The sequence below is a fragment of the Lutra lutra genome, chromosome 2, assembly GCF_902655055.1.
Source record: "Lutra lutra chromosome 2, mLutLut1.2, whole genome shotgun sequence".
Classification (NCBI taxonomy): domain Eukaryota; kingdom Metazoa; phylum Chordata; class Mammalia; order Carnivora; family Mustelidae; genus Lutra; species Lutra lutra.
Window position 1 is genome coordinate 120,501,627 of NC_062279.1, and position 72,089 is coordinate 120,573,715.

General features: G+C 40.8%; 1 protein-coding gene across 1 annotated transcript; it reads right to left on the reverse strand.

Annotated features, from left to right (window-relative positions):
* Positions 1 to 4,912: 4,912 nt before the first annotated feature.
* On the reverse strand, positions 4,913 to 35,217 carry ANXA5 (annexin A5). Its single transcript, XM_047718346.1, has 13 exons — positions 35,057 to 35,217; positions 34,908 to 34,951; positions 24,117 to 24,201; positions 22,501 to 22,595; positions 21,269 to 21,382; positions 19,090 to 19,180; positions 16,277 to 16,356; positions 15,571 to 15,627; positions 9,544 to 9,637; positions 8,550 to 8,645; positions 6,947 to 7,005; positions 6,593 to 6,715; positions 4,913 to 5,448 (listed from the first exon to the last, which is right to left on the reverse strand). The coding sequence occupies exons 2-13, from the start codon at positions 34,914 to 34,916 to the stop codon at positions 5,386 to 5,388; spliced, it is 966 nt and encodes a 321-aa protein (XP_047574302.1). The 5' UTR covers positions 34,917 to 34,951; positions 35,057 to 35,217; the 3' UTR covers positions 4,913 to 5,385.
* Positions 35,218 to 72,089: the final 36,872 nt, after the last annotated feature.

The following is a 72,089-nucleotide window of genomic DNA, read 5'->3' on the forward strand; positions in this document are numbered from 1 at the left end:
AACCTTCCAAAAAAAATTCCAGGCCCAAATGACCGAACATATAAGAAAAATTTTCACACAAGACAGAATAGGAAGAAACACTTTCCACTTATTTTATGAGGCTAGCATTACTCTGATACCAAGACTAGACAAAAATATTTCAAGAAAAGAAAACTACAAGCCAGTATGACCCATCAACACAGAAAAAGTTCTCAAAAATATAGTAACAAAACAAATCCGGAAGTATTTTTAAATAATACATCACGGTAAAGTGGAATTTATCTTGAGAATGCAAGATAGATTAACATTGGAAAATCAATTTATATAATTCACCTTATCAATAGAAAAAAGAAAACTCATCTCCTTCCACAGACACAGCAAATCTACAACTATATATGGAATAATTTCCTCAAAAAACCAAAACCAAAACCAAAACCAAAAACAATGGGGACCTGGAGGACTCAGTCAGTTGGGCATGGGACTCTTGGTTTCAGCTCAGGTCATGATCTCAGGGTCAGGAGACTGAGCTCCAGTCAGACTCAGCTCAGCATCGAGTCTACTCAGATTCTCTTTCCTCTCTCCATCCCCCTCTGTCCTGCCTCCCACCAGTGCTCTCTTTCTCTAAAACAAAAACAAAACACAAAAAAACTAGCTGAGTGACAGCTACACATTGGGCAAACAAGAAAAAAAAAACCCTTGGGAATGGGTAGGAGAGGCCCGCACAGTTTCACCATAAACCACAACCCTAATGCTACAACCCATGTCTGAAAAGGAACTCACCACCCTGAGCTTCTCCCCTGGAAACAAATGGTTTGGGCCCCACAGCTGGCATTCCAACTTTTAAGCCCTGCACCTGAGAGATGAGCCCCTAAAACACCTAGCTGTGCAAGCCAACAAGGCTCGCAACCACAGGACCCACAAGGCTCTCAGGAACTGAGACCCGGTTCTTTTTTTTTTTTTTTTTAAGGATTTTATTCATTCATTTGACTGACAGAGATCCAAGTAGGCAGAGAGGAGGAAGCAGGCTCCCCGCTGAGCAGAGAGTCCAATGCGGGCTTGATCCCAGGACCCTGGGATCATGACCTGAACTGAAGGCAGAGGCTTTAACCCACTGAGCCACCCAGGCGCCCCCTGAGATGCAGTTTTTAAAGGCTCCTGCGGAGGGGCGCCTGGGTGGCTCAGTGGGTTAAAGCCTCTGCCTTCAGTTCAGGTCATGATCCCAGGGTCTTGGGATCAAGCCCCGCGTCGGGCTCTCTGCTCCGCGGGGAGCCTGCTTCCTCCCCTCTCTCTCCACCTGCCTCTCTGCCTGCTTGTGATCTCTCTCTCTCTGTCAAAAAAAAAAAAAAAAAATTAAAGGCTCCTGCGTACTCACCCACTCCGGGACCCGGCGCAGAGGCGGCCAACAGAAAATCACCCAGAGTTTCCGTGCAACCGGCCAATTTGTTTATCTTAAAGCATCAGCATGGAGGGGCAGGCATCTAATTTAACACACACCTAAGGCAATCATCTCCGAAAATGGGAGGCCTGCAGGCACCGCTTTTGTGCTCTTCCTGTGCCTCGTTCCAGGACCCCAATAACTCCCGGAAAGGCACGCGTCCACCCTCGGTAAGTCTCGATGTGTGCATCTGCCACCCAGGGTACACCGCGACATCACCTAGCTCTGGCAGCTAGCAGGGCTTCTATGTCTGGTCCCAAAGGCCTGCAAGCAACAGAGGACTTAACTGTGTTCCACCACCCCACCCCCGGGGGGCAGTAGAGAGGCAACAGGCGGGGGAGGCTCCTCTGTGAAAGAGGCCTATTAGTATACAGTCACAGCTGCAGCCTGAGGGGGCAGACTTATAACTAAACATCCATCCCAAGGGCTGACTATAATCCTCTCCAAAGCACTGGGTATTACAGAAGACTGAAGAATCACGGACCTGTACCCCTGAAACAAATAAAATATTTTATGTTAATTAATTGAGTTTACATAAAATATTTTTTAAAAATCCTCTCCAGAGACCTCAAAGGACTGGCACTGTCTTCTCATTAACCGCCCCCCCCACCGCCCCCGCTCAGGATCTCCTGTGCCCCGCCAGAGGGGACTTGTGCATAGGCTAGCGCTATATTTCATGGCTGCCACCCAGAAGACACCCTTTGATCACCTAGCTCTGGCGACCAGCAGGGCTTGTAGTGGTGGGTCGCACGGGTGTGTAACAAAGGAAGAGCTGGTGAATGGCGGGCTACCACGCCCAAGCACAGGGACAGTGGGCTGAAGCCCACCTCAGTCTTTTTGTGAAAGAGGCCTATTTGCTTCTCTAGAGCTTCAGCCTAAGGGGCGGGTTTCTGGTTTTGCAACCCCCAGGCCTACCTAGGTGCTCTCCCGAGACAGAGGCCAATGGGCACTCTTTGCACCTCCATGTGCCTTGCTCTGGTTCACTGGTGCTCCTGGCTAGAAGCTTGTGCACCCATCTGATTGTTACAGCAGCCCCCAAAGGGATACCTTTTGATCACCTGGTCTGATGGCCAGCATGGCTTACGCTCACAGGGCCTGAAGGGCTGTTATAAATGGAGAAATAGTTTCAACCAGCTACCCGCCTCAGGGCATAGCACAGAGCTAGCAGAGTGAAACACCGTGGGCTATCATTCTGTGAAAGAGGCCTATTAGCTTATCTTTATATCCAAGGCCCATGGGGTAGCTTCTAATCTCAAACAGACCCTAGAGGCTGACTACAGTTCTCTCCTACCAATCGGGCTGGCTGGTGCCATCTTCATTCCCTTCCTCTGCCCCACTCCAAGTTAACTAAACTCCAGTGTCTCTCCAAGAAAGGAGTTTGTGTAGACGTCTGGCATACCTGCTTTTATGGCGGCTGCCAGAGGACAAATTCCTTGATAGTCTGTCTCTGGAAGCCAGAAGGGCTTTGTTCACCAGTTTAATGGGACAGTACCAAACTAAGAAATAGTTCTTAACTGGCCATCACCCTAGGACTCAGTGCAAAGACAGCAAAGAGGCAAACAGAAATGTCCATCTCCCCGTCTTCCCCTGACAAAGGTATTTTTGCATACCTTAAAAGCTGCTGAGACTCTGGATCCCAATCAGCCTGAATCTAGATATTGACTGAGATCTCCCACTTTAGGCCACTAATGGGTCTTGGTGCATCTTCGACTCCTTGGAGCCACTAGGAATGAAAGTCGGCTGCTTGGACAATCACAAAGGTTTGAGAGACAGCCCATGTTCACCGTAGCATTATTTACAAATAGCCGAGACATGAGAGCAACCGAATCGTCCACCAGTGGATGAATGGATAAAGAAAATGGGACATACAACAGAATATTACTTAGCCATACAAAGGAAGGAAATCTTGTCATTTGTGACAACTTGGGTGAGACTTAAGGACATTATGCCAAGTGAAATAAGTCAGAGAAAAGATACTCTATGATCTCACATGTGAAATCCAAAAAATAACATCAACAAACCAAAGTTACAAAAAAGAGATCAGATTTGTGGTTACCAGAGGTGGGTGATGGAGAATGGAGTAATTGGATGAAAGTTGTCAAAAGGTACAAGCTTCCAGTTTTAAGATAAGTAAGTACTGGGGATGTAATATACAACATGATGACTATAGTTCACACTATAGTATAGTGTATTATTTGTATTTGAGACAGAGCCTAAGAGTTCTTATCAGGGAAAAAATAGTTTTTTAGTTTTTATTAGATGATGGGTATTAACTAAATATACTATGGTAATCATTTTGCGATATATGTAAGAATCAATTAATTATGCAGTCTAATTTAAACTTACACAGTGATATATGTCAATTATATCCTAATAAAACTGGAAAATATATATACACAATTAATTCTCTACTTGACTCTGCATCAGAATCACCTAGAAAGCTTTTTCAAACAAAAAAAAAAGTCGCATGTACACACACACATGACTTTTAAGGTTCCATTCTGATGAGTAGCCAAGGTTGTGACAAGAACATTATATTTAAAATTTTTCAAAGGGAGTAGTCCATTTATAAAAATGTCTTATTAATAGCAATCACATGCTCTTAAAAATATGCATATCCAAGGGAGTCAGTGCAAAAAGAAAAATGACCCCAATTCAAAAAGCAGTTTGAATGCAGAAAACCAAAAGGTAAACATAGAGAAACTGCTTCTTTCTAACAGATATTGCCTGCCTTTTTATCCCAAAGAACGCAGCAGATGAAACTGGAAAATCAAGTTGAAAATAGGAAAGAGAAAAGTAGCATTCTGACTTTTTAGGTTGTTTTATTTATTTCTTTTTCATTTTTAGGTTATTTTAAGATAGCTTTTCTACTAAGCACCTAGCATCGTAAGCATTGCCTTAACTGATGACCAAATAAATATGCTACAAATAAACCGGAGACCCCTTTAACGTCTCCTCATTCCACAATGCAGAGGAATACAGCTGTATTTCAAGTTTATCACCCAAAAGCCAACTATAAATTCAGTTGTTGGTTAACAGCACGGTCAATGACTGCCTTGAAAAAAGGTATCATTATTAATGGTATTATGCTTCGTGAAGTAAGTCACAGAGAAAGACAAATACCAAATGATTTCATTCATGTGTAACCTAAAAAAGAAATAATGAGCAAACAAACAAAAACAGCATCAGACGTATAAGTACTGAGAACAAAGGTCATGGTTACCAGAGGAGAGTGGGGTGGGGAGGATGGGCAAGCTAGGTGAAGGGGAGTGGGAGATACAGACCCCCGGTGATGGCATGAGAAAGTCGTAGGCATAAAATGCAGCATAAGGACTCTGGTCAATGATACTGGAACAGTGTTATATGCTGACAGCTGGTGGCACTTGTGGAGAGCACAGCACAGAGAAACTAAATCACGGGAAACTAAAAGTAACCTTGTATCAAAGTCCAATAAAAATAATTTTTAAAAATGTTTTCTGAACACACACCCACACATGATTCAGCGGGAAGGAAATGTTTATTTCTCATTAATCTTTTGAATGCAACCACCGTTAACATTTCAGGTTTAGTTTAGTAGCAAACTTGATTAATCACACTTCCAGAGCTCATCATTTTAAAGCTAAGGTTCCGATTAAGGAAATACAGTTATCAATTTAATATAAATGAAGTTTTTTTAAAAAGGCTAAAAGCAGTCAGATCTTTTAAAAGAAAATCTAAATGACCCAGACTTTAGACTTTAGTAACATTAAGTATGCTTCAGTACTACACATACAAGAGAAAGAGCTTTACTGAACATCAGCAAGAAGCACCACTATTTTTCTTCTGTGACATGTATGTTTTGGTCATTAGCATGCTAGTATGAATAAGGCAATGTGTCAGGCACTGGCATACACGAAGTGCAGTGAGATGCGAAGGAAGGTCGTGGCGGCGGGACAGGCACCACCGCACAGGATCCCCCCACAGCTGCTCCCTCAGTCGTCCTCTCCTCCACAGAGCCTCAAGAGGGCCTTCTTATAGTCCCCAGACGTATCACCCTGAAACCCAAATGTACTCCATTAACTTCCATGAGTCACAGAAGCCGCAGAAAATAAAAAATAAAAAATAAAAAAAAACTAAGAGTCTGGCAACAAGTTTTATTCGTGTGACTTTTCTCCCAAGTGGATAATCTCTGTATATGTGACTTTCACATCAGGAATGTTACACAAGGAGTTTCCTACCAACGTAACACATGTTTAACTTTCTCATTTTACCCCTTAAAAGCACAGCTCTGAGAAAATGAAGTATGTTCTTCCCTCTGGTAACGCAGAGAACAAGGAAGCTTTTACAGTGACATTCAAATCAAGCTTTCTAAACCTATAAGTTACTATCACATACTATGCGTCTGGCCATGGGAGACAATCCTGGGACTCTGTGGCTGTTGTGTTTTTGCTTCAAAGACAGAGGGCAAGATAGGCTTTACCTCTGCTTGTCTTACACAGATATGTGTGATAAATTAATGTTTCAAGTAAAGACTGAATGCGAGAACTCCCCAGTGCCCTTCAGCCCAGCCACACCACACACACAAAGTTCAAAGCTTGCTTAGCAGAGATCTGATTTGCGTATGGCCCATTTTCCCTTTTATTAAAAGAAAGAGAGGGAGGGAAAAGGAAGGACGAAAGAGAAGAAAGTCAAAAGGACTTAAGCCATATTTAAGTATAGGCCACAATCTCCCTTGCTTTTAAAAGACAAAAAATGATAGTAATACCTAAACTCTTAACTTATTTCTGATAGGACCCTGTTGGTTCTTTCCTGAACTATGAACTAATACCAGAGACAAGGTGATAACAGAGAATAAAGAAAGGCCAACGTGAAGGGAAGGAGGAACTAATAAAGACAGCTGGAACTGATACAAGAGAGAAAGAACACACACATTATCTTTGGGGTCAGGCGCTGGGTTTGATGATTCATCTGTCACCGCTTCTAAATAACGCTCCTAAGCTCACTGAGAGCCAATCTTTCGCTTGGGAGTCATCATCTGTACTTTAGGAACATAAACCAAGCTTTGTAAGTCCCGGCTCTAATCACGCCACTAAAATTTGAAACTTTACATAACAAGTGGGTTCTCCCATCTGTGTTTTACATGCTATTATCTGGTGTGCTCTGGATTTCTGACCATAATTTAAAGAAAGGTTCCACTACCTTAATCATGGAATAAAGAGAGGTGGAGAAATTCTTCCTGAACTCCTTCCTAATGTTATACAAATCAATCTCACTCCTGGACACCACGACTCTGATGAGGGTATGATCATCGGTCCCCGCTCCCTGTAAGAAAGAAGAAAAGGGAGGCACGTTGTTTCTCGATGTCAAACACAGCATCAAACTCCCCTGAGTTAGGATGAATCCATAAAGAAGAACAATTTGGTAGAACTGAACTGCATGTTTTAAGGAAAATTTAAAAACCCCAAAGCTATCATTTAAATCCAAATAATACACAGAGGAAAGATAGCTAGAAAGATAAATTAATTAGACAGAAGATTCAAGGTATGTACTTGCCTTCATGGCATAGTAGAGGGTTTCGGCAAGGTAGGCAGGTACACTTCGAATAGATTTCACTAAGGAAATAAATAATACGATGGTCAGACGCTGTACTGACAGGAAAAGAATTAGTGATTAAAAATAAAACCTTGCTTCTTGCTTATTGCTCTACTTATTTACAAGCATTAAAAACAACCTCAGCTAAAAAAAAAACTGCTCGTTGGCAGGCAGATCTGATCTCCTCATTCACCAAGTATTTCTTTAGAAACCAGGCTGGAATTTCCTGAAGGTTCCGAGTTCTGCAGAGAGAGCCGTGTAGGACGGGCGTGTGAGGTCTTCAACGCCCCTCTGTTCTGAGCACCTCTCTGCGATCACAGTTCGGCAGCCCGGGCTGTTACACCACAACCTTCTTCACCTTCAGGAAACCATACAAACGTCCTGGAAGTTTTCGATCCACACACTCAAGCAAATAGCACAAAGTACCCACTCCATCTAATCTGTGACAAATCTTGGGCTATCTTTCCGTAATCTTACCCCAGGCAGTCTCTCCAGACGCTTATAATCCATGATTCGCATGGAGCAGCATAAGATTTACCCAATTCAGCAGAGACACCCAGATAAACTGGTAACAGAAAAAAAAGTATCTTCCCTAAACATGAATGTATCTACTCTGTGTTAGGGCTGCTCAGACCTCAGTCAGCTCAGCTTTAGAAACTATCAATAGAAAAGTTCCTTCATATACAGAAATAACAATCCATGATTGAGGGGGTGGAGTTATCCTCTCTCTTCCAGTGCCTAAACAAAACTCAAACAGGAACTAAACATGCCATTATTTTAAGTGTTTTCTAAGGAAGGAGTTGTCTGAAAGTTTCCTATTAAAATTCATTAACTGTGGAAGTCAAATCAAAGGCTACTATTAGTGCCGGTTCATGGACCCCTTTAGCTTATTCTCCAGAAGACAGCACAAAAACTCTTGCTCAATGCCAAATACTCCGAAGAAACAGCAGACAGAGGTTCACTCCAAACCCATATGAAAACTAGGGTCCCTGGGAACTCACAGACTAGATTCTCACTCACTGTACTTGGATAGCATGTAACACTACCATAAACTGCATGAACTCGGTTCTCCAATTTTTCCAGATCATTCTATTTAACTAAAATAAATTTCCAAAGTAATCTGAAAACCACCATCGTCGTATCTTCCATCGTACAAAAGATACTTTTCTACCTCAGATGCCAATTTCTCAGTCTGCCTCAAAGCTGTGAGGACAATATTCAAAAGGATACTAAAATTCTACCCAGTATCAGAAATAGTATTTATAAGCCCCTGAGATATTGCCCACACTTCAGATTCATAATGTGTTTTTAATACAGCTTCAAAATGATTTTTATAAACAGTTGTTTTCATATTTCCATAGGATTAGATGAACTAACCAGATAATCACATATTTCCAACATTAGAACAGACTTTGAGTTGGAAATGTGGGAGTGTGCTTCACTCAAGTATCATAATAAGCTCTTCATAAAGCAAGAAGTGGTTATTTTCAGATACAGCTTCAACTGAATAAAATACTTGAGCTCTTAACAACATAAATATTAGATTCATTGTAAAACTACCTACCAACAGCAAGGAGTAGTTGTTCCAAATTACCAGAAGTCTCTCGGTCAATGGTTTCCTCAATCTGAAATCCTGATATAGTCATGTATTTATCAAACACTATAAAAAAGGAAAATGATTTCTGAGTCATGTAAGGATCATTCTGTACAGAAAGAAGATACTTACTCTAACCAGGTCTTGTCCCATGGAACACAAATCTCCCCTCTGTCCTTGCTGACAGAACCCTGACTTTGTGGCAGAGCAGCAATATACCAGGCTCTAAACAATGGATTATAAATGTTCTTTGTTCACTGAGTTCCCAGCCTCTACTTACTAGTTATAACCAATGAGACCCAAAGGTAAATCTGCTGCAGAGGATTCTGAGAAATCTTTCCTTAGTAATAGTGATAAACAGATAGGATTAGTTTATCCCTTTCTTTTCTTCTTGCTGTTAATGTTGATAAATTTGGAGTTACAGTAGCCATCCTACGACAATGAGGTACAGAGCACAAAAAAGAAAACCCCGAAACACCAAGGGCAGTGGCGCAGAGAAACAGAAAAAGCCCACTCAGGTCCTGCTGAATCAGCCAAGGAATCCTTCCTACAGGAAAGCCAGTTTTTAAAGCCCCGATTAGTATAGGGTTTCCTGTCACTTGAACTCATTCCCACCGATACCACAAGAACCCAAAAATGAGATCGTGGGTGCCACTATTTAGGAAGAAATGCTTGAAGTGAGCCGTAGCTAAGTGATTAGTGACTATGAGAGTCACGATCTAGAGGCCCAGCTTCCTCATCACACTGACAGTAAAGGGGGGAAACTAAGGATCTCTAGTTCTGTAAAAACTGCAATAGCAGTGAAGAGAACTTTGAGATTTTTTCAAGGTTACCAATAGGAAGAAATATAAAACCTGACTCACTCAGCTAAGTGCCTGTTATAAAGCACATATTTTGGCATACTGGCTCCTGCATTTTCAAAATTAACCAAAGTACCTGTACCACGCACATTCCTGTCACTCACCCCTTCTCAAATGAGATACACTTCGTGTCCCAAAGATGGTGATAAACTTTTCTTCATCTGTCCCCCATTTCAATTCTCCAGCCTGAAACAAAGCCTGTGAAGATTTCAACCTCGATTAGGAAACCGTTTCTCCACCTCATTTCCAGGTTCTGAGGTAGGCTGGTGTGCCACTCCCCGTACATAAGATTCATCACCTTATACTTTTCAATCCTCATGTTTCCTGAACGCAGTGAGGTGAGTTTGGAGCTACTCTGGAGCTCACCACAGAACTGTGCACAGAAGATTAACGAGTCAAAGTGATAAATCACAGCAATGGGGCAAGATTAAATGTTACCAAAATGTCTCCTATACTTCTAGGCTTTTGGGGTAATGGTGTGGTTGGTGGAAACTTCGGATGACCTCACTGTTGACACATCCGCTTACAGACTGGAAAAGAATGTAACTAGGAGCTAAACTGTTTTCTGTTTTGTTTACTCGGTAGCTGTTCAGCAACACATGACAAAAAATAAACTCCGCATTTTCTCTTTTTAACTGCAGTTAAACCAAAACTAGCTACAAAGAGTTTTCACATTTCTAAAAGATCACAACGAATTTTTAAAAGGTTGTGTGTACAGCACAATGCCTGGCACACAGTAGGCAACTAATATATACTTGTTGAATAGATTGAGTGTCCACATTCCCTTTTTTTACATGGAAAATACATGCTTTTTTGTGTTCATATATTGCTGAAAAAATAAAATTATATACAAACACTATCATTAAACCTGACTCCACTTACTGAAATGTGGATAATTTATTAAAACCCAACAAATCAACCTTTAAGGATTTTATTTATTTATTTGACAGACAGAGATCACAAGTAGACAGAGAGGCAGGCAGGGAGAGAGGGGGAAGCAGGCTCCTTGCTGAGCAGAGAGCCCGATGCGGGGCTCAATCTCAGGACCCTGAGATCATAACCTGAGCCAAAGGCAGAGGCTTTAACCCACTTAGCCACCCAGGTGCCCCCATATCAACCTTTAAAATGTCTACACTACCCTTTTGTTCATTTCCAGGCAAATACACCTATTAAACCAAGACAAACGCAATTTGCTGAGCCTGCTACTTGGAGGTGCTTTTACGATCACAAGCAGCAAACCAAGTAAGGACAGAAGGTGATGTGATCATAACACGTGTCTGGATGTAGAAATTTTGATCATAGTGTGTTTGAGAATGTAGATTTTGGTGATGTATATCTATTTTTTGTTGTATTCCCAGGGCATTTTGAAAACGTGTCACATCTTTATACTCAGTTTTAAAATTAATTTAATGATAAAAATATTATCAATCCTGGTCATGGGAGCATGTTCTTCAAAACTGAAAAGAGCTCCTATGAAAGGCATGTAAGTATCTCAACTTTAGAACTACATTATGGTATTAAAGACCTGTCTTAAAATAACTTTTTAAATCTAATAACAAGAATAACACATGTTCACTGAGGAATTTTGTACAAGAGATAAAACACAAATAAGAAAAAATTACCATGAATGTCAATATTCTGAAGATACTGGTTACCACCTCCAATATGTTCTCTACACATAGGTAAGACATACACACTCATTAACACCCAAAAAAGAGGGTGCACTCCCTACTATACTGCAAGCATTGCTGAATCACTCCTTTCTTAACAACTACTCCATATTTCTTGAAATCGTCTCTAGTAGGTATAGCAGTTAAGCCTGTTAGATGGAATAATTTGTGAAATGGCTATTTTAAACTATACACTCTTTATTTTCTTGAAAGAATTATGTTTGAGATCAAGATCTATTCTGAATCTATTAAGTAAATCATATGCAGTAGTAATGATAATCTTCATGTGGAACAATATTTGAAAGTTTTATTTCATCTTGTTTTAATGTAAGAGTGCTTTCTTCTCAATGAGGGTGCTGACTATCCCCAGAGCAGGTCCGGATGACAGACCCTCATACCTCCTCACCCTCCCCACTTCCCTCGCAGGGGGCTGTATATCGTTGGATAACCTCCAGTTCAGTGCAAAGGACAGAGGTTTTGAAGTCAAAAAGATCCGAGCCTCATCTTTATCTGTGAAATCTTAAATGAGTTACTTAATCTCTTGAGGCTCAGCATCTTCACCTAGAGTGAAGGAATAATATTTAATAATTAATACTTAATAATACCTAGAGTAGGAATAATATTTCTACAGAGTTATTACTGGAGATGATGTAACTTATATAATGAATGCATCAAACAATGTCAGGAAATCAATAGCTAGTACTCAGTAAACATTGATTGCCTTCTCCTTCCCTTTTGCCCCACCTTCCCCTTTAAGTTCAGGTTGCTCTCCAAGATCAGGAAACGAGGATTTGGAGGAGGAGGTGGAGGAGGGAAAATCAGTTTCTCACCTTAAAAATATAAGAAAGTAAGAAAAAATAAACTATAAATAAATAAATAAAGATAAAAATGTAAGAAAGTAAAGTAGGTTATCTATAAAATGTTAAATTCCCAGGTAAATGACTCACTGTGGCTTATCAAATCCCTGAAATAAAAGGAATCCTCTTATGCCAGGTATCAGTAGAGAAAAAATTTCAAAACTTACGAAAGAACCCTTTGTTTGTCTCAGCTTACTCTCAATTAAGAAATCTGAAATTCCCCTTAGTGATAACAGTCCAGCTGCCCTTGGTACAAGAAAGAAATGGATGTATACCTTTTCATAATACCAAAAGGATAATTATTTTTATCCAGCTGAATTTATTCATAATAGTACTTTTTTTCCCAAAGATTTATCTATTTATTTGAGAGAGAGATTGTACGTACTTGCACAGGTGAGCGTGAGAACAGAGGGAATGGGCAGGCATAGAGGGAGAAGGAGAGAAGCAGACTCCCCACTGAGCACGGAGCCCCAGGCCCTGAGGCCACCCATCTCAAGACCATGAGATCAAGACCTAAGTAGAAATCAAGAGTTGGACCCCCAGCTGACTAAGCCACCCAGGGGCCCCAATAATACATTTTAAAGAATCCAAGACTAATAGCCAGCATAGCATATTCTAGGTTGTTCCTGCTCAAGGAAAGGGTAAGGAAAACCTCACTTCTATTCAAGGGATATTTTAAAGTAACTTCATAAAACAGTTTTCAGATGTATAAACTTTCCCCTTCACAGTCCTGAACGGTCATATCCTCTGCACAACAGGTAAGTGACACCTGTACATCACTGGTACTCCAAGTGTGGTCCCCAGATGCCAGCGGCAACACCTGAGAGCTTGTTAGAAATGCAGATTCCCTGGTCCACCCAGACCTACTGAGTCAGAACCTGCAGTTTAATGAGATCCCCAGGTGATTCACACAGACTTGAGAAGCAATGCTCTACACTGAGTGCTCTGAGGACAGAAATCAATGAGAATGAGGTAAAAAACGCACGGTTTGCACTCCCTAGCCTCACACTGCAGCCATGCTCTCATTGTGCTGGGAAATCGTCTCACTGACTACTAATGCAGACCTCCCTGCAGTCATCTGAGACTACTAATGTTGGCTTCTTCCACCATGACCACCAAAAAGTATCTAGAACTCCCACTCTTAAGAGTTCAGAGTGTGAAAAAAAAAAAAAAAAGAGTTCAGAGTGTGAGAATCACAGTTTCCAGCAAAGCCCACGAGTAATTAATGCTTGGAAAGCAATAAGGTTGTCTCCAATAGGTGAGAGTATAGTTTTGAAGAGCTGATCTACCACTTTCTCCTCAAGGAGGTAAATTTCTTCCTCCAAGAAGGCAGAGTTGGTCTGGATTTGTACTTCCAATTTATATTTAATAAACATTTTATATGGTATAGGCAATGGGCAAGAGGAACGAACAGGCAACAGACTGCTGTCTAACTGAAAGAGAAAGGGCTTTGGGGTTAGACGGCCCAGGTAATCCCAGCTCCACTACCAGTCAGTGGGGGCCATGGGCTTGATTCTCAAATCCCTGAGCCTCCGTTGCTTTATCTATAAAAGAGAAATCATCCCCTGTTCTTCAGAGTTATACACTAATCCACTCACCAGTTAGATACTGAGAGCCTAGTACATGCTAGATCCAGAGGCTACAAACTGGACAGACAGCTCGGAGTGCGCTGGGCAGGCCATCAGGTAAACAGACAGCTTCGGTATATGGCAGCTGGACTGCAGTCACGCAGGGACACCTGAAAAGTAACCTACCCGAGGACTGACTCCTGAAGCAGTCAGGTGAATGGGTGGAGGAAGGGGCAGGTGGAGAGAGAGCAAGAGAGGCTAGAGGCCTAAGAAAGCAAGGGACAGGTAACCAAGGGGCTTAAAAATCACATTTAGGGGCTTGAACTTTATTATGAGATAATGGGATCCACCGAAGTTTTAAGGTTGTATATAGGGACATGACACAAGAGGTTTGAATTTTATGGAGGATGGTGAGAGAAGCATCAAATATGGCATAGAAAGTCCTCAGTGTATGTGCGTTTGCCTCCGTTCTGTCTCCAGTTAGGTACAGAGATGACGGCATTCTGCAACCAGGATAAAAGCAACCCACCCAAAAGAATAATAATGCTCTCTCTTTCCTATTAACAAATTCAGATTACACAGCCAATGGTTGTTTCCTAGAGAACAGTCAGCTGGAGGAGTGAATATGGCTCTTCCTTTTCCAGTGGTGTATGACTAACTATCAGACTTATATATTACTTGGGGCGCCTGGCTGGCTCAGTTGGTTAAGAGACTGCCTTCGGCTCAGGTCGTGATCCCACAGTCCTAGAATCAAGTCCTACCTCTGGCTCCCTGCTCCGTGGGAGCCTGCTTCTCCCTCTACCTCGGCCGATCTCTCTCTCTGTCTCTCATGAATAAATAAATAAAATCTTTTATTTTAATTATTAAAAAAAGAAAAAAGAACTGTATATTACTTGAAACATGTGACCAGAGAGACAGGACTTTGGTATGTGATTTTATGAATGCAAATAATTCTTTTATTACCAATTTCCAGTTTTCAAGTCTCATGTTTCAAATTTCCTAATATTTATTTCCCACATTTGACTATATATGTTTTTACGGGTTTTAAACATATTTTAATTCCAGTATAGTTAACAGTGTTGTATTAATTTCAGGTGTATAATATAGTGATTCAACAGTTCTATACATTACTCAGGGCTCATCATGAGAAGTGTACTCTTGAACCCCTTCACCTATCTTACCCACCCCTCCACCTGCCCCCCGCACCCCCGCCCACCTCCCCTCTGGTAACCAGCAGTTTGTTCTCTATAGTTAACATTTGATTACTTATTAACCATAGTGACACTATACTGTACCTAAGCCACTTAGGTACAGAATTCCATTTGGAGTCACTAAAAAGCAGCTGATAAGAGAACAATCTTATAGAATTCTATCAAAAAAAAGGTGGGGGGCGCCTGGGTGGCTCAGTGGGTTAAAGCCTCTGCCTTCAGCTCAGGTCATGATCCCAGGGTGCTGGGATCGAGCCCCGAATCGGGCTCTCTGCTCAGCGGGGAGCCTGCTTCCACCTCTCTCTCTATCTGCCTACCTCTCTGCCTACTTGTGATCTCTGCCTGTCAAATAAATAAATAAAATCTTAAAAAAAAAAAAAAAAGTGGAAGAATTCCCAAATACTACAATAACTTTTATAATCTACTACCTATTAAAACACCATTTACCACTAAAATACCTTATATCCTTTCTTCTTTATCCTCTCCTGCCAAGACACCTACTGCCTCACTGGCAGTGGAATCAATAATACCTATGTTTTTCGGTAAAATTATCTATTTTGTGAACTTCCATAATCACAAAAAAAATATATCTAGGTAAAATTCACTATTTAGATGTAACTCATTTTATTTCATTTCCCTTTTGGGACAAAATATTTATCTGGCCAGATCAAAATGAGAAAAATATATTTACATGAGTCTTGTGATTTGTAAAGGGCCCTTAAGTAAGATTATTTGTAGATGCTATCACAATACAGATTATGATTTCCCATTAGCGTGGATTTTTTCTCATTCATATGTCATCGTAAAGTCCCACATATCCCATCTCACCTGAGCATCTTGTTCAACCTGTGCTTCATCAATTCCAGCATCAGGGTCTCTATTCGCCTATGAGAGACAACGTCACATCAATGAATTACATGAGCATTTTTTTTTTCAATTTACTTGAGAGACAGAGATCACAAGTAGGCAGAGAGGCAGACAGATAGAGAGAGAGGTGGAAGCAGGGTCCCTGCAGAGCAGAGAGCCTGATGCGGGGCTCGATCCCAGGACACTGGGACCATGACCTGAGCCGAAGACAGAGGCTTTAACCCACTGAGCCACCCAGGTGCCCCTACATGAGCATTTTTATTCAAAAGGAAAACTGGTTCCACCTAATGGCTGTGCACATCAGGCTCTTTCTCTTATTCCTAAGAGAAAGATTTTTTAGACAGCAATTCTACAATATTTCACATCATCATACAGCACTGTTCAAAACCAATCTGACCCTCTTAATTTTAAATCCTATGAATGAAAGAGAATAGTGATATCTAAAATAAAAAACAAACAAACAAACCAACAAATCCCAAAAGTTAGCTAGCTATTAAGAGTTCAGGTCAGATATTCTGAAACACAAACCAACACAGGCAACATGCAACCACAATCAAGCAAGTATGAGAAATGATTAAAGAATTTTAAATGACCTTACTTAACTAGATTCAGACCACTCCAGCTTCAGATTTTTTAAATCAAACTCTAAACAGTCTACACCCAATACCTGAAGGAGAACCACCAACATCCTCTGGTAGTACCCTGACGTGTCCCCCACCACGTCGTCTTCCAGGCTTGAGCCATATTCTGCAACAGAATAATTTCATACTTATTTTTAGCTTCTTTCAACTAAAAAAAGATATCCCGCCCCATTAATCAAATGGAAGAGATGTAAAGGAAGGAATATTTGATTAGTATAAATGTTCTCTACTTCGTCTCTGAGGGCGCTAAAGACTAAAGGCAAATGCTTATATGAGTGGCTGGTAGAAAACAAATTAAAGTCTCCAAAAAGCACTCAATTCCAGCCTAAATCCAGACCAAGCCATTTAGAAAAGCTCTCAACCAATGCAGTTATTACTCTGGAGACGTGTGATGGTACAGGAAGACCTCTAACATATAATTGATCATAATTCTAAACTCTATAATGCTGTCTTTCAAATGTTTTACATGATTAGTTTCTGTCCTCTTCTGTCCTCTAAAATTCTGAGTTTTTCTTTCTTTAGGCATAGTTATTCTTTCCTCTAATATTTTTTTTTCCCTCTGCAGCAAATAAAGTTAACTCTGAGAGAGAGCAGTGAGTTTTAGAATATGCCCCTTCCCACCTCTATTTCCAGTTATTCCACATGAGGCCACAGCAAAGGGGAGAACTGGTATCTACAAAGGTCTACAAGCCTCTTCACTAAGTCTCAAAGAGCTGCTACTGAAGGCAGCTCTAAGACATTTAAATATTTAATCATTATTTGAAAGCAGACAAACTTTAAAAGCCTGACATTTCTGTTTTAAAAGGTCTAGAAGAGCTCCATCTTGATTTCAACCAGTTCCCCAAATCCCAAATGTTGAAGGAATTGTCTATCCCTTTGTGTACTACAAAACCTGTATCTGATTAACGATCAAATCCCTTCAAATCAAATAGTTCTGCTCCCTCTCATCTATCCCTGTCACACCTCCCACCACTGGCCCACCTAGGCTGGGACAAAACTGCCTAGCTTACCTCCCCACACTATAGCTTACTAATCAGCCACCTGATTCAATTTCCTTCCTCCTTCATTGTCCCTTGAATACTCCACCACCCATTCGGGAGCTTACACCACCTCTGGGTGTAAGCTCTCACCCAGTCACGTAAAACCATGGACAACGTAGCCTGCATTGACTCGTTTATCTCCACACCAGACATGCATGTAGCCCCCTGACATCTAGCTTCTTTCCACTACTTCCATACACTGTTCTCACTCCAATCCCCTGCCATTGCAGAGAGGGACACACACGCCAAAAATGTTTTTGTCTTTTTTTTTTGTCTTGAAACCTTGTCTCACGGCACCACAGAGCCTGTCCTAACATCAAAAGCCTTGATGACCTCTCTGCTCTAAATGAATTCTTACATTAAACATTTCTTGGTATTTGACTTTAGTTTGGATTTTACTACCCTTTAACAGCTGCAGTCAGTTTCTAAATCCCGTCACCCCAGAGACACTGTAAACTCCTTGAGGAAGGAGCTATGGTATGGGCACCTTTTGTGTCATTCGTGACAGCTTGGGCACCACCAGACACAGCTAGTGCGTAGTATGCGACAGCACCCCGTCTGTCACCCTGCAAACAAAGGCTCCCTCACACATGTCAACATCCTCGGAGAGGTCTCGGAACGTTACATCAACTAACTCAAAGGTGATCTTCTGCAGTTAAGTTACAGGTATCCCCTCTGCCTTGCTGGTGGGGACCTATCCAACTATAAAAAGAGAAGCAGGAGAGAAAGAGTCATCACTTCAGAAAGTTAATTATTTAAATTCCACACTGTTCTGACTTGCTGAGTTACAAGGTCATTTCCAAGATGAATACAGTAATACCAAGACAGGGACCCATTTTCCTAGCTGAAGGCACTCAGCCTGTTGGTCTGAGGACTGAGCGGACAATCTCAATGGTCCGCTCCTCCTCAGTCAGATGGGGGAAAGAGTCTGGTACAGCAAATGTGATGAGGAAAGAACACTCTATCTTGACTTTTTATTTCATTTTCTTGGCTCCATTCACAGAATATACTTCAGACTGAAATAATAGATTTCTTTTTTTTTTTTTAAGATTTTATTTATTTATTTATTTGACAGGCAGAGATCACAAGTAGGCAGAGAAGCAGGCAGAGAGAGAGAGAGAGAGAGAAGCAGGCTCCCTGCTGAGCAGAGAGCCCGATGCGGGGCTCAATCCCAGGAACCCTGGGATCATGACCTGAGCTGAAGGCAGAGGCTTTAACCCACTGAGCCACCCAGGCACCCCTGAAATAATAGATTTCTTTTCACACAAAAAAGTAAGGCACACCAAAGAGAAAAATTAAACTGCAAAGTGTTCAATCAAGTACTACCATTAACTAAAACGAACACGTTTTCTCAAACATTTTCAAATCTGGTTTGGACACGGTGTCCTTTCCCAAATTCCAAAAGGGCCTTTTAGATAACTCTTAACTTCTACCAACAGAAACTGATTTTTTTTTTTTTTTCTGGAAGAAAAACCACCTACATCTTGAAGTTCATGTAAAATAAAAATAACCCGTATGTCTCTCCACCAGTTGCAAATTCTATGTTAAAGTAAACTCCCATCTTCATCAGAAGCTCCCCTTAAGGACCAAAATAGGTACAGGTCTGGTAAAAAGCAGTCTTTTCGTTACTGAAGGAGAAACAAGCTTATTACACATAAACGTTGCTTATTCATTCATTTGCTCCTTCGTTCATTTAGCAATCTCAAACGGCCTGCCTCATAACTATGAACTGCACTCACTTTACAAAAGTAAAAAAGTGACAGTGAAGATGAAGGGGAAATGTAATTCCAAACATTTACCTTCTTCATACACTTGTTTTATGGCTCTCAGCTCTTCAGGTGTCCTTGAAGCAATAATTTCTGTCAGTACTTTTTCATCTGTCCCAGCTCCCTGTTTGGAAATTTGTTTTTAATGAGAACATATGTCAATAAGATTAAAGAGTTATTTTCCTAGAATTACCCAAATTGCCTAGTTATATAAATATAATATATAAATTATCCAAGTTAATATTCACTTCTTTGTTTACAAGTTGTATTAGTTACAGAAATAAAAAATTTCCAATTAATTTGCTCTCCAAAGATAATTTTATCCCTTTTTGTTTAATGAAAAATATTTATTACATGTACGTGATATATGACACATAATAGATCATGTAAATTTTTAATTTTATCAGTTTCATTCTAAATAGTTTAAAAGTAAAACATGTTAATGAAACATGAAATTAAAAAGACTGAAAGAGTAAAAATGAAAACTACAGAAATTTACAGAGAAGCACTGATACTTAAACAATTGTATCTCAAAGCATAAAGCCCCAGCCCTCAAATTAAGTCTTCCATGGAATTTCCAGTTCTGTGCCAAAGTAAACAATAAATGTAGCATTGCTTAGTTATTAGGACCTGGATCAGTATAGAGGAACTGAAACATGCCTGCTGGATTTTTGGAAAGTACAGCTGACCTTTGAACAATGTGGAAGTTAGGGGCAATGACTACCTTCCAAGTCGAAAATCTGTATATAATTTTGGACTCTCCAAAAACTTAACTACTAAGAACCTACTACTGTTCATCAGAAGCCTTACTGATAACATAAACAGCTGAAACATATATTGTATAAGTTATATGTATTACATACTGTATCCTTAAAATAAAGTAAGATAGAGAAAAGAAATGTTATTCAAAAAATCATAAGGAAGAGAAAATATAGTAACCATACTGTGCTGTAAAACATCAGTATATGCACAGTTCAAACACACGTCGTTCAAAGGTTAGCTGTAATTTTAGTTGGTTTTCTTTTTTCTGATGATAAAAGTCTATCTACACTGCTAAATTAGAAGCTACAAGCAAGGACAGAGATGAACTTAATTCTTAAAAATGGCATATTTAAGCCTTACTCTCTTTATATCTGTTTCTTTTTCAAAAATCACTGAAAAACCTATGTTTATGCACTGGCAGATTTTAAATTACTACTGACATTTCAGAAGTACTCCACAAAAAGCCCCTTTTCAACAAGCTGAGGTTTTGCTTATTCCAAAAGCAGCACTATAAGAAAATGAAGAGAATAAGCACAGAAAAACTCCTCACTTGATAAGCTCTCTTCTCTTTTCACTCCATAAGTAAGAATCCCTGTTATATTATCTCCTTGTTGTTGAATCTCATTTTGCCCATTCAAAATCTACCACTGATTGTACTACTTCCTGTCCCATAAGTCTAAACAAATGCTTCAATGTAGTCATATTTATACAATATTCCAAACACCAGTCAAGGGAATATATATTTAGTTATTTGTTACAATGAAATTACAATAAGACTATCAGCTACCAGTGGGTTAAAGCCTCTGCCTTCGGCTCGGTCATGATCCCGGGGTCCTGGGATCGAGCCCCGCATCAGGCTCTCTGCTCAGTAGGGAGCCTGCTTCCCTTCCTCTCTCTCTGCCTGCCTCTCTGCCTACTTGTATTCTGTCAAATAAATAAAATGTTAAAAAAAAAAAAAGACTATCAGCTACTATTTTAGTATTATATATACATTTTAGTATTTAGAAGTACAGGAAAGACAGAAAGGGTATTAGAAAATCCTTCCTGTCTGAAAATTCTCTCTGTAGAGTTTTTTTTTTTTTTCTTCCTAAAATGAACAATATTATTGTGTCATAATTGGGCAACTTTCTATTTTAAAAGATAAAATACTTAACCTGTAACATTTTTTAAACACATCTCAAAAATCAGAAAATAGGCATGAAGATAAAACATAAAGAGCTACAAAAAAATATTAAAATTTTAAACAGCCACTATTACTGACTTAACTATACAAAAAGATTAATTATATCACACACTTGTCATTTTCTTCCTCCTTTCCTTCTTATTGCCTCCTACACAATTTTGTCCTCAAGAAACCCTCACAGAAATAACTCAAAAAATTTTAAGTATAATTACCAACACAAAATAATAGTTTTCATGACAAGAATGCTCCTTTCACTAATTCTTTTACCTTCAGAGCATGCTTCAGTTCATAGGCATCATAAAGCCGAGAAGGTTTCATCAGAGCCACGATTAATTTTTCAAATTTTCCAGTCAGTTCTGATTTCAGGTCATCCAGAAGGTCCTAAATTACAGAAAACACAAATTTGTTAACCAAGCAGTAATTTCAAGGGGAGTCTTCTTAAATATAAAGCATAGCCCTTTGCACAAATGAATTATTTATGTTGCCATCTCCAAGTAGAAAAAAGACATGTGGGTTAAACAAAAACCCAGGTTTGAATAATGTACTTTTGACAGCTGACCTGAAGCTTCAGCTAAAACAAAGACACTTATGGGTCAAGGTATTCGTTTTTAAGAAACATTTTTCTGAACTTCAACAGTTAAAAAATGAACAAAAGTCAGTTAAAGATAGTTTTAAAAACACCGTTCTGAGAAACATGTATCTTTAAAAAACATTTTCCCAAAATAAAATCATAAATGCATTTTTACAAATGACAAAACAAGTTTTTCTTTCAATATCTATTACTATTCCAATCACGATGAATTGTGTTTATAATTACGCTCCTGACTACTGAGAAACAGCTGCTACCATGGAGAAACTGTGTAGAAAATTATGAGAAGAAAAGCAGTCTGCCCTAACCATTTCAGTTTCAGCACACAGGAAACCAGAAATTATGTTCAGAATACTCTTTTTATTTGTTAGTTTGCTGTGCATTTGTTTCTTAATTAAATGATGAACATAAAATTTCAGAATAACAAAACTATGTTTAAGTTTTTCATACACACAGTAATTCATTTAAGTAACAAATTTTATTTGAGCTGTTACTCAAATAAGAGCATTTAAATCAATGAACTAAAAACTCATTTATTAAAATATCACTCCACAAGGAACCAAGACTGTAGCTATGTCACAATAAAACAGACTAGCATACAGGTCTATGTCTAGAAAATAGCTAATAACACAGTCTTGAGCAGGAAGCAGGCGAGAAGACAGGCAGCTATCACCAGGGGATTTTCTGGCCCTTCTGTAGCATCAAGCAAGGAAAAACAATTATGGGGCTAAGCTGGGTGAGCACTGGAAACCAACAGCTGATAATTAAGAAATTTAAAAAGAGAAAAGGAATAGTAAAATCAGAATAATAGAATAAATAATATTTACAAAAGAATACTCGTAGAGTTCCAACTAATCTTAAAGCATATCAGGGCTCTCACATTCTAACTTAGGATGAAGTGCAGTCTTACCCTGCCAAATAGAGTTTTAAAAGCCACGGCGATTTCCTGGCGCTGAGCATTACTTCGGGAGGTCAACAGAGTCAAGATGCTGTCCTCATCAGTGCCTGCAATTTATGTTCGAAGAATTATATCTTGGCTCCCACATGCCCACTGTCTCAATAGCCTTTGAGACCAGCGTCCCAGTCATTTTGATTCCTTAATTTATTGAACTATAAAATGTACAACATATAACATGTTATATTTTCAATATAAATTATCCCCTGTTCCTGATGTACTGTGAAGTAGGTAGAAAAAATATTCCCGACTTTTTAAAAACTTAGTGCACCTAGTTTTTCTCACAATGATAGTTACTCAAACAATGGATATTCACGAGGCAGGTGTTGAGTGGGAGATTAAGAGAGAAGAAAGAGATCCTGACTTCAAGTTACAATTTAGCATAAAAAATACAAAAAACACATAGTCAACTCTGAACTAAGGCAGAATGTTACAAGTGCCTCAGGAGAGGCCCAGGTGCTGAATGGGGTTTCAGAGGAGGTTCTCTTAGCGAACAGGTGGAAGGAGTTTTGGTTAAGGCTTCATGGAGAAGATGACACCCAAAAGAGACAGGAAGGATGGAACAGTTTTATTAGGCAATGATACAGGGAAAGAGGACAGGCTTTTAAAATGAGGGAAAAGCTCAGCAGAGGGAAATATAGGGTTTTCATGAATAGCAGATAACCTACCCTGGCCGGGTCAGAGAACACACGGAGCAGTAACATGAGCTGAGACTGACCATGCGGGCTGGAATACTAAGGAAGGGCGTGCACAGCCAGAAAGCTAACACTAATCCTGCTACAACAGGAAATCTCACAAGATATTCAGAATGGAGAGAGAAGGGGTCAGAGCCAAGTTTGAAGAAGCTGGATCCCCATTCATGGACCCTAGTATAGAAGCAGCTTAAGGACAGAGGATCAGTTCTCTGTAGAAATCCTCAAGATGAGAGGTAGATCTGTGGCTAGAAAGGAGACTGGGGGTTGCCTGGGTGGCTCAGTGAGTTAAAGCCTCTGCCTTCGGCTCAGGTCATGACCCCAGGGGTCCTGGGATCAAGCCCCACATCGGGCTCTCTGCTCAGCAGGGAGCCTGTTTCCTCCTCTCTCCCTCTCTCTCTGCCTGCCTCTCTGCCTACTTGTGATCTCTGTCAAATTGAATGAATGAATGAATGAATGAATGAATGAATAAATAAATAAATAAATAAATAAGACTGGGGAAAGAGAAGAGACTGCAGAACTAGACTCCTGATCAGGCAAAGGGGACAAAGCCCTGCAGAGCTGTTCACTCTCAGGAATGTCTGCTTATCTACGTGGTCAGCTACATCCCAGGGAAAACTAAAAGCTAAAAAACAAAGAGGGCAAATTTAACTTCCTGTTCAATTCTAGAGATTGAATATTAGGGACGATCAGTCATACTCTTTTGTTGCCTTCATATATCTTCTCTCTCTTTATACATTTCAGATAAAATATTCTAAAATTAACCTTACTGTAAATCAGTGACTTTTTGTTTGGAAAAACAAATATCATTTGTTGTGACATCTGTTTTGACATTTGTTTTGTTTTGTTTTTTAAGAACAAAAGGAAGGTTGAATTTACCCAGGCCTTTCATAGCCTTCCGAAGAGTTTCCGCATCAGCCCGCTCGTCAAATTCGGGGAAGGCAGCCACGGTACCTCTAAGAACCTGAGAAAGGAAACACAACATGTTATTATTCATGGTATGACCAATATGACAAAGCAAATAATAACAAAGCAAGCCATTGCTCTATATCATGTTCAGTCTTTAAATAAATTTACAATTTGATAACCCCATTTGAAATGGGAAGAGGAGCACTTACAGTTTGGATTAGCAGAACCAATTCAGTGCATGAGCCATCCTGGTCCACCTGCAATACCATTAATGGGAAGGTCTGGCTCCCAGGGCCTTTGTCCCTTGGGCACTGCCCCCAGTGTCCACATACCCTGGTGACACCCCCAGACTCACAGAGGGCACTTCCTTGCAGGATTTCTTCCACTTAAGTCTCCTGCCACTCTGATCGAGGAGCATGGTGAACCTGCACTGAAACCTGATGCACTGCCCTAGGCACTCAACTCAAAGTGGTATTTTTACTACGTAACTTTTTATCTAGTCCTGTTTCCTTATATTTGCTTAGGGATTTTTAAGATAACCTAATAAAGCCTAAAAAAATATTTGGTAATTCACATGCCAAATCTCTGAACTTAGAACTTTATAAAAGTAGGGACACCTGGGTGGCTCAGTTAAGCATCTGCCTTCAGCTCCGATCATGATCCCAGGGTCCTAGAACCCTATCAGCCCCTGTAACAGGCTCCTTGCTCAGCAGGGAGCCTGTTTCTCCCTCTGCCTGCCCCTCCCCCTGGTTGTGCCCTCTCACTTTCACTCTCTGACAAATAAATAAATAAAATCTTTAAAAAAAAAGAACTTTGTAAAAATATATTGGAAGACATTCTTCATAAGGTTTCCTGTTATGCTTATTTTATCATACATGTAGTGTTTTTAATCATCAAAATATTTTAAGGCTTTCCCCTCAAAATCTGCAGTATCTTTAGTTCTTGAGAAACAGAAGGCTTTATGACTACTGAGTCCTAAATTTTTATCTTATGATAAAAGGAGGATCCCAGCATAAACTTTTACTAATAAATGCTTTTGAAGTCCTTCAAAGCTCCTGTTACAGAGGGGAGCCTGGGTGATTCAGTAGGTTGAGCAAACTACTCTTGGTTTTGGCTCAGATCCTGATCTCAGGGTCACAAGATGGAGACCTAGGGCAGGCTCGGTGCTCAGTGAGAAGTCTGTTAAGAGATTCTCTCTCCCACTCATTCTGCTCCTCCCCCAATTCACATGGATTCACACACACACTTTCTCTCTCTCTAAAATAAATAAATACATCTTTTTAAAAAAAAAATTTTTAAAAACAAATACAACTGAGGGAAAAACAGCTACAAGGTGGGGAAGGGCTGAGAACACTTGTCTGGTTTATAATCATGTGTGCTTTATTATAATGCATGGAAGCAAAGTGACCTACAAGGAAAAACTGGCAATTTCATATGGTTCAACATAATTAAGAGAAATAGTAAATTGAGAGAGTAATTGATAAGATTTGAGAAAACTGTCCTCCAAAATTGGCACGGATTGGGAATGTCATATCTCTCAGGTCAAACTGCAGTTTCCCTGTTTAGTAGGACCACTTCAAATTGATTAGGAAGACACCACCAATATGTCATCATGAAAAATGAATAAATACCACAGGCCCTCTCAGTGTGAGAACCTAGGACTGACACAACAGGTAACTCAGTGCCTTGTCTGTTTATTCATTCACTCAATAATCATTTTTTAGAATGCTTTCCACATGCCGAGTATTGTACTAAGAAAAAGTGATGATCTCTAAAAGTCAAGAGAACATGATAGGCACATAAATAATCAAGTGCAGCAGAGTATACACGCACACAGGTTTCATCAGGGCACATACACACATAAAAAAGGGTCTGAATTGGGAAGAATGGAAAGAAAAGATATCAGAAAAATTTCCCAGAAAATGTCTTGAAAGTTGCCTGTGATTTTCCAAGGCAGGTTCAAAAAAGTAGGTAAGTACAGGAAGGTATAATCCAGCATGCATAAAAACATGAAAAAATGAAAACTTCTAGTGCTTTGAACAAAGGATTAAGAGTTCGAACAGACTGAAACAAACATTAAGTATGCATAGAAAAGCAAATGGTGGTCATGGAGGGAGGGGAGGAGGAGCTGGACAGCCATGCTAAGAAGTGCGAACTTCAGGGCGCCTGCGTGGCTCTGGTGGTTAAGCAACTGCCTTTGGCTCAGGTGTGATCCTGGAGTTCCAGGATAGAGTCCCGAATCAAGTCCTACATGAAGCCCCACATCAGGCTCCCTGCTCGGCAGGGAATCTGCTTCTCCCTCTGACCCTCCCCTTTCTCATGCTCATTCTCTCTTCTCTCTCTCATTCTCTCTCTCAAATAAAATCTTAAAAAAAAGAAGAAGAAGAAGTGCCAACTTCATCCCATAAGCAAGGGAAGTCATTAGAGGACATTTCAGTAGGGAAGAACAATGTCGACTACGCACAGTAATATTACTGGGGCAGCAGTGGAGACAACGGAATGGACTGGGCAAGAGTGGAGACAGGAAGGCTGTTGTAAAAACAACTAACACAGGAAGAAGACAGGACCTGATCGATGTCAGGAACGTCAATGGAAATGGAAAGGAAGAGACAGAGAGTAACAGAACCAAGGCAGAAGGGAACCAATTAGGATAACTCCTTTTTTGGATGGGGAACAGAATGACTAGTCTTACACTTCTCCCCAGCAGACATACAGAAAAGAACCAGGCTTTGTCAGTTACCAGAGCACATAGGTGGTCACTGGAGCTGTGTGAGAAGGCTATCACAAAAGGCAATGTTAGTCAGGGAGAGTCAGCAAAGAAGGGAAGGTCCCCTACAATCAGAATGGCAGCTAAGGGGTGTCTGGGTGGCTCAGTCAATTAAGCATCCAAACTCTTGATCTCAGTTCAGGTCTCGATCTCAGGGTCATGAGTTCAAGTCCCCGGTTTGAGACCCTAATATTTGTTCATTGTGGCAATGAGCCAAACATGATGTTCAGAACTTCCCACAGATCATCTCATTTTACAGATGAAGAAACACATTGGCTTAGAAAGATTTGGGGAATCATCCAAGTGACCATCAAGCAAGCAGCGGAGCCAGAACCTGAAGACAGGCCATGGGACTGCAGGCTATTAATCATGATGCTGCACAGCCTCCCAAAAACAAAATCTCCAAAGAGTGTGATGGCATGGAGAAGCCAAAGGGGGAAAATGTTCCAGGAAGAAAGGAAGAAAAGGCAGCATCCAATATCACAGAGAAGTCAAACAGGAGGTAAGAGTGAAAGGGTCCACTGGACCTGGTAACGAGGAGGCCTTTGATGGTGGTAAAAGCCTGATTGGGGAACACCAAAAAAGTCAATTGTGAGCATCTCCACGGACTCCAATTTTACAAATGATGGGTTTTTTGTTGTTGTTGTTGTTGTTGTTGTTTTAAGCATGCTTTTAAAAACTCACTTTGAAAAAACATACTTTCTCCAGCTTATAGGCTATGGAGTTGCTAGCAAGCAGATCAAGAGGTTAAGAACAGGGTAGGGCAAAAGAGATTTGCTTTAAAAAGACATGTGACCTCTGAGACTGAAGGAAATGAGGTGAAAGATGGAAGGAAGAGGAGTATCCTCAGAACCTCAGTGACTCACTATGAAGAAGAAATAACTGCTGATTGTATTTTTGAGAGCTTTCTAGAAATTGGGAAACACGTGCTACATTCCACATGATCCAAGTCACCGTCAAAGCTATCCAAATCCACATAGTAGTAGCAAGGGACCAGAAGTGAATCACAGACGTGAGTCACAAGGGCAGAAACCTTGTTTGGACATCCTGTCCAAACCCTATCCTGGCCCACATAAAATTATCTGCACTGGACAAATGTGACTTTCCATGACTCATACTAGAGGGCTTCTCCTTTTTCCTACAGACCCACTGCCTCAAGTTAAACATTTATACCTTGCCCAGGTTAATTCCAACTATGAGTAGGTATGGATCCCTTCACCCATCCCGAGGTCATACTCAGTTACCTTCATTCCCTGCCACCAAGGCCTTTTCAAAGGCATTATTATATATTTTCAGGCCATACATGGCCAAAACATATAATTCACTCTTTTAACTCTCACCTTCAAAATTATCCACTCTTCTAGCTCTATAATTTTGTTGGCTTTTTTTGTTCATTTATTCTAAATGAGAAAGTTCTTTACCACCAAGGACTAGGTATGCCAAAATAAAATGAATACAATTAAGCCAAAAAACATGTGAAGGGTTGCTTTTCTAGACAGAATTTAAAGAAACAGGAAAACAACAACAGAAATAAGAACTTCAAATTTAAAGATGAGAAAACATTCACCTGTCTGGAACCTTTTAAAACTGAAGCTTTCTGAAAGAGGGTTTCTTTCAACCCGTCTTCCAGTTTAATGAAATCAATACTTTGATTTCATTAAAAAAATGAAATCTTTGCTCCCACTGATGAGCAAAGAAAAAAAATTAAGTATCACTCTGCCAAGAAAAATAAAATGAGCAAGAAAAGAGGGGAAAACCAGCATGATATGATTATGATCTAATTTGCAAAGTAAAATAAATATCAGGGGGGAAAAAAAACTCTAGAATCTCCAAGAGGACTGACGGGTACAAACACAAACGACAGGGGGTCAGAAATAAGATCTCAATACCTAATTCTTACCCTTGCTCCAAATCTACCAAAAAAGGTGAAAGTTAAGTTCAAAGCCTTAAATTCAAATTGGTTTTTAACCATTATCTGATCCCTTTTTTAAAATCAAGCGTAAGGGGTAAAGTATCACTATAAAAATATAAGTTATATGTGCAAAGGTAGAAAAGAAGTTTTGATAACAAAATAAAGGTTTTGTCAGTATGATTTAGGTTTTGTTGTTTCTTTAATGCTCCCATGACTCCCTGCCACCTTAAGAATCCCTTCCCTTGGGGCACCTGAGTGGCTCATTGGGTTAAGCCTCTGCCTTCGGCTCAGGTCATGATCTCAGGGTCCTGGGATCGAGCCCTGCATCGGGCTCTCTGTTCAGCGGGGAGCCTGCTTCCCCCTCTATCTCTGCCTGCTGCTCTGCCTACTTGTGATCTCTCACTCTCTCTGTCAAATAAATAAATAAATAAAATCTTTAAAAAAAAAAAAAAAAAAAAAAGAATCCCTTCCCTTGGCAAACACCAACAAATGGTAAGTCCAGCCATCCATGAATAATGGTGATGCCTTGAGTTAGTTAAGGTAGGCAAATGCATTAGCCTTCAAGGAATACACATTTGAGCTGGGGTATGGGGGGGGTGTGGGGAGTTCTGTTTTACCTAACTGTTCAACTGGGCATTCTGTGAATTGTACTTGAAAAGCTGTATAACTAACCCGTTCATTCACCAATGCTTCAGGAAACAAGCTTATAGATTTCTCATATTAGAGAAGAGTGTGCACGGATTCACAACTTCATTTCCTTTTGTATCTAAACAAGGGACAGAAATCTAAGAAACATGGCTGGTCCTACACAGAGGTAGAAATGTTAGCCTCAAATCAATTTTAGTTGTGGGGAGAGAAATAAGCATAAATAAATGACCTACGGAGATTAAAGAGGTTTTAAAGATCATATATACCCTGCTGCTACTAGACAGCACCTCCTAAATGTTTTGTAAGGAACTCAAATTCAACAAATCCACTACTAACTCAATCTTTTCCCCGCACCTCAAACCTGTATTCCTTTGTCAGAGAAAAACACAAATCAACTACTCAGTCAAGCAAGCCATTCATCTTGACCCTGACCAGACAGACCCTTCATCACCAACGACCACCCCACTTATGCACCCAACCTACCTACTGTTCCAACAGTCCCCTCCTATCTGAAGTCCCAGCCACTGCCTAGTTTGTCTTTAAGATTTCAATGGGATCATAGCAGCAGATTCTTAAGTGGTCTTCCAATATCCAGCTTCTCTCTCCTGCCTTTCCCCCCATGCCCCACAAACCTCCCGCACCACCATGCGATCTCTTCAGCCCTCAGAAATACAACATCACACTGGCACCAGGGTGATCTTGGTTAAATGCAAATCTAACCATGGCACACCCCAACTTAAAACTCTTTGACAGCTCTCCTTACCTACAAAATGGGACATATTCTTCAGCTCTTTCTGGCATCCCTTTCCAGTCAGGGCTCCATCTCCCCACCTGACCGCAGCTTCACTCCATCCATACCGTACTGTCTGCAGCTCCTGGCCAGGCAAAACACCTTTATACCTCTGAGCATTCACTCTTGCTGGCGTTGCCTCTACATATAATGTCTTTCCTCCTTGTCCCATCTGACCACTGCCACGTAAGTGACTTGACCTCAATTTCCTCCTCTGTGAAACTGAAATAGTAATACTGATTTCTAAAACTATATTGTAAGCACTAAATAATGCATACAATGGACATAGCAATGCATCTGTTATACCAATAAACTGTTGTCCCATTTCCTTTTTTATTTTCCATGTCTAACAATACCTGATGCAGAGTGGGAACTCAAAAGCTTCATATATTCATGACTACACCCATGAATGGGAAATAGAGAGAACAGTTAGGAACAGGTGTCCAGAGAAATGATACCAACTGGAATACGCATTCATTCCAGTAAATCAACTGCCTACAGGTTTACATATTATATAAACTACTAAACTGAAAAGATGGGTCCAAAAAAAAACCAAAGGTCCTAGGAGCTCTAATTTTTGTAAAGATCAACTAATGCGTCTGTGAAGTTTTATAATACTATACAGGTCATACAAATAAAATTTATTTCAGAAATTGATCTATAATGTAAAAATATATTTCTATGATGTTAAAATTTCTAAGTCACTGAAAGAAGAAAACCACAGATTGCCCAACTCTCACTAGCTCGCCACCTATGTCCAAAGGGACCAGATCTAGACAAGAGAATTAAGATTTGCTGAATGCCAATGAATTGTTCAGTGGCTTGCCAAGCAGCCAAGCAGTTTTGGATCTAGTTCTTTCTCAGCATTCAAAATGTAAACAAGACTCAGAGGTATCAGGAACTGAGAGACACTAACCCAAAGCAGTATAGGTAATCCTGATCTAAGATACCAAGAGAGATCTCAAAGGAGAGATTTGACCTTAAAGTGAATGGCATGAAAAGATACAATCAATATCTGGTCAACTCCTCTAGAATGAACCTCATCTCAGATCTGTTTATTTACATTGATCCTGCTTATTCTGCACAGGCACTTTATAAATTATCACAGTACAATGATTTCAAACCAACCAAAGAAATTCCTAATCAAACCTTGCACAGTTTATGTATGGGGAGAGAAATCTGATGTTCATGAAGTTTTTAGTGAAAAATTATGTTGCCTGATTTTGCTTCATGACATTCTTGCTGCTTTAAATACATTAACTCTATAAACAACATTATAAAGCTAAAATCAGATTGCCCAAAATCTACCTGAAATCTATATCTATATCTATATAGATAGATAGATAATTTATTTAAGAGACAGGCAGAGACAGAGCATGAGGACCGGGGAGGGGCAGATAGATTCTCCTCTGAGCAGGGAGCCCAAAGAGGCAGGGCTCCATCCCAGGATTAGGTAATCATGACCTGAGCTGAAGGCAGACACTTAACCAACTGAGCCACCACCCACGTGCCCCACCTCAAAATCTATCTTTTTAAAGTTTTATCATAAATAAAATTATACAGATTGAAATGAATTACCTTTTTAAAGTTTTGTTATCATAAAGAAAATTATACAGACTCGAATTGAATTAAAATGTATTAAATGGATCATTCATCTTTGAAATACAGCCAACTCCTGATTTTTCCAAACCAAAGAATACAGAAGTACAGCATGTACTTTTAAGTATCTAAAACAAATTAGAGTATCTGCAAAATAATTTGGCTCTAGCTAAATAGTGAGATTTTAAAAACCTGCATGAGCAAGTTAAGCAATAAGAGGGAAATAGGTCAGAATCCAGTTTAAGAAATCCAACCCAAAATATGCTTAAGTCAGACTGAGAAAAATGACCCTAAAAACTAATTTTTTTTAAAAAGTCACATTTATATCATCACAGCTCTGAATTATTTACTCACCATGATAGTATAAATCACTTTTTATGTAGTTCACAGTACCTGTTATGATTTTGTCTCCCTATACTGACATCATCAGAGTAAAATTTTAAGAATTTACATTGATACGAATTATGAGATTTTAAAATGTATAATTTATATAGCAAATAAGCAAAAATGTTATTACAAATATACACAGGAGTATAAAATATCCCTAATAATATTTTTATATAAAAATAGAAACTCTAATTATCTATCAAAGATCAGTCAGTCAATGCTTTCTCTTTAAATTCTTAACAAGACGGTCATGCCCAAGAGCTACATATATAATTGATTGCTGGATCTTTGTAGACTGTGACTGGCAGGGTGGTCCCAAGATCAAGTAAAAAGACGAAACACTGGTATGGAAGGTACAATTTATAAACATGAAGAATTACTGCTGTGGGAGTATATATTTTCATTCTTCAATAAGTAAGAGACAGTATTTAATGATACAGTCTAAATGGCTGAAATGTACACCTCTAAGTCTGAGGCATCTGATTTCACTACTCTACAGAGGGCCACAGAGTGGAGGTCTCTGGTTCCCATAACCACAGGTCAACAAAACATACTACCATAGAAACCATTTGAAACCTAACACTGAATCTACTTCAGCTTTCCTACCATTACACTGGGGTCCAAGGTATTTTTTGACAGTAAAAGTACAAGTTCTTAACAGGGGCTTTCTGCATCCCATCAAATGTGTGAGTATAAAAACAAAACTCTATCTTAATGTTAAACATTTTAACAAAATGTTTTACTTCCATGGTTTCCAAGGAGAACTAATAACAAAGTGCAAAATTCAACACTATAACTTTCTTAACATTACTTGTAACTTCTATGATGACTAACAACTGTGGTTTTGATAGGAAACAATACTGGAGTTCTACTGTGATAGAGATCATGCCCCCAAGTTTATAATGCAAACCACCATTCTCCAAGGTTTTGTGTATATAATAGCCTTTATACTTTTCATTATTTGAAATAATTAATGTCCACAGTTGGAAAAACATGTTAATTTGTGCTATCTGGAGTCTATATAATTAAAAGGAATTGATTGAAAACTTCAGACATCACTGGGTCAACTTACAAAAGAGATTCAAGAAACAGGGCAAATGAGCGAGGATAAAGGGAATTATTCTTTGATGCTTGTTCAATCATCTTTTACATCACCACACCAGCATATCAAGATAAGAAAAACAACTCAGTGAAGGAAAGTTAGTTCCACATAAAAGTATCCTTTATATGGGGAAGAACCTAAACCAAAGTTTCCATTTGAAGTAATATGAGAATCGGCTTATTGTAATATTTCCTAAGTTCAAAAGAGGAAGTAAGAATGGAAACACTGTATAAATTTAATAAAGTTACCAGGTCATCATAATACTCCCATGTTCTCTTGGAAAGGACCTTGAAAACTTACTCAATTTTGATAAGTCAGTCTTGTTTGGCAGTTTTTTTTTGTTTATTTGTTTTGATCTGATTTAATAAATGAAGAGTATAAAGAGAGGACATTGAGAGTTAAAATACTGGTTTTAAATTTGTATTTATTTATGGAGAGAGAGAGAGCACACAAGCAGAGGAAGAGGCAGAGAGAGAGAGAGAAAAGGAGAAGCAGACCCCCCGCTGAGCAGGGAGCCTGATGTGGGATTGGATCCCCGATCCCGGGACCAGGACCAGAGCAGAAGGCAGACGCCCAACCAACTGAGCCACCCAGGAGCTCCAAACTACTGGTTTTAAAAAATTATCTGACAAGCCAGATTGATTGCCAAGATCTGTAAAATTAGTTTTGCGTTGGAGTTGTTAGGACTGATATTTTATTCACAAAATACTGTACAACACGGTCTTTGTTTTTAAAGACTACTATATGAATGATTTTTCTTTCCTGTATTTTTGACAAATGTCAAGAACAAAAAAGGCCAATATTAGGTAATCAAGTTCTGAAACAATCCCAAGGCAAATTCAATTTAGAACTCGTTCCACGAGTTACTTAAGAAAAGCAGCTCTTCTGTTTAATCTTTTGCGTGGGGCGGGGGGCAGGGGGGAGGGCGCAGTGCCTACAGAAACAGTTCCTTTCAGTAAAATTGTGTTGAGCAACTGGAAAAATCTCACTAGAGCTCTACTGGAAAAAGCCATGCCCACTCGTAGTATGGAAATAATACAAGGAAAGACAGGGAAAGGAGAGGAGGGGAGGAGAAGGGAGGGGCAAAAAAGAGAAGGGAGGCGAAGGGAGGGAAAGGAAGAGGAGAGGAAAGAAGAAAGGAAATAAAGAAGGCAGGCATGGAAAGAAAGAAAAAGAAAGACACGGAAAAAAACGCGTTTGTCTCACTTGACCGCTAAGAGCTTTTCCTGTTCTGGTTCTAATTTTAGGTTCTTTGGATTTTACACATTCACTCACAAAAAGGGAGTGCACACAAATCCGGCCACGTCACCGGCTGCTGCGCCCCACCGGCTGCTTCGGAGCAGGTTCCGGCGGGCACTGGACGGAAAGAAGCCAGGGACACAGGAAAGGGGGGGAGGGGGACTAAAGGAGAAACAGGAAAGGTGTAACAGATTTCTCGAAGGCAGATTTCATTTACTCCTAAACTTTGTTGGCTTTCAGACAAATTCTAGAACTCCCTTGACACAGCTTACAAAGTTGGCAAATGCACGCGCTGCGCGGGGGGCGCACGGCCATACCTGTGCCATGGCGACAGCTCAGGTCAGGAGAAGGTGATGCAAAACTGCAAGACAAGAGAGACACCGCCGCTTTAGGAGCCGCAGACCGAGCCTCCCCGCAGCTCCCCTCTCCGGACGCAGCCCCCACCCCCGGCTAGATGAGCACTCACCCAAGGGTGACAGAGGGACCTAAGTGCTCCGAACCTCCCAGGGAGCGGCAGAGCGCGGGGCGGCGGCGGGGAAGGTAGTGTAGGGATGCGAACAGCAGAGGCTCCAGGCAGCTGCGCTCAGCCCACTCCAAGAAACGGAAACACCTCCCGCCCCGCCCCTCCCGCAGCCTGCCCCTCCCGCAGCCTGCCCCTCCCGCAGCCTGCCCCTCGAGCCCGGCCCGCCCCTTCCCTGGCCTTGGTGCGCCTGCGTGGGGCGCCGCTCATCCTTGTTCCAGAAGCCTTCGTGGGGCGGGGTTGCAGCTGCTTTGGAAACCGGAGAAGGCTCGGATCCCGAAGGACCGCTGGGCTGCCTTGGCCTCGCGCAGCGGGAACGGCGTGGGGACTCCGTCCAGGACTGTGGGTTTTGGGTCGCTGGGGCTTCTCCTCTCTCCGTGGCCGCAGGAACGGTGGCCTGGCAGAGCTACTCGGACACAGCTTGGCGTAGCCGACTTTTTGCAAGGCGAGACAGTCACTGCAGCCAAGGACAGTGCATCTTTGACAGTCCTCAGGAAAAGAGAGTCAAGCTTTGAGTGTGTTTCTAAGTAAACAAACAAAAAAAGTGCCAGTGGTTACTTCTTAGAGGGCCCTCCCTGAAATGTATAGAGCCTTTTGTTAGCTTATGTAGGAAATTTCAAAACCTCTGTCTGGGTCAGTTCCTATTTTACAAAGGCGCCTAGAACTTTAATGAAACTTAAATTTGAGGTATACTCAAATTTACTCATACTCAAATACACATTAAGCATGAGTACGAAATACGTAAGTATATGAGAGAGAGGGAGACAGAGACTGAGAGACAGAGACTGACTCCAGGATATTTTATTAGGCTGATAAAGAAAAGGCAAAGATAGTGCCCTTCATAGGCCTCCCAGTGTGGGGGAGGAGAAGTACCAGGGCAGGGGCAACAAGGCAAGAGGAGAAGCTTGCAACACTAGACAAGATCACATACTCTCAGATGAGAAGAGCAGTGCTGTGGAGATTTCAGGATAAGAGATTAGAATCTAGTCTGCTCTGGGGAATAAAGAAGTCGTCTTGTCAAATTAAATGGAGAACTAATGTGATTCTTGGGATAGAACATTTTCATTTGCTTTCACATGTGAGCCACGTGCTTAATCAAGCCCTGACAAAGTCACAGCAGAGTGGTTGTTTACTGGAAAGAAGGCAAAATCGAAAAGTATGTGGAGCTTGCAACATACACATAGCCTCTCCTTTCAGCTTGCCTTCCCTCTTCTCTGGGAGCCTCTCCTCAAGCAGCCCAGCATCTCTGTAGGTCATCAGCTTTCCACTTCACAGCTCCCCCAGCATTCTTGACATGCCCCTGCACCTGAACACAGCCCTTTCTCTGCATCTCTCCTTGCTTACGCTCTGTGCTTTCTCTCTGCCTTTCACCAAGAGCAGCTCCTGTAAGAGGCCTAGAGCATTCTTTTTCCCATGCACATCTACCTGAACTCCATTTATTCATTGCCTCTCTTGCTTCCAACTCTCAGAGGAATGAAATGATATCAGATCTAAGAATCTTATTGGTTCTATAGGGAAATGCCCATCATGGGTTAATGACTTGCTCTATGTCCTGCAGCTAAGTACTATAGAACTAATGAATGATCAGATCCAGTGTCTTGATATATCCCAGTTAGTATTTCTTTCACTTCCATTTGCACCGATTTATTCAACCCTTACTCTGGACCAGGCACAGTTCTAGGTGATGGGGAAATAAACAAAGTAGGTCAGAAATTGTGGTGGAGGAGACAGGCAATAAACAAATATCTATTATGTCCTATATGTTCTATATGGTTCTGTTATGTCCTATTATGTTCTATAAGAAAAATAAAGCAGGGCTAGGGACTGAGGGTATGGGGAACACTATTTTGCAAAGGTGGTCTGAAGGCATTTCTTGAGGAAAAACCTGAATTGTTACAATTTAGTTGTATTTGACAACTATTTACTGGGTACCCCAAAACTAAGATAGGAGGCAAACTGTACATCATAAAAGAAATGTAATCAAAATGCAACAGGTTTCAGAGGAGAGACCACTAATATTTTGTCAGGGGATTCTAAAAATTGCTATGACATTTGCATTAGGCTCTGAGGGAGGATATTTTATCAGGCAATGAAGAAAAGAAAGGATGGTCCCTGGTTAGGTGAATAGCAAAACCAAAAGGAAAATGCTCTTTTGTGCATGGAGTGAAAAGTGCATAAATAGAAACTGCCACTTGGATGCTGTTTTGAATGGCATATTTAATTGATGGATTTTAACAACAAATATCTATTATCCATTTCCAAAAGTCCCTGATCAGTGTCCAAAGGCCATCCTCAGAGTCTCCACCAGACCCTCCAGTTAACTTGCTCATCCACTGTTGTACAGTTCTTGGGCACAAATAATGATTTCAGCTATTTTCTGATGAGATAATCAGGTGGCATTCCCACCTAAAATTTTCTTTTCATTGAGGAAATATACCAAATGTAATAATTGATTTACAAACAAACTTGTGAAACTCAATTTATGTAAACTCAGGATTTTCCCACTGTCACTCTTGCCCTCCTTTATTTGGATAATTGAACTAGCCATTTTATTCTAAATGAGTCACTAGGCTTCTTTGTGTTCAGTTTCTACATCTTCCAACTCTAATATTTTGATTATACATCCACTGACCTGTTTCCCTTAAACATAATGATTGATAGAGAGAGAAAAATGGGTAATAGGCTTTGCATAAGTAAGTACAAGACAAGTTTTCCCAAATTACAGAAGAGTGGGAATCTTTTGTTTTAAAAGACAATAAAATTTTCAACTAGTCTAATACTAAATTTGTTTAGGGAGGCCTAATGGCTCAGCTGGTTAAGTGTCACACTCTTGATTTTGGCTCAGGTCATGATCTCAGGGTCGTGAGCTCAAACCCTGCATTAAGCTTCATGCTCAGTGCAGAGTCTGCCTGAGATTCTCTCTCTCTCTCTCCCCGTCTCTCTCTCTCCCTCTGCCCCTCCCCCGCCTATGCACACACGCGCTCTCTCTCTCAATAAAATCTTTAAAAGAAATAAAGCAAAACTGGTATGTTTAATAAATATAGTTGCTACAAATTGTAATTACTTAAAGAAGAAAGAGAGAAGACAGGAACATGAATTGTCATAAGCAGAGGAAACAAGAGAATGCTTGAGGAGGAAGATAGGGGATAGATACCAAAGGAAAGCAGGAATGCCCGGCCTCTCGGACTAGAGCTGGAAAGAACACATCCACTGAGGTCAGGGAGAACTAGGTTCACATTCCCCCTGTGCTGCGCTCTGGGAGTGTGATCCTAGGTTTCCTTATCTAAAGCGGTGGTTAGGATTAAATGAGCTAATTTGTGAAAATGCCTAACAACAGCTGGTTATATTGGTTTCATTCCTCCATGGTTCTTCCTCCTTCCAAAAACTTTATGATTCTCGGCTCCTATTCTGGTGACTCAGCCCCCACTCTCACAAGGAAAACAAAATTAACCTCCTGTAGTTCCACTGCTCTACAGCAGCAGGCCTGTCCTATCACCAGCCAATGCACACCTGGCAGCCCCCAACTTCTGGGAGCCAACCTGATGATTCCTGGTCCCATTTCCCTTCCACTTCCCCTTCTCCCACATCCAGAGTCTTCCATCAGAGGTGCCTATTGATGTACAGCTAAACTAGACTCTGCTCCAGATGCAGACCCACATGGTCCCCATCAGATGGTGCCAGGGAAGCCAGAAGCACTACTTGGAATTTAATTCAAGCCACCTACCTGGCCTCAGCTCATCCATCCATGACCATATGGGGGTGAGAAGAGGAGGTGCATCTCTCTGCAGATTTTGCCCTGTTTCTCCCATCACTCCGACATCCCAGCAGTGACATGGGGATGCAGCCAGCATTCTGGTAGCTCCCTGTCCTTGCGCTTTAGATTTAAAGTGATCGTAGTGTCCTTAGGGAAAGTAGATCCAGATTGACTTTCAGAACCTTGTCCTGAGCCAACAGTGCTAAATCACTAGAAGATCCTTTAATTTCCCCTTATTGAGATCCGTGTGCCTGTCAGAAATTAAAAGCAGAGACTCCCTAGGAGATGTTTAGCTTTAGATGTCCTTCCACTGTTTTTATTCAAAACAGTATTTCTATTTATCCAGTAAAATGTAAATCAATTGCCTTAGCAGGAGACTGGAATGTAGGTCTTAGGTAAATAATTAAGTAAAGGAAATTCTCATAGGAATCTTTCAGACAGAATGTTTTAAGCTTGACTGAAATCTTCAGAGCTATTAGCAATAACAGACAGTAAAAATACTCAGCCTACTTATAAAAGCACAAGCATCTTGACTCTCTTTTTCTCTTTTACTGCTGCATCCCCTGCCCCTAGCATGGTGCCCAGCACTTAGTAGCTGCACATTGAATATTTGGAAAGAATGAGTGAATGGATGAATGAATCCGTTGTGTGCTCTGGGGTTTTTGTGTTTAATGATAGCTGCTATTAACTGAAAACCATTGATATTCAGAATGATGAGGAAGATTGAAAAAAGGTTAAAAGGAGACCTTGGAAGAGAATTTTGCCAGAGAAATAGATAATATTCTTAGACGAGGATTCTGAATTCTGGAGAGGACTCGTTTCAGGATTGGTAAAGTTTTGTTTTATGACTTTACTAGCATGTGACCTTGGACGTGATTTGATTTTTCCTAATATGGGGTGGTGGTTAGGATTAGATGAGCTCATTTAGTTAATGCCTAAAAATAAACAGGAAGACTGGTTTTAATTTCTCATTCCTCATTCTCCTTCCAAAAAAACTCTCACCACTAAACCCCACCCTCATCTTCCATGCTGATGATTCAGTCCCCACCCATCCCACTCAAAAACCAAAATTAAGTCCCCAAGGATCCTTGCCCCACTGCTGCGGGATGTTCCAATTTCTCACTACTCACCCCCCAGCCCCAGCCCACTCCCACTTCAGGGGTCAGTCAATGGTCCTCTCAGCATTGGTTTCTTTATCTGGGGGTTTTCTTCACTCATTCAACAAATTTATTGTGTCAGACTGTAGCATGTTAACTGAGTTTACAGTGATTTTTTAAAAAAAAATTTTTTTAAAGATACACAGGATCCGTCCAGTTAGAGCACTCCATCTGACAGGTTAAATGAGGTGACACAGCAGAATTCTGCTAACATTCAGGTAGACATAAGAAGGTAGGAGGTAGGCTTATACAAGGAAACCCTTTGCAGGGTGGATATGTGCCCATCCCGGCAATCAGCCTAATAGGGATCAAAGCATGTGATGCATGGAACTACAATATTCCTCTTTTTTTCCCCTTTATGCAATCTTTTGACTTGGATGAGATGAGAATGAACATCTGGGGAAGAGTTACTACAGAGGGATTTTGCCTGAGTAAGGGGAAGGAAAGGACCCACCCTCTGAAGGATGCTGTAATAGTCACCCTCACGCCCCAGACACTGCCATCCTCCTCTAAAATCTTGGGATCTAATTCCCATTCCCTGGCTGCTTCTTCCTGTCCTCATTCTCGTACCATTATAGCCGTATCTCCTCTTACTCTTGGACATCATGCAAATCTCTTCTTCTCTTTTCACCCAGCCTACCAACCTTTCCCCTGCTTCCACTGTCTTCTCTGTTCAGCACCCAGCCCAGCATCACAGCCAGCCGGTAGTCATAACAGCTGCCATCTTGTCATTATTCCCACCCTTCTCTGTCCAGTCTACTGTCTTCACATGACCATGGACCAGATCACACCATCACCTGCCCCACATGGGGGTTACTGAGTGTCACTGGGCACAACCAGTCATATCACAGATTGGCCCTGCAACAAATTTGGGTTATCAGTCTCAGTGGACCCTCAGCATTTCTTAGCGACCCTTTAATATGTCCTGCCTTGGCTCCTTCTCCATCCCGCACGACACGGATTTTAGTCTTTCACCGTTCTCCTTAAGGTCTTAGCCTTCCCATTTCTTCTAGCAGATGGTTTTAATTCCTGCTCAACAGGCCTAGCACACTGAATTCTCATCCTTCTCCTACAAATGCATTGTGTCCATACTCTTTCTTACTTTTCTTCTTGCTCAGAGGGTGAAAAGATACCCTTCCTCCCTGAGGTTTAAGGTCCATCCTCCAGGATTATGGTCTTACTCTTACTTATACTTTTTTTTTTTTTTTTAAGATTTTATATATCCGACAGAGCAAGCAAAATCAGGGGAGCAACAGAGGCAGAGAGAGAAGCAGACAGGGAGCCTGTTCAGCAGGGAACCTGATGTGGGGCTCAATTTGACCTGAGCCCAAAGAAGACACTTAACCTGACTGAGCCACTCACGCACCCCTTTACCTATATTTAAATCTTTTCCCTTCACTACCTTCTTCCTCTCAGCCCAAATTAACAAAGCTGTTTAAATCAGGACTCCCTTTGCTGTGAAGTGTGTAAGCCTGACAATTCACAGACCCATACCCCTGGGGCAAATAATACATTATATGTTAATTTAAAAAATTTTTTTAAATAAATAAACAAATTTTTTAAGAAGTTAAAAAAAAATCTGGACTCTTTTAGTTTCAAGTGACAGAAACCCAACTCAAGATAGCTTAGTTAAAAAGAGGGATTTTTTTTTTAAGGTGTCTGGCAAGATCTTTAACTGTAAAAAATAAGAACCCATCCTAACTATCATGAGAAAAGAATTACTAAAGGCTTTTAGGCACCTTGGCACAATGTCTGGCAAGACTAGGAAATCATCCTTGGGGGCACGCAGGCTGGACAATGCCCAAATCACATTGCCAACTTCTCCAGTGAAGAAGCTACCACTGGGAAATGAATGCTGTGCATAAAATAAACCCACCAGAACTTGGGCCCTCTTGCCTCTGAAAGCTTAGCTATCTCTGCACTACTTGGCCAAGATCTCAGAAGGTGGATTCCGTGGAACGTTTGTGTCCTTACCTTGCTGAAGTGGTCACACCACGGTCACACCACGCACACTACTGGAGCGCTGTGCACCATCCACATCTCCTTACAAGCTCTCTGCTCCACTGTGGATGAAGAGCCTGGAACTACATTTCCCAGAATCCCTTGCTAGAATTTGTCAATGAGAAGCATTTACCAAGTTGTGGAAAACAGCAGAGGTGAGAGTTGCATTCAGAGCCATGGGCCGGATGTGAAACTCCTAGCAAGTTTCTGAAAAGGTCTGGTGAACCAGGGGCTCCCAGTACAAGGGCTACAGAACAAGACAGTGGACTTTTGGAGGATTGCAGCAGCGTCCTGACAAGCTCTTGAGAACCCCTATTGTCTTTGGCACTTCAGACCGAGGTATTCAGTGGTGGCGTCCCTGATCCTCCCTGCTGTCTTTCTAGCAGTTGGTGAAGCTTTCATAACTGTATTAAACAGAGTGGCTTTCTTTCCTTAATTAACCCAGATGGATTCAACTGAGCTGGAGCCTGGGCAAAAACAAGCATGTTACTGCATCAGTTCGGCAGTTACAGCAAAATAACATAAAGGAGATGCCATTGGCAAAACACACCAGGAGACATCAGTTTGGGAGATGTCTGGAGTGGAGGTGGGGGGGGGTGGCTTCTCAGATGTCTCCTGGCCTCCTGGGAGACACACCTGGGTTCGTGGTGATGGCAGTTTGTCTTTTTAGGGCAAGGTCCTGGCAGATTGGTTCAATCATATCCCTGTGACACCACAGCACGTTATCTTTCCCTTTCACAAACCACATGGATCGAACCTCTAAGCTCGGCATGATTTCTTTTTTCTGCCACTGTCATGAGCCTGCTACTTCATCCACAATTTTCCTATGAGATATGCAGTTGCTCTGCCACTATACACAATGTTTAGGAGCCAAGGGGGACTGAGTAGGGTGGGCCTGACTGGTAGAACTTAATCTCATGCCCTCTCTAACCTCACGGTGCTTGGGAAGTAAGCTATAGCTTCAACTTTACAGAAGCAGGGAACTTCACTCCCACATTAAGTTCACAGCGGGGAAAAAAAAAAAACAACCAGAAATGTCAATAAAGGGAAGTATGACAGATGACAGGTGCACAGCTCTCTCTGCCATTTTTCTCTCTCATACACCAGCTTTCTCCTTGTGGCAAGAACATAGCTACCATTACCTCAGGACCACATCCCTCCAGCTCTACAAAAGCTTTATTTCCCAAGTTCTGCTTGGAAAAATCTGATTGGACCAGCAAGGTCACAGACCCTACTCACACCCCCCTCTATAATCATATGACCTAGTAGAGAATTTCCTAGAAGAGATTATTTTTGTAAATAAGGTTTCTCAACCATGGCTCTATTTTTTTTTAAGTTTATTTCTTTTTTTTAGTAATCTCTACAACTAACGTGGTGCTTGAACTCACAATCCTGAGATCAAAACTCATGTGTTTCTCTGCCTGAGCCAGTGAGGCGCCCCTCAACCACAGCACTCCTGACATTTTGGCTGGATCATTATCAGTTGTGAGGGGAAGAGAGCTGTCCTGTGCATGATGTTTAGCAGCATCTCCAGCCTCTACCCACTATTGGCCAGGAGCACATCCCACACACACACATTGTGACAAACAAAAATATCTCCCAACATTGGCAAATGGCCCCTGTCGGGCACTATTGTCCCCAGTTGAGAACCACTGATAAGGGATTTCTTGCTGAGCCACAGCTCCGTGTTCCATTGGTCAAGTCACCCAGCCTGCAGCAGCCTGCCCATCGTCAACTGCACTTCTGAATCACCAAGTGAACTCTAGACTCATGTATCTACTGTCTGCTGCTCATATCTCAACCAGGACATCCTATAACTAACTCAAAACCAACATGCCCAAACCTAGTTTATCATTTTTCCCCTAAGATTAACTCTTCGTTTCACATTCCGTGCCCTGATTAAAGATATCAGTGTCACTCACTCATGCAGAATCCCAGCAGGACTTCTAGGTCCTTCACTTTGCCTCACCAATCCCATCCACCATCACATGTGAGGGAGCAGATGCTCATAACAGCTCTCCTTGTCTTACTTATATCTGCTCCCTCTTCCCACTTGCTATTACAATAGTCTTCTACTGGCCTCTTACTTTCTCCTCTAATTTACCTTCTAAATGCAAATCTGATTGTGTCATTCCACACTGAAAATCAAAAGATTTTTAGCAGATCCAAATTGCTTGTGGAAAATAGTCCGAATTCTTTAGCAGTGTGCATAATGACCTTCCTGAACTTTTCCTCCAGCTTTACTCCCACCCTTCTGCTTTCTTGCTAACAAACTACTTAAAAGTTCCTGCTTTTGTATTTTACACCTCTGCCCCTCCCCCTGCCTACCTCTACCTTTCCCTACATTCTCTTACTTCAGGGGGTGAACTCCTTACGTTTCCTCTTAACCATATGTCCTGATATCTTGACAGTAACTTTGGGAGACCCCGGGTCACTTCTACCCAGCTAACCAGCTCCTAAATTTCTGACCCACAGAAATGGTGAGATTAAAAAATCATTCGCAGTTTAAGCCACCAAGTTTTGGGATAATTTGTTATAGAGCAATAGCTGTCTAATTCAGAGTTTTGTTATAGAGTTTGACATGAATGAAATGCTAGATCCAAGGCCCAAGTTTAAGGGGCTCAATCTTTCTAACTCAAGCTTCACCTTGCTTTTGAATGATACCTATGAATTGTTTTACTTCTCCACTTTCACTGTGTAACACAGGAAGAATAATTGTCTTAAAATATGTGTTTGGGTGGGGGCACCTGGGTGGCTCAGTCAGCTAAGCCTCCAACTCTTGATTTCAGCTTAGGTCGGAATCTCAAGGTTGTGAGATCCAGCTCCTCCTGTGGCTAGTGCTGGGCATGGAGCCTGCTTAAGATTCTCCCTTTCCCTCTCCCTCTGCCCCTCCTGCCTCTAAAATAATATGTTTGAGTGAATTAGCTGCTCAGTATTCAAACATTAACACGCAAAGGGAGAGTTCAAAATTCTATTATTATTTAATATGGCTTTAAAGTTTCAGAATGGGAACTGAGGGACCATCAAGACATATTTTCCTTTACATTCAAATTTCTATCTTTCAAAGAAAGAGTCCACAGAATAGGGACAGAGAATCTAATTCCAATTTTCTAGATAATCAGTTAGGAATGTAATTCTGACTTCATTAAAAAAAAAAATTCTCGGGAAGCCTGGGTGGCTCAGTTGGTTAAGCCGCTGCCTTCGGCTCAGGTCATGATCCCAGAGTCCTGGGATCGAGTCCCACATCGGGCTCCTTGTTCTGTGGGGAGCCTGCTTCTCCCTCTGCCTGCCGCTCTGTCTGCCTGTGCTCGCTCTCTCTCTCTCTGACAAATAAATAAATAAAATCTTTAAAAAAAAAAAATCTCCACCATAAAGTTAAGTTCTAAACCTTTTTAAACAATTTTACTTATTTTAAAATTCAGTGTGTAGGAACAACTAAAATGGTCATCAAAGTGAGAATAGATAAACGAATGGAATATTCATGTAATGGAATGGTATTCAGCAATATAAAAGAATACAACAGCATGGAATTATCTCCAAAACATGTTGAACAAAAGAAATGACACAAAAAGAGACATTCTATCTGAGTTCACTTACATGAAGTTCTGGAACACGAAAACTACACTATAGCGATAGAAATCAAGAGCAGGGCACCTGGGTGGCTCAGTTGGTTAAGCAGCTGCCTCCGGCTCTGGTCATGATCCTGCAGTGTTTGGATCGAGTCCCAGATCAGGCCGCCTTGCTCAGTGGGGAGCCTGCTTCTCCCTCTCCTCCCTGCTCCTGCCCTCTCTCACTGTTGCTGTCTTGCTTTTTCCAATAAATAAATAATAAATAAATAAATAAATAAAACCTGAAAAAATAATAAAGAAAAAAAAATCAAGAGCAGTTTTTGTGGGGGTGAAGTCGACTAAAAAAGGAACAGGAGAACTTTCTAGGAGTGATGGAAATGTTCTTTATCTTGATTTGGGTGACCACTACATGGATGTATATGTTATCAAAACTCATGATATAGGATTTGCTTATGTTCATTTCACTGTATGTAAATTTTGCCTCATTCTAAAAAAGACAGCATTAAAAAATAGCACATATTACCAAAATCTAATCATGTTTCCCCATTAGGATAACCTCTTTTAGAAGGTGTATACAGGGGATTCAGAACACCACACTGAAAGAGCCTCCACATCACACAAGTGAAAGGAAGTAAATATTCCCAAATATTTCTAAAAACTACCTTTGAGGAAAACAAACCTCAGCCACAGGGGCCATGATAAATAAACACCCGCTGATTCTTAGCACAAGCCCTTTCCTCTCTCAAGCTGGACTTGGGTAGGAAAGCATTCACTTCTCCTAACACGTGAGACTGCCCTGTTCAGCGCACACACAGCAGACACAGGAAGGAGACCCTGCACACAGCAGAAAGGGACAGGGAACAGAGCCCAGCAAACAAGTCAGTCACTGGCAGTGGGCAGGAGTGGGGCGCTCTGTGCCTGACTCAGCGTCCAGGAATCCCACACGTGTGAGAAGGAGGGGTTCTGGCACAGAAAGGAGACTAAAAGGGAAAAAACATATTGACAAAGCCTTCACAGTTGTGAACTGGGGCCGCAGAGGGTCCCATGGGAGCTGCCACTGGCACCGAAAGGAGCATTTGACACACTTGGCCCAGACCTGAGAAGACCAGGGGCATGCGCGCCACAAAAGGGGAAAGCAATCAGGAACAAATGCACCGTGTACCCATCAGCAAAGGGGAAGGCAGGAAAGGTAAAAACCGTAGGCTCAGTGAGGCAGAAGGCATCATTGCAGGGTGGGGGTGCTGCATGGGGGGGTGCAATTTTGTATAGAATTCCAGCCTCTACCAATTAAATACAGATCCCAGATTCCTCACCTGGTCTCCCAGGATCTGCTTTTGCCTTGCTGCTCAATAAGATTCACCCTTACCTGGGGATGAGAGTCAGACTCAAGGAACATGGTTTGTAGGGTCTTTGTTATTTTTCCCCAACACACTTATCACAAATGCCCCCCCACTTTCTTAGGGAAATACAGCTCTACACGTAGCCCCCCACCTCCAGCATGCCAGTGCTTCCCTAAGGTGATAGCTCCCACGTCTTTGCTTTGAGAAGTCTTTCCTAACCAATGCCCCTAGTCTGGGTTAGGTGCTTTTACTCTGGGCTCCCGAGCATCAAGGGCCTTCTTCCACTATGGTAAAGCCTGGCCTCTGTGCATTGCGGCTGCCTGTTGGCTTTCTTTTCAATTGTAAACTATCTCAAACTATAGAGAAGTTTAAAATGATACATTGTTACCAACTAAAACCTTGTTACAGGGGCACCTGGGCAGCTCAGTCAGTTAAGCCTCTGCCTTCTGGTTGGGTCATGATCCCAGGATCCTTCTCTCTGCTCAAGGGGGAGCCTGCTTTTTTTTTTTTTTTTTTTAAGATTTTATTTATTTATTTGACAGACAGAGTTCACAAGTAGGCAGAGAGGCAGGCAGAGAGAGAGAGAGGGAAGCAGGCTCCCTGCTGAGCAGAGAGCCCGATGTGGGACTCGATTCCAGGAACCTGAGATCATGACCTGAGCCGAAGGCAGCGGCTTAACCCACTGAGCCACCCAGGCACCCGGGGGAGCCTGCTTTTGACTTTCTTTCTGCGTGCCACTCCCCTTGCTTGTGCTCTCTTTTTCTCTCTCTGCCAAATAAATAAGTAAAATCTTAAAAAACAAAATAAAATAAAAGCTTGGTACAATTAATACCTTATTAATTATACATATTTTAAATAAATAAAATGTTACACAGAATGATACTACCACCGCTATTCCCTGCTTATATATCTTAGTTATTTATGTTTTTCTTTAAAGATTTTATTTATTTATTAGAGAGAGAGAGCATGGGGGGGAGGGGCTGAGAGAGGAGCCCCTAGTGGAGCCCAATCCCAGAACCCCGGGATCATGACCCTAGCCAAAGGCAGAATCTTAACCAACTGAACCATCTAGGCATGCCAGTTATTTATGTTTTTAACCAAAAACAATAGATAGCATTTTTAGTATTTCTTGGTGTATTTCAAATTTAATATAACTAGTAAAGTACTACACATACTCTATTCTTTCACTGTACCTTGTGTTTTGATATCATATTCATGAAGAAATTAAAACATCATAGAACAAATCATAGAAGAAAAACTAACCCATTTCACTGCATTAAAATTAAAAACTGAACGATAAAATATTATATAAATGAAGTTAAAATGTAAGTTGCTGACTATAATTTCTTCTTTTAAAAATAATTATTGTTTCAAAGATATTTGTGCTTATAATTCCGTAAGTCATTTTTTAATGTGCTTAATTTTTTTTTTTTTATTAGAGAGAGAGAGAGAGAAAGGGAGAGAGCATGAGAGGGGTAAGGGTCAGAGGGAGAAGCAGACTCCCTGCTGAGCAGGGAGCCTGATGTGGGACTCGATCCCTGGACGCCAGGATCATGACCTGAGCCGAAGGCAGCTGCTCAACCAACTGAGCCACCCAGGTGCCCCTGTGCTTAAAATTTAAGTCTCTTCCCTTACTTGCTCCCACTATTAAGTTCCATTCTTCCAAAGTAGATTTTTTCAACTCTCTAAACTCTTTTTTTTTTTTTTTTTGCCTCTGTGCTTTTTAAACATGTAGTTTTTTTAGGGTAGTACCTACTGACTCCATACCATTGAAGACAACAGTTTATGAGCTTTCTTCACACACACTCTTGTTCCTCGTTCTCCACCATCTCAATGGGTAGAAGAACTTCTGGATGGAGCAATATTCAGTGCTTACATTGGCATTATTGTGGAAATATAATTCATAGAAGAGCCATGTTAATGTCCCAATTTCATTTTCTTTCATCTGTACCTTTTTGTTTTCCCTATTGTCTCCACTACCCTCATTGGTTTCATTGCCTGTGTACATTTATTGAGCTCTAAACTATCCCCCAAAAGAGGAATTTCTTTAATATTAATATATTCAAATTTATCAGGAAATACACACATGTATGTAAGTTGGTATGTATGTGTTTTCCCCTGGATGTATTTTCTAGACCACCCTCCTGAAGCACGCTCTCCCTCCTGTCTGGTCCATTCATTCCATGTCTGCTGCCAGCTCTCTGCCCGAGACTTCTCCTGTTTCCTAGACATAGGATGACCAACTCATCCCCATTCATCAGGGACCAGCCCAGTTTTAAAGCTGAAGGTCCCACATCTGGCACCCACCTCCCTCCCGCCCCCCCAGGCCCAGACAACTTGAAACCATTGGTCAACCTACCTGGACATCCCTTTGTCTCATTCCTGGTTCAGGTCTATTTCCTGGATCCTATGTCTTCATGGTTTCTTTTCTTACTTTGCAGAACCCATTCTCCAGTGTTTTCCTGAAAAGGGTGTGAATGTTTCTTCTTAATTTAAATTCAATTTAAGTAACATATACTGCATTATTAGTTTCAGAGGTAGAATTTAGTAAGTCATGAGTTGCAAATAACACCCAGTGCTCATTACATCAAGTGCCCTCCTTAATGCTCATCACCCAGTTACCCCATCCTCCCACCCAACTCCCCTCCAGCAACCCTCAGTTTGTTTCCTATAGTTAAGAGTCTCTTATGGTTTCTCTTCTTCTCTGTTTTCATCTTATTTTTTCTTTATTTTTCCCTTCCCTTATGTTCATCTGTTCTGTTTCTTAAATTCCACATATGAGTGAAATCACATGGCATTTGTCTTTCTCTGACTGACTTATTTCATTTAGCATAATACCCTCTAGTTCCATCCACATCATTGCAAATGGCAAGATTTCATTGTTTTGATGGCTGAGTAATATTATATATATATATATAATATATATATATATATATTATATATATATATATATATATATACTCTTCTTTATCCATTCATCTGTTGATGGACATCTTGGCTCTTTCCATATTTTGGCTATTGTGGACATTGCTGCTATAAAGATTGGGGTGCATGTGCCCCTTCAAATCACTATTTTTTTACCCTTTGGATAAAGATCTAGTAGTGCAATTGCTGCGTCATAGGGTAGTTTTATTTTCAACTTTTTGAGAAACCTCTATAGTGTTTTCCACAGTGGCTGCACCAATTTACATTCCCACCAGCAATGCAAGGTGGTTCCCCTTTCTCTGCATCCTCGCCAACATCTGTCGTTTCCTGACTTGTTAATTTTAGCCATTCTGACTGGTGTGAGGTGGTATCTTATTGTGGTTTTGATTTGTATTTCCCTGATGCCAAGTGATGTTGAGCAGGTTTTTTTTTGTTTTTTTTTTTTTGTTTGTTTTTTAATGCATCTGTTAGCCATTTGTATGTCTTTGGAGAAATGTCTGTTCATGCCTTCTGCCCCATTTCTTGACTGGATTTTTTGTTCGTTCGGGTGTTGAGTTTCATAAGTTCTTTATAGATTTCAGATATAGCACTTTATCTGACAAGTCATTTGTAAATATCTTAAGGAAGTAAAAAGTCTTAAAACTTGCATGATTATTCTACTGACTTTTAGCTTTCCATGGAGTAAGTGAGAATCTGGTGCTTTTCTGATTCTGGATCTTTTGTATGTTTTCAATCTCTGAGAATTTATAGGATCTTTTCTTTATCTCCAAAGTCCTGAAATGTAACATTGGCATGCCTTAGTGTGATTTTTTTTTTGTCGTTGTATGCATTATGCAAGACAAAAGTAAGCTCTCTCAACCTACAAACTCATATCATCTATCAAGGAATCTTCTTGATTATTTCTTCAAAAGTATCCTACCCTAATCTTTTTGTAATCTCTCTTTCTAGAACCCCTGTTTATTAGAGTATTGGGACTCCTGAATTCTAATCTTGTCCTTTCCTCTTCCATTTTCCATTTCTTTATTTTTTTTAAAGATTTTATTTATTTATTTGACAGAGAGAGATCACAAGTAGACGGAGAGGCAGGCAGAGAGAGAGAGAGAGAGGGAAGCAGGCTTCTTGCTGAGCAGAGAGCCCGATGCGGGACTCGATCCCAGGACCCTGAGATCATGACCTGAGCCGAAGGCAGAAGCTTAACCCACTGAGCCACCCAGGCGCCCTCCATTTCTTTATTTTTGATTGACTTTCTGGAAGACTGTCTCAAATTTATCTTCCAAACTGCCTTCCAAAAATTTCTATTTAACTTCAAAGAGCAATTTTTTGCTCTGTGGATAGTTTCATTCTACAGCCTTTTCTCATTGTCATCCAGATGCACTATCTCTTCCTACCATGTGGGGAGATGAACTATAAATTTTGTTTGTTTTTGAAGTTTTCTTCTGCTTCATGCATAATTTCTTCAGATGTTTGTTTGATTTGATTCTCTCTGACGTGCCACAGGTTTTCCTTAATCTCCTGGTAATCCTTGGTTGTCTGTTCATATTTAAAAATGAAGGAAGACAAGAACTTGACTGGAACAGTCAGGTACACATTCCTATAGGGTGCTCTGGCTAGGTTAATGTTTTTTGTTCGTGTCTTTGTTTTTGTATTTAATGAGTTCCCCTAGCGAACTCAACCACATTCTCACCTGGAAAGTAGAAGTTTGGCTGACAATTCATTACTCTCACAGACCTGCTACTAACCCTCCCACTCTCAGCACCACCTGCATGCCTCTTCTGATATTTCTAAATTTTTCTGTGCTTCTGTAGCTCTCAGCCTTCTCAGCTTTCCTTACTGCCAGCTTTGATTTTCATTGTTAATTCATTTTGCCACTGAAAGCCATGTGCTTTCTAGTTTCCAATATACCACTGCCGCCATATCTTCTACTTCTAGGTATTTCTCTCTCTTCTTTTTTTTCTTTGCCTTTATAGGTTTGTGCCAAGCAAACAGACAAACAACAACGACAATAACAAAAACCTTGTGCTGTCACTTTTATGCAATTTGGGGAAAGAGGGAGAGCAAATGTGTGTTTATTTTGCCATATTTCACCTGAAGTCTTGAACCTGTCTGTCTCATCTGTGTGTGTTCTGTGGTGGCACTGGAGGCAGCCCAGCTGAGGACTGGATCTCTTCATCATTACAGTCTAGTGTCCAGCATTATCCATTAGAAGCTCAATAAGTAAGAGTTTATTGAATGAATGTAGTACAGTAATTTTTTTGAAACGTTAACCAATGTTTTGCTTTGTTTTCTCACCAGTATTTCATTTTCCCCTTTCTAGGTAGACTACTGTGTTGTCATGATCTCAGGGAATGCATGGGACAACAGAAAACAAACTGTTGCTGGATTTTGAGTTTCAAAAGTTTCAGTATTTAGGAAAATTGAAAGGGCTCATAGTATAGACAAAAATATTGGGGCAAAAGATTGTGAAGCATCCCCCTACCTTGCCCCTGGAACTGGGAGACTGATCCAACAGAGAGTCAGAACTGAGCTCCTGGGAGGCAGCCAGCCTTATAGAAAAAATAGGCAGTGTGTCTAGACAGTCAGGATAATCTCATTCCACCAGAGTGGCTCAGGAGCACTGGAAAGTTTCTTGCACATTCAAGAATGAAAACAAGGTGAGTGGAGAAAGCCAGTAGATCTAAAGGGGCTTTATAAATAAGACTGAAGGTTAAGAAACACCAGACTGGACCATGGAATGGAGAGACAGGATGATGTTTGTGTCACTGGATACATCATTGACAGATGACACTGAGCATCACATCCCTTTGGCACTATGCAAGTCCCTTGTTACTTAAACACCATCCTAGGGAAATCCACAAAGGAACTGAGACTACGTTTCTGCCACCCAAGTAAAATGGGAGCCCAAGATTGAAATTAAGTTGACTTACAAAAAAATAAAATTACATTTCCACAATATTTCTACTGGCTAGTTGAAATTCATATATATGGGGATTACGATCACCAGATTATTCACCGGAAAATTCACTTAAAAAATCACAAGTATTTATACATGAGATGATCAAATAGGTTAAAGTAACACCATGCTAAATTAAAGCACAGATTTACTTGCGAATGACAACTCATCCATAAGATCAACCGTGTGGTTTGTAGACTGGGTAGATGACTTGGCTAAACTGTTTATATTGTTGTTAATCTTAATGGAATCACTAAGGAAACAGAAATATCTATAATATGATAGGATGTATGAAGCATATGTTAGGATGGCCACCTTCAGCCGAGACGAAGGCCAGCGCTCTCTCTAAGAACGGCTACAACAGCTGCCTCAAGTACACCAAACAGGATCTGCTTGAAGGCACTGAAGAACTCCTGGGGAACTTGGCCTTGAGCACAAGATTCCAGAGAAGGAAGAAACCTGGAGAGGAGAATTGGCATTCTGCAATTGATTGTTCCTCTGGTAAAATAGCATTTGCTTACTCTGAGCACTGGGCATGAGGCCAAGGACCAGGCCATGGATGCAGGCAGGAGGGGCCGAGAAGGCAACAGAATTTTTGGCAATTTTGGAATCTTATGAGTCTGGGATGCCAGTGAGAAGGGTGGGTGGAACATCGAGCCTGACAATTGACCTGTTTTCCCAGATTCCAATGCTGCCTGAATAGGATATTAAGAAACTAAGCAGAATGCCTGTAAAAGGACAGCTGAGATTTTGTAGTCCCAAAGGACTTACCAGGAGGAAAAGTTCACAATGGGCACCCCGGTCCTCAGGTGCAATTTTAGGAGGGTGTTTTGCTATAACAAAAATATTACACATTATTTCTCATGGTTCCAGAGCCTGTGAAGTCCAAGATCAAGGCATTGAAAAATTCAGTGTCTGGTGAGAGCTGACTTACTGATTCATAGACAATCCTCTTCTCACTGTGTCCTCACACGGTGGGAGAGCTGAGGGAGCTCTCCAGGGTCTCTTCTCTAAGGCTAAGGCCACCACTCCCATTCACGAGGACTCCGCCCTCAGGACCTAATCACCTTCCAAAGCCCCACTTCATAGCACCATCGTGTTAGAGGTGAAAACTTCAACATATGAATTTTGGGGAGATATAAACATTCAGTCCACAGCAGAGGCTTCTTTTCTAGAAACAGGGATAGATCAGAGATGGAAAAGAACCTCACAAAAACTATAATGCACTCTGTGACATTCTGGAAAACACAAAACTGCAAGGACAAAGATAAGATCTGTAGCGGCCAGGGGTTTGGGCTTGGGAGGCATGAAGAGATGAACCACAGAGGATTTTTAAGGCAGTGAAACTATTCTTTATGATACGATGATGGGGGATCCCTGTCATATACATTTGTGAAACCCCAGAGAATGGGTTCACTCACTTAGGGTGAACTATAATGTAAACTACAGACGCTGAGTATAACCATGTGTCAATGTAGAGTCATCCTTGGTCAAAAAAGAAATGTAGGTTCCTGGCATAGGCTGTTGATAGTGGGGGAGGCTATGCATGTGTAGGGGCGGGGGCATACAGGAACTCTGTGCTTTCTGCTCGACTTCTCTGTGAACTTAACACTGCTCCAAAAAAATAAAGCTAAACAAAAAAGCAAAAACCCTATAACGCAACCTGCAGTCAGGTCTATCTTTGATTGGATTAAAGTGGCCAGCTCCCGAGCGGAGGAAGGGGTAAAGCCTCTCTGGAGAAAGATTTCACCCATAAGCCTCTACAGTATTTAAAATACAATGTCTGGTCAATTCAGGAGACATTTAGCAGACATTCTAGGAGATGAAAACAATTACTAAAAACCATAGAAAAATAGAAATAGACATATCAATCCGGATATTTTAGTTATCAGAAACATTTAAAATAAGTATGATGAGTGTACTCAGGGAAAACAGATAAAAAGAATGTGTATTATTGGCTCAAATATAGCTATGAACTGTGGAGTACAACATACATAAAAAAACTAGTAATGATAATATCTCACATTTACTGAATGCTAATTTTGTGCCACGCATTGTGCTAAGTGATCCTTTAATTTTTCGCAACAATCCTGTGAAATAAATATTGTACTATTATTGCCCCCACTTTACAAATGAGGAAACCAAGGTGCAAGATGGTTAAGTAAATGCTAATGCTCAAATAACAAGTCAATGGCTGAGTTAGAATTTGATCTCAGGTAGTCCAACCCAGGAGCCCTTGCATTGAGTCACAATGCTATCTTGAGTATCCACCTTCTCCAGCTGTAACAGCCATAGATGATCATGTTTTGGTTAAAGAGATGTAGGGCCCTGGGGTGCCTAGCTGGCTCAGTCATTAAGCTTCTGCCTTTGGCTCAGGTCATGATCCCAGGATCCCGGGATTGAGCTCCCACATCAGGTTCACTGCTCAGCGGGAAGCCTGCTTCTTCCTTTCCCACTCCACCTCTTATTCCCTCTCTCGCTGTCTCTCTCTCTCTCTCTCTCTGCCAAACGAATAAATCAAATCTTAAAAAGAGAGAGAGAGAGAGAAGTAGGACACTGACAGTTCAAATTATTTAGGTCACCAAAATGTTTTCTGTTTTCTCATGGCCTCAAACCATGAGAATGTGAGCAGTCCAGGTTAGCCAAAATTGCACAGAGATGTATTCTTGAAGCCATGCTCCCAATAATGCTTGTCTGTGAGTACTAGAAACTCAGAAGAAATGTGTCAAATTTTAGGAAGATAAAAAATAGAAAATAAAAAAAAATATGTGAAATTTGTTCTAAAAGAGTCCTCAATATCAACCATCCCCTAAATTACTTTTGTACACTTTTGCCTGGACACACTTTAATTATTATAATTGCCACCTATGAATTCTTAGCTGCAGAACTACAGTTAATTCATTTATCCCACCTGTGGGTAGATAATTTGGACTGAAAATTCCACCACATACATAGATCTCTTCTTTTTCTAGCAGTACTCACTGAATAAACCAAGTCTCCATTCTTTAGTACACACTGTTCTTATTAACAGATGAGATGGTTTACTACCTTACCAAGAAAACATTCAAGAAATGTACTTGAAAGGACAGTGGACTCCTCACCACAAAATCCGTCCCTCTCTCTTGCACTTCTTTTCCCAACAATGCATTTTCACCACCAGAAAAAAATTACCATTTGATTTTAATTTTTCCAAGTCTCTTCTAAATAGATAAATCAAACCTTTGTCGTCATTTTTACCTTAGTATGAATTAATGAATGACTCAATCTCATGGACAGCCAGCTGGGATCAGGGACATGGGAAGTTGGTGTTTTGACTGGGATGAAGTGAGTGCAAGTCATGATGATTTTTGAACATAAATTACAGCTCTACTGTTTGTCTTAATCACTGCAAAATGAAGACAGTCATATAAGCTACCTCTTAGAATTGTTGTGAAGATTGCATGAGAGTAATAAACATAAATATGCTTTAGGATAAGATGAGGCACACAGTAGGTGCCTAATAAATGATGGCTTTTATAATTAATAATGATGACTATGGCAATAATGGAGAAATTAAAAGGAATCAAATATACCTTAAAAGATGGCAAGACAGTTACGGCAGTAGATCTGAATAAAGTTTAATGAAAGAGTCGAATGAAGCCCTCAATTCACAGAGCAAATTTTCACCGTCCAACATCATTTTTGCTGCTTTGGATGATGTATGAAAGAGTAGGATGCATCTTGCAATCTCATTGTTTAGCACGCAAACCTAAATATTTGTAGATTTATAAATCCATTTAATCATTTAAGAAATTTTGTGGAATCAAAATTTTAAGTTTAGGGTTAAATTATTTTCTTTCCACTTATCTAGTAATCCATGATCTCTTCATAGGTCTATTTATTTACTTATGAACAAAGCAATCACCTGACATCATGCCCACCCACACAGGGTTAGGTGCATCTTGTTTTTCTCATATGCAAATTATCTGCCTGACTTATTATCGGCAGCATGTGCCTGTTGAGCTATTTTTTCCCCCAATAACAGCAGTAGATTACATATAAAACTCCAATTTTTACCATTTTACAAAATTTTACAATTTTACATATAAAACTCACTGAGTTCCATTTGTGACCAGGAAAAAACCCCTCCAAGGCTGTTCAAAGGTTTAGAAATGCAGTTTGGCTACAGACCCAAAATAAGCCAGTTGTCTCCCAGGGTGCAAGAATTCAGGAATTACCTCATTCGTGCCATGTTCTTACCAACCTGGCTTCGCAGAACGATTACACCTAGTTTTCTGGTTAGCTAGTTTTCTGGTTAGCTTTGTGGATGATGCAATGTTTACTCAGTCAGCTAAGAAGCATGTATATCCATGAATAAGTGTGACTGGAGAGAAAGATCTAGAAAGGCAGAAGTCTCTGTTTACACAAGGATACCATATAGGGGGACAGGCCTGACTAGAGAACTCAGTGAGTCACTCACTCATCATTGGTCAGTGACCTAACCACTTACCAGGTGTTGACCTTGAGCAAGTAACTCATGAGCATCTCTCCTTTCTCACAGGACAAACAATATTGTTAGAGTAGAGGGTTTCCTAATTCCCTTTCTCACCCTAACATCCTGCTACTCTTACCTACAAAAGAGGAAATTGAAGTTAAAGCCTTTTTCTTTCTTTTTAAAATGTTTTTAAAGATTTTATTTATTGAGAGAGAGCACCTGCATGTACGTGTGAGCACAAGGGGAGAGTGGGGGGCTGAGGCAGAGAGAGAGGGGAGAGAGAGAGAATCTTAAGCAGGCTCCACACTGGGCATGGAGCCTGATCTCACTACCCTGAGATCATGACCTGAGCTGAAATCGAATTTGACGCTTAAGTGACTGAGCCACCCAAGTGCCCCAAGACTTTTTGTTTCTTATTAAGAGGTGCCACTCTCAAAGGCTACCATGATAACTACATATGTGGAGATAAAGGATTTCAATAAAATTAAATTACACAAATAAGCGAAATAAAATAAAAGCCAGCTAATTTTCTCAAATGAACGTTCAAGGTCACATGGCCACCCACACAAATCTGGTTGACTTATTTTTACAAGGGCACAAAGGCAAGTTAATGGAGAAAGGATAGTCTTTAAATGGTGCTTCAACAAGTGGACATTCACATGCAAAAGAAATAAATAAAACTAGACACAGACCCTACACATTTCACGAAAATTAACCCAAAACGGCTCATGAGAGGTCGGGTATAACTCCTTATCCCTTAAGTCTGAGCTACATTTAGTTGTGACTTCCTTCCAAAGAGTACAGTATGAAAAGGGGAAAAAGAGGAACTTTATGGTGGAGAAACCTGACAAACACCAGCTCACCCAGGAGATCAAGGTCCACGTCAACAGCTGCTATCAATAATGCTATCAATATGACAGCATATACTACAATTTGTTGTTGCTTTTCCTACATAGAATTCATAAGCCCTGTCTAATCATAAGGAAAAATCAGACAAGTCCCGAGTGAGAGACTTTCTACAAAATACCTCATCAATACCTCCCAAAATTGTGAAAGCCAACAAAAACAAGGAAAGTTAAAGAAACTGCCATACCCACACATACCATAACCTCAGAAGACATGATGACTGCATGTAATGTTATATTCTGGACTGAATCCTGGAACAGAGAAAGGATGTTAGATAAAAACAAGGGAAATGTGAATAAAAAAAAGACATTGGCAAATAATAATGTATCCATATTTAGTTCTTTAATTGTGTCATAGGTACCATTGGGTGCGGGGTACATGGAACTCTTTCTTGTACATTTGCAATTTTTCTATAAATCTTAAACTACTCTAAAATTAAGGCTTTATTTTTTTAAAAAGGAACTTTTTGTGTATTTCCAGTCAAAATATTCTCATCAGTAATATTGCTTTGAATTTTTTTTCTCTCTCCTTCCTTCCTAGTACATGATACGGCTGCTACATAGTATTATTTGGTCCTTTAAGGATCCTTCAATTTTGGAAATTAGTTGCATCCATAGAATTACATCTTTGAAGCTAAAATAATACCAACCAAAAATAAGAGAAAAAGCAGCTCACTCTTTGTGTTTATTTCATCAAACAAAACAATCATAACAAACCATTATGTTAATAAGAAGAAACCAATGGGAGCCCAACTGACTTGGGGATGATCTTATTATGTAAAATTAAATGATCTGGAGTGGATTGAAATAGGCAAAAGCCAGAGCAGGCTGGTTTCTTCACTGTATAGTTAGTTTATCTTAGGTTAGTTACTCTTTGATTTGTTGCCTGTGAAAATGTTTCCCAGGAATGTCATCTGGCACACACCCTGCACACTGAGAGTTCAGAACCTTGCATTTTGGTCCTAATTTACCCACCAAGAACTTGTGTGACACAGAGTCTCCACTCTTTTCCATGGATAAAGAATATACCAACTTATGCCACCATCAACGGAACGGTGAAGGAATGAGCCCATTTCCCTTTACCTATGTCCTTACTCTACAAATTTGATAGGTAAAAAAGTGATCATTTGTTGTTTTTATTAGCATTCATTTTGTTATTAGTTTGAACATTGATAACTTCTCTTTCTTCTTTTGTGAGTTGCCTATTCATAGCTTGCCCTTTCTTCCTCAAGGGCATTCTTTAGTTCTTTAGCAGAAATGGGCAGAGCTGACCTCCAAGATCTCTTCCTGGTTCTGGTTACAGTACAATAGTAACTTATTACCACTGGCTGACGCATTATCATGGATTTGATTTTCAGATTACCTGGCTTCACCTAGCACACAGTGGGAACCTAAGGAAGGGATGTAGGATGGGCAAGGAAAAAAAGAAAAAAACAGCTGAAGTTTAAACTGAAAAAGAGAGATGTCGGGCACCTGGGCGGCTCAGTGGGTTAAGCCTCTGCCTTCGGCTCAGGTCATGATCTCAGGGTTCTGGGATCGAGCCCCACATGAGGGATCAAGCCCCGCATCGGGCTCTCTGCTCAGCGGGGAGCCTGCTTCTTCTTCTCTCTCTGCCTGCCTCTCTGCCTATTTGTGATCTCTGTCTGTCAAATAAATAAATAAAATCTTAAATTAAAAAAAAAAAGAGAGAGAGAAATGTGATGGGATCTGACTCCACACAGTCGAGGAATAGCCAAGGGGGAAGGGACAGCAGCCATGTTCTAGGAGATTCCAGAGAAGAGACTTAAGGCCAACAGATATGTAGGAGCGGCCTACATCTGAACCAATATAATCTTTTCTGTCACAGATGTCCCAAAGGAGAGTGCCTCTCACTGGAATAGCGGTGGCTCCTCACAGTTGAGGATGGAAATTCCCACTCACCCGCTGGGTTTGTTTTTTTAAAACTGCCTTGCTTTCTCCATCTCCATTACTTCCTGCCAACCTCATCCCTCTCCCCTGAGTTTCTGATACCCAACCCTGCAATGGTTTCTACTACAAATATTTCATGTCTGCCAGGGGTTTGGGAAAGAGAAAAAAGGAGGGAGGAGCTTGAGGGGCATTGCCCTGGATCACTGAAAAGCCTTCTGCAAGGCTAAGAGTCTTAGTACAAGAGACCGCATCGGTGCAAGTCACTTCCCCTCTCAGCAGCGCTCTAGTCCCCTGACAGCCCCCAATCTTTCCAGGGCCACCAATCAACACAACACAAAAAGTATTTCCTTTCACAACCCAAGACCTCATTTCATAACGAAGGCAATTTCCCCATGCTTGGAATCCTCTCTTGGCGGCTTTTTAAAAATGCTTAAAACTCCTCCTACATATTTTAATCCAGCTACCTAAGAGATCCACGTAAGAAGTCTCCCTAAATTCATAATCTTTTTTGGTGAGGGAAAGGCCTGTTTTGCCAAATTGCAGCATTAGAATCCAGGGGAGCTCATTTCTTCCCTCAGCTGGAAGGAAAGCCCCAGGCACTGAGTACACATCCCAGTTTTTCCATCCTTTGAGTGATGTATTGGTTGAAAGCCACGATGCATTCATTACAGACGGGCGTTCCTAGAATAATGGCTTTTTCTCTGACGGCCTTTTTCCCAGGCCATCAGGGAAAATTAGAAGAGCACAAATATACTTGGTGGGCAACCTTCCTGAAAGTATCCTGCCATCTCACATTTTCCCTAACAACTCAGAAAACAAGCATATGAAACATAGAAGACAGCCTCACAGAAGAAGGACATAATCTGAAACATTTCTTTTCAATTTCCTCCAGTCAGATCAAAGCTTGAGGTGACCCTATTGCAGTCTAACACAGAAAATACAGTCTTTACCAGAAGACATAAACATCAAAGGACAGCACTTTTTAATTTTATAAAACAAGTTGAGTACCTGCCTCACAGTTTATCAGTTTCATTGATACTAGGGACAAATACCAGCAACCACCTCACTTCTAAGTCACAGAATATTTTATTACTTTTTTTTTTTTTTGCAAAGATAATCCAGGCAGTAAAATAATGCACTGAGTGACAAAAACCAAAATTATCTCTAGGCAGGTTTCAGGTCAAAGGTAGCGGGAGTTATCTGCGTCTGACCAGCCACACCTGTTGCTGAGTACTCATTGCTATCACAAGGCTGTTCATCTATTTAATTCATTCAAGGCGCCCCTCCCCTCTCAGGAGGATGTGACCTGGAGACCTGCCACATCGGGGCTTCCGCTGTACTTAACACGGCCTCTATTGGTGTTCTTATGACATTACATGGAAATCATCCATTTTTACATGTCTGTCTCCCCTACTACTCTGTGAACTCTTCAAGGACTACAGGGATGTCTTATTCATCTTCACTCAGAATGTGAGTGCCTGGAGCAAAATAACAGTTCAATGTGTATTTGTTGAGGGAGTGACCAAAACGATAGCCTGCCATCATACTGAGGCCCAGTGGTTAAGAAGATGCACTTCCATGGCAGGTTTTTCAACTCCGCTTCCTCCCCCGCCACTTTTCAACTTTGTGACATTGCACAATTAACCCCCTAGCACCTCAATTAATCTGTTAAGTGGGGTAATAATAGAATTTCCCTCGTAAGGTTATTGAGTTAGTATATATGATGGAAATTGTGGGAAAATGCAGCTGCACTAATATTTAGTGCATATTTGCTGTGGTTGATATTGTCATTAATGCCATTATTATGGCTAGACAATATTAATACCCCTATTAATAATACTGGGAGAATTTCCGACAGGGGTTCAGGGGTCTTTGCGTCAGAGCCTTTGATAGCAAGGAGGCAAGTAAGATACGCACCACATCGTAGACTGCAGAATGAGGTATAAATGTTCTCTGTCATCTGTGAATGATATGTAGCTAATATTGGGTAAATACTCCCCATGAGCCAGGAATGTATTAGATGTTTTATACATATAACCTCTTCTATTTTTTTTGATAGATTTTATTTTTTAGAGCAGTTTTAGGTTCACAAAATTGAGGGGATGATACTGAGGTTTTCTACTCATGGGTAGGGAAGGCCCCATTATCAACATCCCCCACCAGACTGCTCCACGTGTTACAACAGACGAACCTATATTGACCCATCAACCACCCAGAATCCATAGTTCACACTTGGGTTCACTCTTGGTGCTGCGCATTCTATGGGGTTGGACAAATGTATAATGACATGTGTCTACCATTACGCTACCATATTGAGTTATTGCATTGTCTTAAAAGCCCACTGTAAAATACCACTTTACATTTTCAAAACAATTATGAGAGAGATGTTTCTATTCTTATTCTCATCTTTAAAAGCTATGGAAAATGAGGCTCAGAGGGCATAAACAATTTGTCAAAGATTATACACCAACAAGTGGATCATCTGGCCCCAGAACCCATTATCTTTCTGTTCCACGTTGCCTCTCAGTGGAATATGCAGAGAGCAGATGATTCCCAGGAATGTAATTGAGTGTTCCCTATAGCAGTGCCCAACTTATGAGGATATAAGCCACTGTCACCAGGCCTCTTCAGCCTAAGATGCTAATGAGTTCTCAAGAACAGTAATATCCAGATAATGGTAGTTTTTAGACCTCCCTCCAGCCCTGAATGTAGTTCACTGGCTATATTTCTGGGAGTTGAAGTAGAATTAAGAAAAATATATTTTAATGCAAGTCATTATGAAATTATTACATAGTCATAGCATAATACTTCAGATTTCTCCTGGGAGTCCTCAGTCAAAACTAAGCTATGCCCAACTACAAAACTCTGGGGATGGACTTCATATTTTCTGGCCCACAACAGGCCACACTTCATTTCTCAAAGAAGTGCCAATCTAACTGGGTGCTTTTAAATCACGACACTATCCATCAAGTTGCAGATACTATTATCTTCGTTCTGTGGGTGACGACGCTGAGTTTTTCAGAGTTAAGTGACTTGTCCAAGGGCCTAGAGTAGAATATGAAACTCCAATGTTCAGCACCCACACCGCCTCAGCGACAACCATTTACTGTGGACTGGCTTTGCAACAGGCACTGTGCTGAGGGAGGGCTGCAAGTGGAAAAGTGAATAAGACTGTTCCCACCCTTGTTGGGGAGACAGACCCATAAATAATTATCATGAAATGTAAAAATGGTGATACAAGATATACATAAAATGCCACTGGAACACATGGAATTCTTTAAAAAGGATGTGACATCTGAGCTGGGCGTTGGAGAATGAGGAGGAGTTTGTCCAGGAAGGGAAGTGCACGGGAAGCAGAAGGCAATGCTGGGGCGTGGAGTGCGTGGGAAATGTGAGGGAGTGACTTCTTGATTTTGGCTGCATTTTAAAAGGTGAGACACTTTAAATTACATTATTCATAATACAATAGTAATAAACCTTGCAAAAGTGTCCTTTAAGGCGGCTGCTTGTTAAGTCTCTCTCTCTCTATATATATATACACACACATTTAAAGTCACTTAATTCTAGTGTGCTTTAGGATGATTATCTTAACTTTCATCCTTACTCTATCTCAGTGGTTCTTGTTTGGGGGCCATCTTGGCCCCAGGGGACATTTGGTAATGTCTGAAAACATCTTCGGTTGTTACAACTTGAGCAGGACAGAGACGTTCCTGGTACCTAATGAATCTAGACCCATGTGCTGCTCAGTACCCTACAGGGCACAGACCAGCCCCACACAGCAGAGAATTAGCCCATCCAAAATGCCAGGTGTGCTGAAGTTGAGACTCCCTGCTCATCTGCTTGGGATTGACACGATTCTCCCTCCGACTACCAGCAGAGTCCCGAGCAGGAGCCCCCCTGAACTGAACCACAGACCTTTCCATTTCGGCAGGAACAGCCCTGGAGCTAACAAGCCTATTCTTGGCTCCCAACCTGGCAAAAAGCCTGCTCTGTGTTTTCTGGGTACAGAGAGAACACAGAAGACACAGAAAAGCAAGTTGATCATGGGATCAGTTAAAAATAATTCACTAATGATTTGTCTAATAAAAAGAACCATCAAACTAAGTTTTAAAGGCCCTGCCCCAGTCTGTGAAGGGACACAGTATTTTTTTTTTTTCCTATGTCATTTTGTCTTTACTCTGCTTACTTAACAGGAATAACAACAGTCAACGTTACTGAGCGCTTACTGGACACCAAGTACTGGGCTGACTGCTTTATGGGAATTATCCCCCATCATATTACTTCCAGAATGCACATTTTCTCCTACCAGACACTTACCCTGCGGAGAGAAAACACTGGAGCAGTTCCACAAGAAGGCAGTTACATCACACAGCTATCACTTTTCACTGGGCGAGGCAGGAGGGAAAATGCATTCATCACACCAGGGGAGTTCAATAAGCAGCTCCTGGGGGACATCTATCTCTCAGGTTGGTGCTATTCTCTCAGAAGGCTTTTACCCTCAAGGAACTAGCAGAGGAAAAAAAAAAAAAAAAAATATATATATATATATATATATATATATATATATATATATTTATTTATTTATTTATTTATCAGCTTCTACTCCACCACATTTAGATACCCTTATGGTAGATGAACCACTTATATTCCTCAGTGATTCCAGGCAAGAAAAGTATCGTATAAGCGTTATGTTTTAGGGAACATGGCTTAACACAGGACCAGTACTGTGTTCAAACGGGAGGAGTTTAGTGGTAAGAGTTCCTTTATTGGAGAATTTTAGGGGTTTTTTTTTGTTTGTTTGTTTGTTTGTTTGTTTTAATGGAGGCTGGGCAGGTGAGAACAACAGAGAAGGAAAGCATAATGACCTTTCCCAAGGCCCCCCTCTACAGACTAGTCTGAGCCCTACAGAGAGATGATTTTTCAAACATATCTGTCTCTGACTCCAGCGAGAAATGTGATTTAACCTGCTCCTGGCAACATTTTCATAAAAGGCTATTTATACTTTCAAAAGTGACACGCTGATCTTTTCTACCCTGATTCCATTTCATTTTCTTTAACGTTGGTCTTGAACTACTAGGTGAGCACATGTCCTGGTTTTTCCAGAACAGTTCAGTTTATGCCTGTTGTCGTAGTGTAATTATCACTACCTCCCTTTTTCACTCACTGAATTGATTTCATAACCCATCAGCTCACGTTTGGAAAAATCCTGCTATAGAGAAAGAAGCCTCAAGCAGCAGGTGAAGGAACTGCTTTCAGAAGGAGAAATAGCGGCCTCAGGGCTCAGACTGCAAGGAGGAAACAGCTCAACCAGACTGCCCACTACCGATTTCTAAACCAAGGTTTGGGGATTTGGGGATCCGCCCTTTTGGCAGGGCTGACGGACAGGAACGTGAGATGTCGCCCCCTAGTGCTTTTGCATGAGGTCATCATGGGACCAGGCTCTTCTCCACGCACAGAGGTTAGTAATTAAGAAGGATGGACCTAGAAGGTACTGTGCTAAGTGAAATAATCAGAGAAAGATAGTTATATGATTTCATTTATGTGTGGAACCTGGGGCTCAGATGGGGCATCTGGGTGGCTCAGTCACTTAAATGTCGGAATCTAGATTTCAGCTCAGGTCATGAGCAGAGGGTTATGAGATCGAGCGCTAGCTCCCTCTGCCCCTCCCCCTCCAACTCTTCCTCTCTTTCAGAAAGAAAGAAAGAAAGAAAGAAAGAAAGAAAGAAAGAAAGAAAGAAAGAAAGAAAGGAAGGAAGGAAGAAAGAAAGAGGAAGAAAGAGAAACGAAACAGAAAGAACAGGGTGACTGGGTGGCTCAGTCGGCTAAGCGTCTGCCTTCAGCTCAGGTCATGATCCCAGGATCCTGGGATCCAGTCCACAAGTCTGCTTCTCCCTCTACCCTTCCTGCCTGCTCATAATCTCTCTCGCTCTCTCTCTCTCAAATAAATTAATAAAAAATCTTTAAAAAAGAAGAAAAGAGAAGAAACAGAACAGATAAACATAGGGAGAGGGAAGGAAAAAATAAGACAAAATCAGAGAGGGAGACAAACCATAAGAGACTCTTAACTGTGAGAAACAAACTGAGGGTTGCTGGAGGGGAGGTGGGTGGGAAGATGGAGTAATAGGGTGATGGAAATTATGGATGGCACTCGATGGAATGAGCACTGGGTGTTATATGCAACTGATGAATCGCTAAATCTGAAACTAATAATATACTATATGTTAATTAATTGATTTTAAATTAAACAAAAAAAAAAAAGAAGAATCATGGTCTCAACCCAGAGATTCACTGAGACACTAAAAAATGCTCATGAAAGGACGTAGGGCCTACAGAATGCAGGCTGGGGCAGTAATTCAGTAGCATGGAGTTATTTCTGATAATATTTAATTCCAGAGTTTTTTAAGAAATTAATTTTTGTACATACCTATCTAACCAAAATATGCTAGAAATAGATTAGTTGCTTATTCATAAAAAGCTATTCAAAAATTAAAAAAACCCAAATTTTTGTTTCCTTTAACTTTAAAAAGAAATTTACTCAGAGGTACAGAAGTTTTAATAACTTTCCTGTGAAATAAAACTTAAATTTGAAATGAAAAGCACTGAACACTTTTACAGTACTTTCTTCTATGGAAAAGGAAATTTTTACTTACTTTAAAACTGCTTTGGATATTCATTTATTTAACTCCTTCTCCATGTTTCCCCATCATAAGATATATTTGAAATGAGTGAAATCATGCAGAATTTCTTATGATGCTGCAATTCAGGACAAAGTATTTGGAAAGAGGACTGACCCATATTCTCCCCAAATATTATATTCTTATCAACAAGAGTAGTTTTCCCCTACATTTTTAAAAAGAGATTTCACATTTCTGCTCGAGATAACTAACATGTCAATTCTTTTGTCTCCTGAAAATATTTGTTTTAAAATTTTCTTATTGAAACTTCTCTCTCAAAAGTCTTATTTAAAAAAATAGAAAAGCATTCCCCAAATCAGTTGGTAACACCTGGAATTTCCGTGTTCTTTTATTTGCTGGGGCTTCTGGGCATGGCTTCAGCAGTACCACAGCACAAATCCAGCAACCTATGTTGACACATTCTTCTCATGTACTGTGCTTTGCTGTGGGCTTAAGACAACAGACAGCTTCTGGCTTTTTTTAGCTTTCCAGGCAAGGGCCCAAAAACAACTTGTTAAAATAGGTGTTTTAAGAAAGATAGAAATGAAAGAACTATAGTCCTGATTGAGCGCTTTGAAATGTCCTCAATGCCTGTGGATCCCTCCTCTAGAATACCAGACTTGCTCTGAAAATGACAAGCTGGACCTTTATTGTCGAGTTTCCAAAGGGACGCAAGAACACATGTTCTAATGCTGCATTGTATTCTCTAACACAACATTAGATATGGAGATTAAAACTGTCCAGAGAACTGACCCTGATAAGAAATCCCTTTGACCTTATGCCTGGCTACTTCATTCCTTCTGTGTCTCTTCTTCAAGCACTTTGTTCGCTTGGCTTTCCAAGATGGCTCCTGGCCTGGATTTCTCCCAGCCCTCTGACCACCTCTGCTCCATCTCTTTGGCTGGATCCTTCTCATTTCCCCAGATTCTGAACATGGAGTACATCTGGTTCCATCTCTGGCTTGGTTTTGTCTCTTTTTTTCTTCACCCACACTCACTCCTCAGCTGATCTCATTTATTCTCACCACACTTAGTAAGCCATTCCCTTCATTCTCATGCCTTTAAATTCAATCTATGTTAATGATTCCTAAGTATGGAACTCAAAACACCTCCCATGGTTTCCAGGCTCATAGATCTAGTCGCCAACCGAGTGTCTAACAGGCATCTCAACCTTAATGTGTCTACAACTGAGTTCCTAATATTGTTCCCATCCTTCAATCTGCTCCTTCCATTGTCTTCTCTATCTCAGTTCATGGCAACCTCAACTTCCTGGTTGTCAGGCCAGAAACCTTGAAGCCATCCTTCATATTTCTTCCTCTCACATGCTGTATCAGCAAATCTGGTTGCCTTTGCTTCAAAAATGTAGCAAGAATTTGACTGACCCAGACACTATACAATTGTAAGAGGCCCCCCTGACACTGAACATATTACAACTGGTGCCTTGGAAGCTCCGATCTGTAAGACCACTCCCAGTGTCACCATCCTGATCCAACCACCACCATCACCAACCTCTTTCAAGGTTACAGCCTTGTAACTGGTATCTTTGCTTCCACCTTTTCCCTTCCACCTTTTCCCTTCTATCCTCAATAAAATAAAACAGAGATTTGGGTAAACCCTAAGTCATATCATATTGTTTCTTACCTCAGAACTTTCCAGTGTTTTCTCAATCCATTCAGAGTAAAGCAAACACTTTACATCAGCTTCTAAGACCCTACATTATATGGTCACCTATCACCACTCTGACATCATCCACCAACACCCTGTTTCTCTTTCTCCACTCTTGGCGCTCCAACCACTTCGTTATTCTTTGAGCATGCCAGGAACACTTCTATCACAGGCCTGGTCCTTTCTGTTCCCCAGATAAATAAACTTATATGATAAGTTTAAATAAACTTACCCTAGACTCTTCTCTTCCTTTAGATCTTTACTCAAATGTCACTGCTAGGTGAGGCCTGCCTTGGCTCCCCTATCTATAATTTTGACCATCCCATCCTATACTTCCTTTTGCTGCTCTGCTTTTTTTTTTTAATTAATTAATTATTTATTTATTTATTAACACATATCACTATCTAACATTTGGGAGGATAGGACATTATCCTTCAGAATCCTGCAATAAACATTTTCAGATGACTTTTATATGGCGTTATGCTCCAAATAAGTAAAATACATGGGTCCAGGAATCAAGAGATGGAAGCAGAAAAGGCCCATTTACTACAACTCCCACTAATCTACTTGGAGAATTTGTGCTTACTGTCCTGTCACCTCCGGGTTCTGTGGGTTTAAAGGCAAACACCCCATGGGACACAGTGAGTGTCCCATAAATTACAGCTGACACTTCAATCCCCTCTTGACAAGAGACTAGCAAACAAGAAATGCAGGACCAACCTGGCTGGGATATCCAGCCCTAATCATCAAGAGGAGGTAACAGTCCCTGTTACACAATGGGCACAAGAAGGAATATGTTGACATTTGGTGATTCACATGGGTACCTCTGTATATCGCCTTGCTCAATTTTGATAGTAAATGGACAAATACTCAAGCCACCACCCGAGAAAGGCATGGTTACCAGAGGCAAAATCATGATGCTAGGTGGCAGAGACCAGCAGAGAAGCTGAGAATGAGAGTAACCTGGATTGGATCATACAGGAACAAGAGTGAATTTCATTTGCAGTTCCGAGACCAATGACAGCAACAGGGACTGTCATTCACATCCCACCAGTCTTCTTCTTACAGGTTTTCCCCAGGAAAGAAGCCCAGCAAAACTCTGGAAGATCTGCTCTCAGAACTTTCATAATGAGATTAATCTGAACAACACAAGGGGAGACTTCAGTGGAGTCTGTGATGTGTCACCCAGATCCCCTTCGAGACGAAGGACTCATTCTCCCAGCATTTGGGAGTGCATCCAACAGAGTCCTCAGCTGTCAGCCCTCTGTGGTAATTGCCTCAGCTAAAGAGTTGCTTTGGGGTACCTGCCTTCAGCTCAGGTCATGATCCCAGGGTCCTGGGATCAAGCCTAACCTGTGTCAGGCTCCCTGCTCCGTGGGGAGCCTGCTTCTCCCTTTCCCACTCCCGATGCTTGTGTTCCCTCTCTGCTGTCTCTCTGTCAAAAAAAAAAAAAAAAATAAATCTTTTAAGAAAGAAAGAGAAAAAGAAAGGAAGAAAGAGTTGCCTTGCCCGAGGTCATGCTCACTTAGGAAGTCTACATCCAATGATGGTTGGATTAATGTACAATGGTTAATGTACAATACATGTACATGTACAACCCACCCACCCCCCATCCTGACTTGGAACAACTCTGAAAGACCAGCCCAGATTTAGAACTCCCTGTGAGGCTGGGTGAGTCCTTTGTTCAGACTGCCATTATAGCCCAGCTTTTCTTTGCACCCTATCCTGCTCCTTTCCCTTTCATTCCTTTCCTTTCCCTTCCATAGGTATTGACTCCAAGGGCTCTCCGTAGTAAACTTCTTATGCACTAATTTCCATATCAGATTCTTCTTTCCAAGAAACCCAACCTACAGCTCCTTGAAACCCAGGAATCCTGACTGCTTCAGCATACCTTATAACTATACTGAGAAAACCAGTTGACTGGGAAATGTACTACATGTTGGTACACCAAGCCTAGATATGGGGCTTCTCTAAAAACTTTCAGTGGAAGAGGAAGAATATGGCAAAATTCAACTTCACATGTCCTTGTTTATTCAAAAGTAAAATTTAAGAAAGAATTTTGCTGAAAATAATCAATGGCTATTGATCACAAGCTAAATTTGCTCTTGTGTTAACTAATATATAATACAGATACACTATATCTAGGACCAACTACCATTGTTCATGGATAGGTAAAACTGCCTGATAAAGATTTCACTGGCATATCATACAGCCATTGTTAGGTTACAACAAATGACCCTAGGATCTCAGTGGCTAACAAAAGAGATTTGTTTCTCCCACATAAGGATATGCTGTCTCTGTTTTCACATGATTTGCTCATCCCAGGATCCAGATAGAAGGAGATGCCCCTAACTGGGGCACGTTGTTCTCATTGCAGAGGAAAAGAACAGTGGGAAATGGTGGGATGGCTCTTAAAGCATTGTCATGAATGTGGCACATGTCACGTTGGCCAAAGTCAGTTATGAGGCCAAGGCTGACAGATTCAAGTCCTTCCCCAGGGAGGGATTCTGTAGGAATAAATCCACTGAGGGGGAGGAAGACAATGTTTTGAACAAATAATATAATCAACTGGTAACACAAAGGTCACAGAATCTGCATCCTTTTTTTTTTAATATTTCATTTATTTATTTGTCAGAGAGAAGGAGAGAGAGAGAGAGCACACAAGCAGGCAGAGAGGCAGGCAGAGGCAGACAGAGAAGCAGGCTCCCTGCCGAGCAAGAAGCCCATGCGGGACTCGATCCCAGGACCCTGGGATCATGACCTGAGCCGAAGGCAGCGGCTTAACCTACTGAGCCACCCAGGTGTTCCACAGAATCTGCATCCTTAATAAACATTTAATAATAAACATATAAGTTAATCCTATACTGAAATCACATGAAGAGAAGTTCCTGTGTCAATTATGTTGATAAAACATTCCACAGCACCCTTCTTACAGGCATGTACTAATTCTGACATCTCAAAGATGTTAGATAATAAGAATATATATGGGGGGGAGTAAAAGAGAATTTGAAATAAAATAGTAAAGTAGCAATGCCCTTCGAAATTCACCCAAATATGTTTCTAGTCATCAGAGTCATTCCTATGTCGAGTTTGGCAAAAATTCAGGATGTCTGAAGATAAAGAATGGGCTTTTAACAAGATCCTATGGACTAACACTCTCCCTGGCTTCTTCTGTTTACCATTCATCATCATCATCACCATCACCATCATCATCATCATTTTAATATTATTATAAATAGTAATAGTATAATTTTTATTAGTCGTGCTTTTCTCCTTCTCTCATTTGTGATGATCTTGTATAGGAACAATTTCTAATTTGTTCTAAAAGATATGGGACTGCTATATATACATTATTTAGTTATTTTTAAAATAAACGAAAAAATCTTATGAAGTGAACAGTATTGAAATGAGAAAGTGAAAGAAAGTTGAATCATCAGAAAGGCTTAATTTAGGAAGGAGTCTGGGACTTACAAAAGAGTGAGTAATCCTGGGAATTGAAGAAAGGGCATTGCTGAAGGCCAAAAATTGAGCCCTGTTTTTGTAAGACCGTATTTGTTAGAAAAATAGCCGAAATGTTAATAAAAACAAATATGCGGGGCACCTGGGTGGTTCAGTGGGTTAAGCCTCTGCCTTCAGCTCAGGACATGATCCCAGGGTC

Excerpts from the sequence above, each read along its gene's own strand:
- ANXA5 (XM_047718346.1), bottom strand. Across the intron at positions 6,716-6,946 it reads CCCTCTACTATGCCATGAAG|GGAGCGGGGACCGATGATCA; the intron begins GCAAGTACATAC and ends TCTTTCTTACAG. Across the intron at positions 5,449-6,592 it reads CTCTTTATTCCATGATTAAG|GGTGATACGTCTGGGGACTA; the intron begins GTAGTGGAACCT and ends TTTGGGTTTCAG.